Below are 72,089 nucleotides of genomic sequence, written 5' to 3'. Positions count from 1 at the left end.
GGAATACCACTTGGATGAAATCGTTGCAATAATTAACGACGATCACAAACTTTACGAGGTAGATCTTACGCTATAATTTCCCTCCATCTTTGGGGGGGGGTGCATTACACAGCTGTATCTATCGACTTTTGATGACATTGTATTAACTATGTTTTTATATAAACTTACAGTATCTGCGCCAATTCATTTAGAATATTTAGTTCGGCAACAGTTAATTTTACATAGGTCTTATTATTGCTATAATGGGTATTGTTCACTACACATCCACTGTAACGTGTTCCTCTGGAAACATTTTACAGCAAAATTGTTTAGTGTAGTGCAATGAGTAATATCATATTACCATGCATACACATGTTCTTGCGAGTAATTGCACATTAGGCCTATGGAAAACCCTTTTTGAAAAATTCTACCCAAACCACCTAAACAAATAGCGTGTTTTAATTACAATATAGGCAAGAAACAACATAAGCTTGAGTTTTTTTTGTGTCCTGGGCCTACAATTAGCGTATGTCCCATGTGTAAAGTACCAATACTTTTAAGCCTACATATCAAAACAACAATGCACTAGTCAGTTGGCAAGAAGTCGACAATAAGGCCAATAAGCGCCTAATATCATTTTAATTTATATTTTTTGATGGCTAATATATTATGATTATCCATACATCTATAGAATACTTCCAGCATTTCGAAGAGGATCATACACTCTTAAAATAGACGCCCAAGCATTAGGACATCATAACATTTACCTTATATTATCCAACAGACGTGAATTACACACACTCTTAAAATAGACGCCCAAGCAGGAGGACATCATAACATTTACCTTATATTATCCAACAGAAGTGAATTACACACACTCTTAAAATAGACGCCCAAGAGGAATACCTTTTTATCTGGAACATTTTGTTCAGCGGTCTTGCAAGGGGCCGTGCAAACACTTCACGGTTATTGATAATACAACTATTGATAATCATTTTGATGAATTTGATGGTCCATAGTGCCTATGCAGACGTGAGAGCGGCGAGATATAGGCCACAGCTAAAACACAATGATGAGGAGGCTTTTCTAGCTAAATATAACCCACCACTGTGCAGCTCTAAGCTTATGGTGTCACATCGTTCATGTCTTTGTGGACAATTGATCTTTAGCCCACAACCGTATGCCCAGGAAGACTATACATAGCCCCACTTCCAATTATATACCCTAAGACTCCTGATTTGTTTCCATTATAAAGTACAAACAAAGTGTTCTTTTAATAAAAACATTAGAGAGACAATTTTATGAAGTTGTGACAAAAAGATATTCTATAATATTATATTTTAATCATTCATAGGCCTTGTTAGGCATAGCCTAGGCTATATGTTCTCTAGTTGACTGTTATGGATTGTATTATAAATGTTTACAAGTAATAACATAATAACACAACTACTGTTCTTATTATTACATTAAATTACTGTTATAGATCGCATGTTGAATACATGTATTCTTTTTGTCTCTGATCTCAAGGTGTGGTTCAAAAATCGCAGGGCCAAATGGAGGAAGCGTGAACGCAACCAGCAAATGGACCTGTGCAAGAACAGCTACCTGCCCCAGTTCAGTGGCCTCATGCAGCCCTATGACGACATGTATCCCACCTACACCTACAACAACTGGACGAACAAAGGACTGACCCCGGCTAATCTGTCCACAAAGAACTTCACTTTTTTCAACTCAATGAGCCCACTCACATCCCAGTCAATGTTCTCAGCTCCTAACTCCATCTCCTCTATGACTATGGCCGGAAGTATGGGGGGGCACTCGGCTGTACCGGGGATGCCAACTGCGGGCCTGAACAACATCAGCAATTTTAACGGCATCGGCACCGCTACAATCAACTCAGCCATGTCCTCGTCGTCCTGTCCGTATGGGCCTCCCGGTTCCCCTTACAGCGTATACAGAGACACATGTAACTCTAGCCTGGCGACCCTGAGACTGAAATCGAAACAGCACCCAACCTTTGGATACAGCGGGTTGCAAAGTCCCGGGTCTAGCCTTAACGCCTGTCAATACAACAGCTGACGTATCAGCCGTGATGAAAATAATTTGCGGACAGCTCTAAACCTAGTAGCCTAGCCTACCTGCGAATGGAGCGAAAGACAACTAAACTGGATTAGTTGCAATCATTTATTTTTCAAATGAATTATGCGGGTTGTGGCCTATGTGTTTACCAATGAACTTGTAGGCTACAACAATTTAAATGTCCATGTTTTTTGGATTTAAAAGTGATGATGAAGATGTGTTACATTGCAACGTTGTACATTAGCCTACATAAGAAACAGACAAAGGATCTCCTATGCATGTTCGCTTACTTGCTTTGAGGGCTCAAACCCATTTGAACTGACTTGCATTGGTCTAAACCAGCGTTTCCCAAACTCGGTCCTGGGGACCCCAAGGAGTGCACGTTTTTTTTTTTGCCCTAGCACTACACAGCCGATTCAAATATTCAACCAAAACCCCCTTGGGGTCCTGAGTACCGAGTTTGGTCAACGCTGGCCTAGGCCCTGTACTCTTGGTCTTGGATTAGAAACAGTTTGGTAAACTTGGATTAGAAACCAAGAAGTGCAACACATATAACTAGACATATCCCGGACTCTGTAGAAGAACAATTGTATTGTACATAGCTCAGACTTTTATGTTGCTCATGTGTTTTACCGTTTATGCAGGGGGTGCCACTGGCCCACCCAATTGTGTCCTGTTTCTGTAGCATGACTTTACCTTTAAATGCTCTGTCTGGAGTATTTTCGTTTTATTTGTTTGTTAAAAATAGAATTTCTGCATTTTTAACTAGGGTGCAAAGTGTTTTGTACGAGTTGATAATAATGTAAGATAAAGCAAAATCCATTATACTGTATTCAAAAGGTGATTGAAAAGTAACTTCATGTGTTTATGGTAATATGTTTGAATAAACTACAGCAGAAAGAAGTGCATTTCAGATATTAAACGACAGAAAAGGTATACATGACAAAACATAATATGGTCCAAGTTTATGGAATAAAAGATAGGAGTGCAAAGTAAACAGCCTATAATTAATTATTTCAGGGATGACAACTCAAACCAATTTTCACCTGCACACATGTAAACCCCCCTAGAGCACGGCTTCCCAAACCTGACCATGTAAATAAAAAAATTTAAAAAAAAATTGAAATAATTACAAATGATAGGCTAACTTTTTAAAATTAGGGCTATGAAAGTATTTTACAAATCAGTCTGACAGGACCTTTGACAGTATTTCAATCTGAAGTATGGTGGTTTGAAGCGACTGAAATCAGAATCAGAAAGGTCTGGGCAATCATTTTGTATGATATTCTGTGTAGAAAATAACATCCCCTCTGGGCACAGACATCAGTTCAACGTTCAAATTTACATTTGGTTGAGTTGTCAACTAACGTCAATTCAACGTGAAATTAACCAAACATTTCACCATGTCATTGAATTTATGCGAAAGGTTGGGTAAAACAAATACGAAATTCCCTTAGTTGATGGCTTTTTGAAAATCCAATCAGTTTTTCCAGGTTGATTGAACATCATTACATATATTTTTTGGTTGAAATGACGTGGAAACAATGCTGATTCAACCCGTTTTTGCTTTAACCAGGTATCCATGCAAAGTAGGCTACATGTCAGATAAAAAAATGTCACAGCATATTTGTCGGTAAACTTTCCATATGTTGACAAAACTAAATAAACCTACCTTTAACAAGATGGGACCTTTTTGTGTAGTTAAAATTATTTATGTGAGAAATTGCGGTGGTAAGCCTTTATGCGGAAATATTGATATAATAACCATCATATCAAAGTAGACTTGGAGTCAGGAGATGATGTGTAATGTGATTCTCCCACTATGACTCGGGAAAGCATGCAGTTTATTAGGCTACATATTAAATAAATTATGATAAATTTCACAGGATGGTGAAAGTGCACGATGATGAGCTTGTGGCATTTTTCCAATAAATATTGAGGTTTTTATTTTGGTGACATGATGGTAGATGGTTGCGTGTTTGTCATGTACAAATAATCTCACCATTTTGTCCATAATAATCTCATAATGTGCTATAATATATTTGCGCAATGTATCAGCGAGCGTGCACATTCGCTATAAAACTAATTTTATTTTATTTATAAAACAACCAGTAGAGTTGAAAATGCAATGGAAACCCATTTCAATTTTATTTTTTATTCGGTACATTTGAATTTAACCGCAAATGTTAAGTATATATCCACAAATTCAGCACACACAGCCTTTTATCCACAACAAGTCGTTTTGATAGAAACACATCTCTAGTGAATAAATGCGCATATTGTTTCCATATAAAATGAACCCAAATATGTATATTTTCATTTCAAATTATATTTATCCATGAAATAAATAACAACAGCACATCCAATAATGTTATTGTAGACTACGCTACTCCCATATCATATAAACAGAGTAATTAATAGAAGGCGACTTTACCGTTAGGCTACTAACACAGTAAAAGAAGAACCGCTATCGACACGAGGCTAAGTATTAAATGTTTTCAAACAAACCAAATAGCCAATGCGTATCACACAGTAAATATTCCCAAATAATATCACAATCATAAACTAGCCATACTTACGATTCCTCCACAATGACTTCCATCCAGCTCATCATAATAAGAAATCGGTCTGGACCAGATCATCTCCTTCATCCTCACTGCTCTTCAATGTGGCGTCTAACCCATGTGTCGTGGTAAACCATTTAGTTTCCATATTTCTTTATGCACAAAACGAACAAATAAACCATATTTCTGCCTCACGGATGCAGTGGCGTTCTAGCTTGTATGGCTCCCTGGGTGAACCCCCCCTCCAGCCCCCCCCCCCCCCCCCCCCCCCCTCCCATAACATTTAAAACTATATAAATATAAAATATATATATATATATATCTATATATATATATATATATATATATATATATATATATATATATATATACAACAACAAATATCAAAAAGAAGTAACAAAGACAAATAGAACCAAATGTGTGTTGATTTGGCACTCCAGCATCGATAAATGACCCATCCCCCAACACTGTCAACCAAGAGTCGAGACTAAAACCAATTCACATTGGTGGTGTGCAGACTGGTTTTATATTATTCTTAACCGATTTCGCACAAACCAGAAAAAAATAAAACATTATGTCTGTGAAATATATATTCACAGTATTATGAATGAGTTGTGGTTTATTTAGCAGCATTTTGTAGTGTGACTGATTTTACTGTACTGTACAAAGAGGTGCGCTATTTGATAGATTCCCCCGCTCCCCCTACCTCGGGCTTCCAGTGGGGAGACCTGAGGTCAACCTACCCCCGCCCCCCTCCCCATCTCGTACTTCTGAGTGGGAGACCTTCCCAGGCAGTAGCCCGTCTAGCTCACAAACTAGAATCAGGGAGCCCACTCCGACAAGGTTGATTGACCCACAGTCCCACGCGGTGACATGGTATCATTGACGTTACGTGCAAATGAGCGATAGAAAACCGATCGCGCTAATGTCACCATTCCAAATGTTTTTGTGCGGGCGCTTTGTGCCACCCTGGGCGGCTGCCCATGTCGCCATGTCGCCAGCAAAGCCAATACACAATCCAACACAACATCAAACAATACATTTATTGCACTATAACAGTGACAAACGGTGCACACAAACTGATAGTGCCGACATAATACTGTCCCAACAGCAGAGTCCCAACAGCAGTCATAACACCTTACCACTGCTACCAGCGGAGCCTTGTCTGACAGCGAAACAGTTCATTCAGCCTAACTTCTGTCTTTAAAAAAACATAGCTGACATGGCTGACTTGCCTAAACACGTGGTTTCTTCTGACAATTGAGATGTACAAACTATAGCATAAGGGGACAGCTAGCGAGGTCAGATGTAGCCAATATAACTATTTGTTCAGCACTTTTGAAATGTAAAGCGACAGAATTCAGAACCAAAAGAACAGATAATCTGTGCTTTGGTATACAAATGAGCAGTGGCGATTTTGGCATGTTCTTACAGTATTCTCCTTGTATACCAAGTCAGAACTGTAGGATAAACCGTAGAACGAATAACGTGGGTATATGAGAAGACAATGAAAACTCTTACAATATTCAATTATTACATTTCTCTAAAACAAGCAATAGGCTACATGTGCACCACCAAGTCAGAACAGTAGGCTAAATTAGGAGGGGGAAATGGACCAAATTATTAGAGTGAGGCACATGGGCCACTAACAGCTTACTACATAACATACACTTAGTATTGCTTTCTTAGCTATAGTATACATATCTCCCTGGCCTATTACATCATTTATGCAGTAGCATACAATACATTTATGGACTCAACTTGTTGTGCTGTGCTCACTTGAACAAGAAGGTGGCGCGGTAGTCCTTCATGGGCAAATTTTATCATCAAACTTTGCCATCAAAGTCTGGCATTCTCTGGATTTATGGTGCTTTCAAGATAACTGGGAACACGGAAATAAACAAGGTTGAATCATGAGGACATCAGTGATCTTCAGGTCGTAGCTCCAGAAAGAGGCCCGAGTTCGTGACTTGCAATTCCGAGTTGGATGACCATTCATAACGTATTTTCCCAGTCGGAGCTCATTATTTTCTAAGTTCCCAGTGGTCTTGAACTCACCGTAGTCTGTTATTTCCCAGCTCTGAGTTATCAGTTGTTTTCAGCATAGCAGAAGTAATGCTGGATGGAGAGCAAGGCCAACGTCGAATGTTTATCCTTTTAAGTGTAGAAAATACACCCTTAAACCCAGAATTGAACCACACACTCCACTGAATAGCAGGCTAGTGATTGCTTTGCAATACCTGCAGTTAGGTGTGCTATTTACAGATTGGCTGTGTACGTACAGGTACAGTGATCGGTAAGCTGCTCTGACAGCTGATGCTTAAAGTTAGAGAGGGAGATATAAGACTCCAGCTTCAGTGATTTTTGCTATTTGTTCCAGTCATTGGCAGCAGAGAACAGGAAGGAAAGGCGGCCAAAGGAAGTGTTGGCGTTGGGGGTGACCAGTGAAATATACCTGCTGGAGCGCATACTACATTAGGGTGTTGCTATGGTGACCAGTGAGCTGAGGTAAGGCGAAGCTAGCAAAGACTTATAGATGACCTGGAGCCAGTGGGTTTGGCGACGAATATGTAGCGAGGATCAGCCAACGAGAGCATACAGGTTGCAGTGGTGGGTAGTATATGGGGCTTTGGTGACAGTACACAATGCAATGCAGGTTCACCTTTCGACAATGCAAAAACAATTGAAAAAGTAGTAACTAAGTGAATAATGGAAATTGACTTTTTTTTACACTACCGTTCAAAAGTTTGGGGTCACTTAGAAATTTTCTTGTTTTTTGAAAGAAAAGCATTTTTTTTTGTCCATTAAAATTAAATAAAATTGATCAGAAATGCAGTGTAGACATTGTTAATGTTGTAAATGACTATTGTAGGTGGAAACGAATGATTAAAAAAAAATGGAATATCTTCGCAGGCGTACAGAGGCCCGTTATCAGCAACCATCACTCCTGTGTTCCAATAGCATGTTGTGTTAGCTAATCCAAGTTTATAAATTTAAAAGTATATTGATCATTAGAAAACCCTTTTGAAATTATGTTAGCGCAGCTGAAAACTGTTGTTCTGATGAAAGAAGCAATAAAACTGGCCTTCTTCAGACTAGTTGAGTATCTGGAGCATCAGCATTTGTGGGTTCAATTACAGGCTCAAAAGGGCCAGAAACAAATCACTTTCTTCTGAAACACGTAAATCTATTCTTGTTCTGAGTAATTAAGGCTATTCCTTGCGTGAAGAAACTGAAGATCTGGTACAATGCTGTGTACTACTCCCTTCACAGAACAGCGCAAACTGTTTCTAACTAGAATAGAAAGAGGAGTGGGAGCACAACTGAGCAAGAGGACAAGTACATTAGAGTGTCTAGTTTGAATAACAGAAGCCTCACAAGTCCTCAACTGGCAGCTTCATTAAATAGTGCCTGCAAAACACCAGTCTCAACATCAACAGTGAAGAGGCAACTCCGGGATGCTGGCCTTTCTAAATGGAAATAACATAAGCCAATCATGTTTACCTGTAGAATTGAATAGGTTATAAGACCTCTATGATACATTTCATTTTGTTAGTTCTACTACCTCAACATTGCCCATTTTAAACAGGGAGCGAGTAGCTAACAAAATGGCTAGCCAGTCAATCCTAGCTAAAGCAAATAACAGAACCACTCGCTGAAAATAAACACTTTTCCTAATATCATGACTTATATCAACATCCTTAGCTTGCCCATTCACTAAATATACTGTTAAATAACTAAATATACTGTTAAAAAACCAATAGCTTATGGATGCTGAGCACTAATGCTAGCTTATTAGAATTAGCTAACCCTTAGTCTCCCTCAGCATATCTACATATCTACTGTAGCTAGTTAGCTACCACCAACCCTGCACAAACCTGTGGCTAACCTGTGGCTAACTCTGCTGCTGCTGCTGCTGCACTTTTACTTCCTGGATGCTTTTTTAGTCTCTCTTTCAGAAGAAGTTCAGAATATCCATATTTGCTCTGTGCAATGCTGCAGACTCTGACCGAGTGACAGGAGTTTTGCTGATAGTGACTTGACATCTAACCGGTGCTATAGTAGTGGGGTCAAGGGACGTGAGCGGTCCACTGCATTGTGAAATCTCGACCGATCACAGCAGGCACAGGCGCGTCACTCCAGGGGCTTCTTGCTGTGCCTGCTACTGTATAGCGCAAGTGATCCTCTGTTATATAAACATTTTGGGGCTTAGGCCCCAGAAGCCCAGGCCTAATGATGCCACATATTGTTTTGACAAAAGCAATGTCCCCCAAAAAAACATTGCAATAGAAATGGCAGCCATAGTAGCAGCTAAAGATCGACAACATTTGTATTCGTTCGACAGGGGTGGACTTTTCTTTTTACTGGGAACAATTATGATGGAAACTATTATCAGCTAGCATCTCTCTCATGTCTCGTCATTGAGCAGCCAAAATGGGGCGGTTTCTATGGATACTCACAGATGCAGAGGAGCACATGGGCCACCACAGGGAGCAAGGGACAGACAGAGATGGATCAGATAGAGATGGATCAGCTATGGATATTAATAGAGGAAGTTACTGTATTTCTCATTTTGGGTTGAGCAATCAGGCCCGGGGAGAGTAGGGCTTGGACGTCACCGGCATTGCTTTTCTGGTTGTCTGAATGCAAGTTTCACCATCCAATTATCTCAGATCTAGGCTACAGGAGTGCAAGTTTTACCATCCAATTATCTCAGATCTAACCTACAGGAGTGCACGTTTCACCATCCAATTATCTCAGATCTAACCTACAGGAGTGCACGTTTCACCATCCAGTTATCTCAGATCTAACCTACAGGAGTGCACGTTTCACCATCCAATTATCTCAGATCTAGGCTACAGGAGTGCAAGTTTCACCAATTATCTCAGATCTAGGCTACAGGAGTGCAAGTTTCTCCATCCAATTATCTCAGATCTAGGCTGCAGGAGTGCAAGTTTCACCATCCAATTATCTCAGATCTAAGCTACAGGAGTGCACGTTTCTCCATCCAATTATCTCAGATCTAAGCTACAGGAGTGCAAGTTTCACCATCCAATTATCTCAGATCTAGGTTACAGGAGTGCAAGTTTCACCATCCAATTATCTCAGATCTAGGCTACAGGAGTGCAAGTTTCACCATCCAATTATCTCAGATCTAGGCTACAGGAGTGCAAGTTTCACCATCCAATTATCTCAGATCTAGGCTACAGGAGTGCAAGTTTCTCCATCCAATTATCTCAGATCTAGGCTACAGGAGTGCAGGTTTCTCCATCCAATTATCTTAGATCTAGGCTACAGGAGTGCAAGTTTCTCCATCCAATTATCTCAGATCTAGGATACAGGAGTGCAAGTTTCACCAATTATCTCAGATCTAGGCTACAGGAGTGCAAGTTTCTCCATCCAATTATCTCAGATCTAGGCTACAGGAGTGCAGGTTTCACCATCCAAATATCTCAGATCTAAGCTACAGGAGTGCACGTTTCACCATCCAATTATCTCAGATCTAGGCTACAGGAGTGCAAGTTTCACCATCCAATTATCTCAGATCTAGGCTACAGGAGTGCAAGTTTCACAAATTATCTCAGATCTAGGCTACAGGAGTGCAAGTTTCTCCATCCAATTATCTCAGATCTAGGATACAGGAGTGCAAGTTTCACCAATTATCTCAGATCTAGGCTACAGGAGTGCAAGTTTCTCCATCCAATTATCTCAGATCTAGGCTACAGGAGTGCAGGTTTCACCATCCAAATATCTCAGATCTAGGCTACAGGAGTGCAAGTTTCACCATCCAATTATCTCAGATCTAGGCTACATGAGTGGAAGTTTCACCATCCAATTATCTCAGATCGAGGCTACAGGAGAGCAAGTTTCACCATCCAATTATCTCAGATCGAGGCTACAGGAGTGCAAGTTTCTCCATTGCACGGACAGTGGTGATGGGTTGGCACATGAGAACTAGATGGTCATTTTCCAAACCAGATTTTTTTTATAACTTGCTCTTGAAAATAATTTTTGTGAGAGTTGAAAAAGTTTAAAATGTTTTACTTCAGTGAAAAGCAGTGAAAAATAATCAAAGTAAAAAAATATTTCAAATTTATTTGATAGACTACTATTTCAGCCTTATTACTTTGGTGTGTGGGGCAGATAGATCACATACTTAATCACAAATAACTACACTCAGACGACGACACTTTTATACCACAGTATATGCAAACTGTAATAATAGAGGACAGAAGACAAAGAGACGAAGTTTAAAATAAAATACTAAAGTTTATTTTATCACAACAGTCTAGATGGACAATAAAATATATGACCTACGTGGAAGATTAAACTACCAACGGGACATTCAAAACTGTAATATCTTATGCTTCACGGAGACGTGGTTGAGTGACTACACTATCACCATACTGCTGGTTACACGCTGCACTGGAAGGATAGAACCTACCTAGAGAGTTTTCATCTGTATTTTTCGTAGCTGATAACATACCACCACAGTCAGAGGCTGGCACCTAGACAGAATTGAATGGCTGTATTCCGCCATAAGCAAACAAGAAAACGCTCACCCAGAGGTGGTGCTCCTACGAGCCAGGGACTTTAATGCAGGGAAACTTAAATCCATTTCACCAAATTTCTATCAGCATGTTAAATGTGCAACCAGAGAGAAAGAAAACTCTGGACGCATGCAAAGCTCTCCCTCGCCCTCCATTTGGCAAATCAGACCATAATTCTATCCTGCTGATTCCTGCTTACAAGCAAAAATTAAAGCATGAAGCACCAGTGACTAGATCAATAAAAAAGTGGTCAGATGAAGCAGATGCAAGGACTGGACTGCAGGACTGTTTTGCTAGCACAGACTGGAATATGTTCAGGGATTCCTCCCATGGCATTGAGGGGTACACCACATCAGTCATTGGCTTCATCAATAAGTGCATCGATGACGTCGTACCCACAGTCACCGTACATACATACCCCAACCAGAAGCCATGGATTACAGGCAACATCCGTACTGAGTGAAAGGCTAGAACTGTCACTATCAAGGAGCTAACCAGGAAGCTTCTAAGAAATCCCGCTATGCCCTCCGGCGAACCGTCAAACAGGCAAAGTGTCAATACAGGACTAAGATCGAATTGCACTACACTGGCTCTGACGCTCGTCGGATTTGGCAAGGCTTGCAAACCATTGCAGACTACAAAGGGCAGCAGAGCCAAGAGCTGTCCAGTTGCATGAGCCTACCAGACGAGCTAAACTACTTCTATGCTCGCTTCTAGGCAAATAACACTGAAACATGCATGAGAGCACCAGCTGTTCTGGAAGACTGTGTGACCATGCTCTCCGCAGCCGACGTGAGTAAGACCTTTCAATAGGTCAACATTCATAAGGCAGCAGGGCCAGACAGATTACCAGGACGTGTACTGAAAGCATACGCTGACCAACTGGCAGGTGTCTTCACTGACATTTTCAACGTCTCCCTGTCAGAGTCTGTAATACCAACATGTTTTAAGCAGACCACCATAGTGCCTGTGCCCAAGAACACTAAGGTAACCTGCCTAAATGACTACCGACACGTAGCACTCACGTCTGTAGCCATGAAGTGCTTCGAAAGGATGGTCATCGCTCACATCAACACCATTATCTCAGAAACCCTAGACCCACTCCAATTTGCATACCGCCCCAACAGACCCACAGATTATGCAATCTCTATTGCACTCCACACTGCCCTTTCCCACCTGGACAAAAGGAACACCTATGGGAGAATGCTATTCATTGACTACAGCTCAGCGTTCAACAACATAGTGCCCTCAAAACTCATCAACAAGCTAAGGACCCTGGGACTAAACACCTTCCTCTGCAACTGGATCCTAGACTACCTGACGGAACACCCCCAGGTAGTAAGGGCAGGTGATCAACACATCTGCCACGCAGATCCTCAACACATGGTCATTCAGGGGTGCGTGCTCAGTCCCCTCCTGTACTCCCTGTTCACTCATGACTGCACGGCCAGGCACGACTCCTACACCATCATTATGTTTGCCGATGACACAACAGTGGTAGCCTGATCAACGACAACGACAAGACAGCCTATAAGGAGAAGGTCAGAGACCTGGCAGTGTAGTGCCAGGACAACAACCTCTCCCTCAGTGTGATCAAGACAAAGGAGGTGATTGTGGACTACAGGAAAAAGAAGACGAGCACACCCCTATCCTCATCAACAGGGCTGCAGTGGAGCAGGTTGAGAGCTTCAAGTTCCTTGGTGTCCACATCATCAACAAACTAACATGGTCCAAGCACATCAAGACAGTTGTGAAGAGGGCATGACAAAACCTATTCCCAGTCAGGAGACTGAAAAGATTTGGCATAAGTCCTCAGATCCTCAAAAGGTTCTACAGTTGCACCATCGAGAGCATCCTGACTGGTCACATCACTGCCTGGTATGGCAACTGCTCGGCCTCCGACTGCAATGAACTACAGAGGGGAGTGCGACTGGCCAGGTGCATCACTGGGGCCAAGCTTCTTGCCAACCAGGACCTCTATACCAGGCGGTGTCAGATGAAGGCCCCAAAATTTTTCTGACTCCAGCCACCCAGTCATAGACTGTTCTTTCTGCCACCTTTCTGCAAGAGGTATTGGAGTGCCAAATCTAGGTCTAAGAGGCTTCTAAACAGCTTCTACCCCCAAGCCATAAGACTCCTGAACACCAAATCAAATGGCTATCCAGACTATTTGCATTGCCCCCCCCCCCCCTCTTTTACACCACTGCTACTCTCTGTTGTTAACATCTATGCATAGTCACTTTAATAACTCGACCTACATGTACATATTACCTCAACGGTGCCCCTGCACATTGACTCTGTACCAGTACCCCCTTGTATATAGTCTCGCTATTGTTATTTTACTGCGGCTCTTTAATCATTTGTTACTTTTATTTCTTATTCTTATCCGTATTTTTTAAAACTGAATTGTTGGTTAGGGGCTCATAAGTAAGCATTTCACTGTAAGGCCTGTTGTATTCGGCGCATGTGACTAATAACATTTGATTTGATTTGATATGCCAGTGGGCTGTTCATAAAGTCCTCTCTGAGCCGGAGGGTGAACATGGGAAGAGGGACCCACTGGCCAGAGAAGGGGAAACATAAGTCAACAGAGTCAACAGATTATAGCATACATTTGAGTTCCAATATTTAAAATGCTAATTATATATATTTGTTTTACCATCATGTAGACTGGCAATTCTATTATTCTTTAAAAATCGTACCTGGACTTTTTTACACTAACATAAAGAGGACGTTGAACTAATGCAAGCATTGAAATTTCATAAAATGTTAGGGTCAAGATTCATACCTGAGATCTGAAGTAAAAATGCATAGCTGTAGTCGGTCTGAATGCAGGCAACTTTGAGGTCGAGGAATTAACACTGAATCCAGCAGGGTATTATTTTCTGTGGTACCAGCTTGTATCAACTGCACATACCCTCTTTGGTGATTCAACATCAAGATGGATGTAACTGGACAGCAGATCCTTTACATTTTTTAAATTTAACTAGGCACGTCAGTTAAGAACAAATTCTTATTTTCAATGATGGCCTAGAACAACAGATTTTTACCTTGTCAGCTCGGGGATTCAATCTTGCAACCTTTCGGTTACTAGTCCAACACTCTAACCACCAGGCTACCTGTTGAAGTTGCCACAGATGATGATCGGTTCAGTGCCTTTAAACTATGACAATGGAATGCGTGTGTGTGTGTACTGGTTTAAATTGGTTTGTGACTTCTTACCTGTAGAAAACTACAATTGTGGCACTTCAAACAGACTGTGTTAACATGGCTATTAATGCATATTTTGCAATGGTAACCAGGGAAGTGTCACCAGCAAAGTTAGTTTAATGAAAGCAGTTGATGGGGTTACTAAATCAGCTCTACTTTTTCATTGGTAGAAGCCATTCCTGTTATGATTTCAGATTTGAGAAGCAGAGAAGTAGTATTTGTGTAATTTGTTTGGAAAGTGGTCAAAAAGGCAGTTGTTTTAAAAAGTTAGGAGGCAGTGCATGTGGTTACTGAAACAGCTGCATCATTGAATTGGTAAAACATATTTCTGTTCAGATTTGAATAGCAGGGAAACAGACTAAGATGTTGGGAAAAAGACTAACTTGTTGGGAAAATGGTAGAAATTTCAGTTGTTTGTAAAAGTTCATAGAAAATGTTGTTGATGCGGTTACTAAAACAGCTGTACCATTTGATTGGTAGAATATATTTTTGCCTGATTTGAGTAGCAGAGAAGTAGAGTAAGGTTTAATACGCTGTTGGGAAAGTGGTCAGAGTAGCTGAATTGTGTCAAAAGTTACAATTGAACACTTGCTGTTGTTGTGGAAGGGAGGAACTCATATGGAACTGGAAAGTTTAAGGCTAATATTTTGGGAGAGAAATATGATGTTGCATCTAGTGATGACAGCTCTTTAAAAGTATTTTCTTTGTGGTAGAACTATGTAGAATAAGTTTGCATGTAGACCTACTGATAGCTAGCTGTAGTTCTATCTAATAAATAAACTATTTAGGCTAACAGCTTGAATAGCAGTGAAGTAGATAAAAATGTCATAACCTATGTTTATGTGTAACCTGTTGGGAAAGTTGTCAAAAGTTTGAAAGAAAAGGAAAGCAGAAAGGCATGAAATTTTAACACGAGCCCTACCCATGCCAGCAAAGTTCAGGCCCTACCTTCCCAGATTGCTCAACCCAAAATGAGAAATACAGTAATTTCCTCCATTAGTATCCATAGCTGATCCATCTCTGTCTGATCCATCTCTGTCTGTCCCTCGCTCTCTGCGCTGGCCCATGTGCTCCTCTGCATCTGTGAGTATCCATAAAAACAGCCCCATTTGGCCTGCTCAATGACGAGACATGAGAGAGCTGTTAGCTGATATTAGCTAGCTACTTTTAGTCACTATAAACTTTTTATTGGTAGATAAGATAATTATCTTCTGATTCTAGATTTAAATAGCAGAGAAGTAGACTAAGATGTCATACTGTCACCTGTGCTCCCTCTCCGGCCACTAGGTCACCAGGCTGCTCGTTAGGGCGCACACCTGTCACCAGCGTTACGCGTATGGCACTCACCTGGACTCCATCACCTCCTTGATTACCTGCCCTTTATATGTCACTCCCGTTGGTTTCTTCCCCAGTCATCATTGTTTCTGTTTCATGTCGATTGTGTTTCTTGTTTTGTTAATTTCTTAATTAAATGTATTTACTCCTTGAACTTGCTTCCAGACTCTCAATGTACATCGTTACATATACCCTCTACGTGTTTGTATTAAGTGCTGGGAAAGTGGTAACAATTTCAGTTGTTTAAAAAGTTGGAAATAAATTGTTCATGTGGTATAAATATATTTTTGAATAGCAGAACAATTAGAGGAAGATTTCATACACTAACTTTTTACCTAAGTTGTTGGGAAAGTTGTCAAAGTAGCTGATCTGTGTCAAAAGTGGAATGGAATGTTGGAAGTCATGATGTGTTCCCATGAAAGTGGAAAAAGGACAAAATATATATATTTTTTAAAGTATCAATAAATTAAACTTAAACTTAATCCCGTTTTAAAGTTTAAATGACATTTCTAGCTTAAACGGTGTAACGTGACAAATATTAACAACTATATTAAGTCGAAGATTGCCTCCGAAGCCCCATTAATACGTCAGAAATCATTCTTACAGGATTGAAAGTGGGGACTTTTGCTTCGCAAGTCTTACTAATTATTAGAATATGGTATACATTAGTAAATATTATTATTATTATTATTTTTTTTTTAATTTTACCCCTTTTTCTCCCCAATTGTTGTAGTAGCTACTATCTTGTCTCATCGCTACAACTCCCGTACGGGCTCGGGAGAGACGAAGGTTGAAAGTCATGCGCCCTCCGATACACAACCCAACCAGCACTGCTTCTTAACACAGCCAATGTGTCGGAGGAAACAACCTTGGTTAGCGTGCACTGCGCCCGGCCCGCCACAGGAGTCGCTGGTGCGCGATGAGACAAGGAGATCCCTACCGACCAATCCCTCCCTAACCCGGACGACGCTAGGCCAATTGTGTGTCGCCCCACGGACCTCCCGGTCGCAGCCGGTTACGACAGAGCCTGGGCGCGAACCCAGGGACTCTGATAGCACAGCTGGCGCTGCAGTACAGCGCCCTTAACCACTGCGCCACCCGGGAGGACCTTCAGTAAAGACTTAAAGACTGAGTCTGCGTCTCTCACATGGGTAGGCAGACCATTCCATAAAAATGGAGATCTATAGGAGAAAGCCTTGCCTCCAGCTGTTTGCTTAGAAATTCTTGGGACAATTAGGAGGCCTGCGCCTTGTGACCGTAGCGTACGTGTAGGTATGTACGGCAGGACCAAAACAGAAAGATAGGTAGGAGCAAGCCCATGTCATGCTTTGTAGGTTAGCAGTAAAACCTTGAAATCAGCCCTTGCCTTAACAGGAAGCCAGTGTAGGGAGGCTAGCACTGGAGTTTTTAATTTTTCTGCATCATTTTTGGACAGAAAGTTTCAGATTTTTGCAATGTTACGTAGATGGAAAAAAGCTTTTATTTGAGACGACTGTACAACCATCAAGATTAATTGTCAGATTCAACAGAAGATCTCTTTGTTTCTTGGGACCTAGAACAAGCATCTCTGTTTTGTCCGAGTTTAAAAGTAGAAAGTTTGCAGCCATCCACTTCCTTTTGTCTGAAACACAGGCTTCTAGCGGAGGGAATTTTGGGGCTTCACCATGTTTCATTGAAATGTACAGCTGTGTGTCATCCGCATAGCAGTGAAAGTTAACATTATGTTTTCGAATGACATCCCCAAGAGGTAAAATATATAGTGAAAACAATAGTGGTCCTAAAACGGAACCTTGAGAAACACCGAAATTTACACAGATTTAAAGAGGAGTCCGTAATTTGCTTTCTAATGATCATGATCTTTTCCTCAAAGAAGTTCATGAATTTATTACTGCTGAAGTGAAAGCCATCTTCACTTGGGGAATGCTGATGAAACAATGACACTTAATATAATGTTTACATACCCTACATTACTCATCTCATATGTATATGTATATACTGTACTCTATATCATCTACTGCATCTTGCCATCTTTATGTAATACATTTCTCACTAGCCACTTTAAACTATGCCACTTTATGTTTATATACCCTACATTACTCATCTCATATGTATATACTGTACTCTATACCATCTACTGCATCTTGCCAATGCCGTTCTGTACCATCACTCATTCATATATCTTTATGTACATATTCTTTATCCCTTTACACTTGTGTGTATAAGGTAGTAGTTGTGAAATTGTTAGGTTAGATTACTCGTTGGTTATTACTGCATTGTCGGAACTAGAGGCACAAGCATTTCGCTACACTCACATTAACATCTGCTAACCATGTGTATGTGACAAATAAAATTTGATTTGATTTGAAACAAAAATAGAACTGTTTGGCCACAATGACCATTGTTATGTTTGGATGAAAAAAGGGGATTCTTGCAAGCCGAAGAACAACATCCCAACCGTCAAGAATGGGGGGTGGCAGCATCATGTTGTAAAGGTGCGTTGCTGCAGGAGGGACTGGTGCAATTCACAAAAAGATGGCATCATGAGGCACGAAAATTATGTGGATATATTGAAGCAACATCTCAAGACATCAGTCAGGAAGTTAAAGCTTGGTCGCAAATGAGTCTTCCAAATGGGCAATGACCCCAAGCATACTTCCAAAGTTGTGGCAAAATGGCTTAAGGACAACAAAGTCAAGGTATTGGAGTGGCCATCACAAAGTCCTGACCTCAATCCCATAGAACATTTGTGGGCAGAACTGAAAAAGCATGTGCGAGCAAGGAGGCCTACAAACCTGACTCAGTTACACCAGCTCTGACAGGAGGAATGGGCCAAAATTCCCGCAACTTATTGTGGGAAGCTTGTGGAAGGCTATCTGAAACGTTTGACCAAAGTTCAACAATTTAAAGGCAATGCTACCAAATTGAGTGTATGTACACTTCTGACCCACTGGGAATGTGATGAAAGAAACAAAACGCTGAAAAAAAACATTCTCTCTAATATTATTCTGACATTTCACATTTTTAAAATGAAAAAGTGGTGATCCTAACTGACCTAAGACAGGGAATTTTTACTAGGATTAAATGTCAGGAATTGTGAACAACTGAGTTTAAATGTATTTGGCTAAGGTGTATGTAAACTTCCGACTTCAACTGTATATCAAAACCATTACATTGTACACCCAGTCCTGTTTCTTTGTAACAAAGGTCTGTATGTCAATTAAAACATTCTGCTATAAATAAGGAAATGATATGGTAAATACAGGTTAAAAAAAAACAAATGCAAAATGGTCTCCTTCTACATTCCATAGAAATCACAGTTATATTCAATATTCAGCTTGAATCTTTCCAAAATATGTTTCACAGGATAAATTCTATGTAACATTTTAAATGAAACGCCCTTTACCTCATTACTGATACAATATTTGTTAGCAATTGTCCGTGCCTTCCCCCATTGTAAATCACCATAGATATTTGACCAAAAAAACCATCACCATAGATATTCGACCATCTTGCTGATTGAAATGTAGTATCACAAACAATATTCCTAATCTGTTTATTACCACATTTATCTTTGAGGATGTTAATATATTTTAATCTAAATATATGTTACTTACATCAACCACAGAATAAAAAATAAAAATACAACCCCCCTTGGAATCTCATCAAAAACAATTGCATATTCTTTCTGTGTTATTGGAATTTATAACTTAACAAGAAATTCCCCATATGAGAGTAGATATACATCTTCATTCAGTAACTGACCAACCAAAATAATTATATTCTCAAACCAGTTACGAAAAAAAGAGACTTTTTAAAAATCGTATATCTTTGTTGTTCCATAGAAATGATCTGGGGAAAATGAGGGGAAAATTCCTGTTTATGGAATTTGGCCAATTTTACTGGGATTTTATCAACATCAAAATTACACAGAAGCAGAAATTCTAAGCCACCAACAGAGTCAAATAAATACTCAGGGAAAATACATTCCAAATACTGTTCTGGTTCTTATCATACTTCAGAACCCAATTTATTTTAAAAGTATTATTTAGAGTATTGAAATCTAAAACATTAAGACCTCCTTGTTCTTGGGCTTTACTGAGAACATCTTTCCATAGATAGTGAGGCTTGTTCCTCCAAATAAAATGATAAAGAATCTTATCTAAGTCCTTTACAATTTTAGGGGCAAGTCAAGTGATGATGATACATAAACCGATCTGGATAACCCTTCAGCTTTGGACAATAAAACCCGACCATATAATGAAATATCTCTCAGTAACCAGAGGTTCAATTTCGTCTTTGTTTTCTCAATAAGGGGGTTAAAGTTTAATTCACTCCTTTGTTTTTCGTCCTTGCATATACCAATTCCAAGATAAGTTACCTTCTCTTTAATTGGGATACCATATACTTCCTATAAAACACAGACCTGAAACTAAGGAAAGGTCTTCAATACAGGAAACTGCTTTAGAAACCTCATTCCTGTCTCTCAACAAATATGGTGGTATCATCAGCCAGTTGACATAGTTTAAATTCCTTGCCAAGTGCTGAAACACCTTGAAAATTCCCTTTCTTGAAATGATGAGCCATAATGTGAGTAACCAATAAAAATAAAAATGGACTAATTGGGCAGCCCTGGCTAATGCCACGCCCAATATCAAATCTTTGGGATGTCCCATGAGCTAATTTCACAGAGCTAGTACAACCACTATATAAAGTTTGGACCGCTTTCAAAGAAAGTCACCAAACCCAAAAACTGTATTGCTTTGAATATAAACTCATGTTCTACAGTGTCAAAAGCTTTATAAAAATCAAGAAACATAAGAATATATATATATATATATATCTAAGATCAACCTGATGTCATTACTAATGTGTCAACCATGCACAAAACCAGATTGTTCTTAATCAATGATATGATGTAATCCTTGTTTCAAACTCTATTCAACAGGCTAATGGGCCTCCAGTTGTCTATATAAAGACTATCCTTATTAGGTATGGGAATCAAAGTAATTACGCCTTGCTTTAAGGAAGTGGTAACTACCCTTTTTCTATTGATTCTTGGAACATAGCAAGAATGAAAGGAATCAAATGATCATTGAATGTTTTATAGAACTCGCTTATTAAACCATCATTTCCAGGGGACCTATTGTCCTTAAGGCTTTTAATACAATATTTTATCTCAATTTCCGATAAATCATCACAAAAATCCTGAAATCATGATCTATCTATCTTCTTAGCAATGTTTGCTACATTGTCTAAGAAAGGATCCATATTGGAAGTTGCATTTGCAGTGATGATAGCTCCAGTAATTTCTGATTAGTTAGATCAGTTTTTTTGTTGTATAATCCATTATTCCATTTATGATGTCATATTCTTTCTCTCTCTTGGCACAAGACATGTCTTTCCCCATTGAAATAGACAAAAGCCTTATATCAAATTTCATTAGCTCCCAGTAACTTCCAGACGTATTCATAACACAGGCACGATTCCAATATTTATCAATAATTCCTGCTACTTCCTTCTTAAATACTTAATTCTCTAGTAAAGTTCCAGTAACCTTAACTAACTTTTTGTTGACAAACCATGCATTTCTATCTTTATTGAAATCCCTTTGTAGTCTGTTAAAAATCGATGGTTCAATTGAGACTGTATCAACCTTGTCAGCCAAATCTTCAGATATCAGCCAGCAATCAATATGGGATTGTATCTTTGGTACTCGATGTAAACATAATCTTATCTGGGTTCTTATGTCTCCAAATATCCAGAACACCTAACCTTAGATATATATTCCTTATCTCACAAACAGAATTACTATCCCTAGGAGGCCATCTATCTAGATTATTATGTAATATTGTATTAAATCTCCACCTCATATTACTTTGGCCAATGGAAAATTAAGACATTTTACTTATTTTCCCCTCAATGTCTCTAAATAAAATACAGTTACTTGACTTGTTATCAGTAGCATAAGTATTCACAACAATTAATTGATTGTGGTTGACATCTACCAGTAGTATAATTCATCTCCCTGTATTATCTGCTTCATGACTCAATATATGACCCTTAAAGTTGCCTTTTAAAATAGCGACACCTGCTGACCGATTAGTACCAAATATCATTCCCCCATTGACACTCCCAAAACGCTGTATCTGTGGAACAGACATGAGTTTCTTGAATTAAATAAAAGTCGGCACTCTTACCCTTCCAATACAAAAATAAAGATTTCCTTCTCAAAATATTACAGATTCCCCTGGCATTTATAGAAAAAACAGAAATTGACATTTACTATCACAGTGACTATATGAAGATTATTAAATTTGTATGTGTTCACATGAATCGGGTTCTCACAAAATGAAAGTTTCTTACTAGTTGCAAATAAAAACAGTCCTTTGCACCACGCAGGTGGTAGACCTAAAGTATATTTGTATACAATTGAAAATAACATTGTGCCAATGATTGGTAAAATGCATAGCCATCGACATTAAGTGTCAGTGCGAATTTCCCTGCCATAAGAAACTTAAATAAAAATAAATAAAGTTTGGCTCACACAAATAATGCTCTTTCCTCAAGAAATAAAACGTTTTAACAGTTGCAAATAAAAATCAGTCCAGCACCACTCACTTGGTAAATCCAGTAGTCATCAAGCTAGGCGTCAGCGCAAATTTCTCTTCCATTAACAAAAGCCTTGGCTCCCCCAAAGTATGCACTTCTCCCCCTCCTTCTTTGCTCTCTCAATCATCAGCCACAGATGATTCAGAGCTTCTTTATCAAATGCTGTCATGTCCTCCTTGAACCTCAGGTGGTTGTTCTTTAAATAGTCATTTTTCTTTGCGCTTTTCCATGTCAGATTCCTCTCTGTCCTGGAGATGAATCTCATGATCACTGGTTGAAGTGGCTGGTTGTTCTCCCCATCTCTCAGCCTACCCAGGTGTTGCACTACATCCAGAGAACCTGCAACAACATTTCGCTCCTCCTCCGGGACTATTGCCCTGCAAATGTCGTTCACTCTGTTCACTTTGATGTTCTCGTCAGATCTTTCCATAAATTCGAAGATTCCATCTCCGACAATACCGGTCATTCTCATTTACCTTTGACTCCATTTCAGTGAGTTTCTTCTCCTGCTTTGCAACCTGAATGTTCAATGTTGCGTTCTGCTGCTTCAGAGTTTTTACTTCCTCAGCAATGAAATCAATCGATTTCTTCAGGTTAATGATACTGATAGTGTTCTTTTTCAACAAAACCATGATGTCATCTGCGCTCTCTTTGATTTTGGCCGCAAGGATGCGGACAATGTTGTCCTGTAGCTGGCTCAGTGATGGTTCACTTCTCAGCTTCTTTGGATGTTGCTCCTTGGTTGGGGTATTCGGGTATGAATCACATTCACCCCCCTTTTTTACACTGCAAGCATATGAGTGAGTTTCAGTAATGCCACTTTTCTCCTTGGAAGTTTCAATATCAGCAACAGTTTGGTCATGTCCTGACTCTATGCTGCTAGCTATGAAGATGTTAGCTAGCTAATTTTAGCTAAACACGCTGAAACTTTTCGATAGCTAGCTTGGAAATCATCCACAAAAATATTTAAATGACTAATCAATTACAAAATTATTCAAAATAGATTGTATGGCTCAATATAATCTTGTTGTTTAATTTTTTTTAAAACTGCAGCCTTAAATTATAAACATTTGTGAGAAAACCCTAAAATTGATCCACAGCTAGAAATGTTATGTCCTCTCATGCCGCCATCTTGAGCGCCCCCCTTGAGATTGCTAAGTTAACTTGTTACCCGGGGAAATATTAAGTGTTATTACATAAAGCCGGGAAGAACTATTGGATATAAGAGCAACGTCAACTTACCAACATTACGACCAGGAATACAACTTTCCCGAAGCAGATCCTCTCTTCGGACCACCACCCAGGACAATGGATCTAATCCCAGCAGCTGACCGGGGTAACAACCTCAGGAGGGTGAAGAAATTTGGCTTGTCACCCAAAGTATAGATGCACAATCGAGAGCATCCTGTCAGGCTGTATCACCGCCTGGTTTGGCAACTGCACCGCCCTCAACCGCAAGGCTCTCCAGAGGGTGGTGCGGTCTGCACAACACATTACCGGGGGCAAACAACCTGCCCTTCAGGACACCTACAGCACCCCATGTCAAAAAAAGGCCAAACAGATCATCAAAGAGAACAACCACCGAGCCACTGCCTGTTCACCCCGCTATCATCCAGAAGGCGAGGTCAGGATAGGTGCATCAAAGCTGGGACCGAGAGATTGAAAAACAGCTTCTATCTCAAGGCCATCAGACTGCTAAACAGCAATCACTAACTCAGAGAGGCTGTTGCCTACATTGAGACCCAATCACTGGACACTTTAATAAATAGATCACTAGACAATGGCACTTTTAATAATGCCACTTTAATCATGATTATATACAGTGCCTTGCGAAAGTATTCGGCCCCCTTGAACTTTGCGACCTTTTGCCACATTTCAGGCTTCAAACATAAAGATATAAAACTGTATTTTTTTGTGAAGAATCAACAACAAGTGGGACACAATCATGAAGTGGAACGACATTTATTGGATATTTCAAACTTTTTTAACAAATCAAAAACTGAAAAATTGGGCGTGCAAAATTATTCAGCCCCCTTAAGTTAATACTTTGTAGCGCCACCTTTTGCTGCGATTACAGCTGTAAGTCGCTTGGGGTATGTCTCTATCAGTTTTGCACATCGAGAGACTGACATTTTTTCCCATTCCTCCTTGCAAAACAGCTCGAGCTCAGTGAGGTTGGATGGAGAGCATTTGTGAACAGCAGTTTTCAGTTCTTTCCACAGATTCTCGATTGGATTCAGGTCTGGACTTTGACTTGGCCATTCTAACACCTGGATATGTTTATTTTTGAACCATTCCATTGTAGATTTTGCTTTATGTTTTGGATCATTGTCTTGTTGGAAGACAAATCTCCGTCCCAGTCTTAGGTCTTTTGCAGACTCCATCAGGTTTTCTTCCTGTATTTGGCTCCATCCATCTTCCCATCAATTTTAACCATCTTCCCTGTCCCTGCTGAAGAAAAGCAGGCCCAAACCATGATGCTGCCACCACCATGTTTGACAGTGGGGATGGTGTGTTCAGCTGTGTTGCTTTTACGCCAAACATAACGTTTTGTATTGTTGCCAAAAAGTTCAATTTTGGTTTCATCTGACCAGAGCACCTTCTTCCACATGTTTGGTGTGTCTCCCAGGTGGCTTGTGGCAAACTTTAAACGACACTTTTTATGGATATCTTTAAGAAATGGCTTCTTCTTGCCACTCTTCCATAAAGGCCAGATTTGTGCAATATACAACTAATTGTTGTCCTATGGACAGAGTCTCCCACCTCAGCTGTAGATCTCTGCAGTTCATCCAGAGTGATCATGGGCCTCTTGGCTGCATCTCTGATCAGTCTTCTCCTTGTATGAGCTGAAAGTTTAGAGGGACGGCCAGGTCTTGGTAGATTTGCAGTGGTCTGATACTCCTTCCATTTCAATATTATCGCTTGCACAGTGCTCCTTGGGATGTTTAAAGCTTGGGAAATATTTTTGTATCCAAATCCGGCTTTAAACTTCTTCACAACAGTATCTCGGACCTGCCTGGTGTGTTCCTTGTTCTTCATGATGCTCTCTGCGCTTTTAACGGACCTCTGAGACTATCACAGTGCAGGTGCATTTATACGGAGACTTGATTACACACAGGTGGATTGTATTTATCCTCATTAGTCATTTAGGTCAACATTGGATCATTCAGAGATCCTCACTGAACTTCTGGAGAGAGTTTGCTGCACTGAAAATAAAGGGGCTGAATAATTTTGCACGCCCAATTTTTCAGTTTTTGATTTGTTAAAAAAGTTTGAAATATCCAATAAATGTCATTCCACTTCATGATTGTGTCCCACTTGTTGTTTATTCTTCACAAAAAAATACAGTTTTATATCTTTATGTTTGAAGCCTGAAATGTGGCAAAAGGTCTCAAAGTTCAAGGGGGCCGAATACTTTCGCAAGGCACTGTATCTTACATTACTCATATCACATGTATATACTGTATTTTATACCACCTACTGCACCTTGCCTATGCCGCTCGGCCATCGCTCATCCATATACTTATATGTACATATTCTCATTCACCCCTTTAGATTTGTGTGTATTAGTTGTGGTTGGGGATTGTTAGATGACTTGTTAGATATTACTGCACTGTCGGAACTAGGAGCACAAGCATTTCACTACACCCGCATTAACATCTGCTAAACATGTGTATGTGATCAATAACATTTGATTTGATTTGTCGACCCACATTGCTGACATAGCTGAAAACGGAGCAGGGAGGGGGATATGAGTGTGTGTGTGGGTGTGTTAGCTTACCAAATGCTGCCCCGGCCAGGAACGGAATTCTCCATCACAAAGTTTTTGAGCAATAATGTATCAATATCTATCATTCACAAATTAGCTATGACATAGGCAATGAATATACAGCAAAACATTTTTTATTTTTCTCTATATCAAATGGTTTTGACCGCTTGGATGTTTTTAGTGAGCTTCTTTTCTCCTCCCGCTTTAGCCACGCAGTGCTTTTTATAAATGTTATTCTTCGTTAAGAAATTATCAACTTTACCCAGTATATCTAAACATGACTATATGTAACCAATGTGAAATGGCTAGCTAGTTAGCGTTGGTGCGCGCTAATAGCGTTTCAATCGGGTGACGTCACTCGCTCTGAGGCTTGAAATAGTTGTTCCCCTTGCTCTGCAAGTGCCACGGCTGTTGTGGAGCGATGGGTAACGGTGTCTGTTGTCGATGTGTGCAGAGGGTCTCTTGTTCGAGCCTGGGTAGGGGTGAGGGAACGGACGAAAGTTAAACTGTTAAACTTTAAACTGATTGTTTAAAGCAAAACTACCAAAACGATTGCTGATGGTGAACCTGAACAATTAAAAATCAAATCTATTGTAAACCCCACTCAACAGTTATAGCTAGATGTGTTGCGTCTCCGGTAGCTTAATTTTATTCCGGTAAAACACAATTTTCAACAGCACATAGATAACAATAACCTAGCAAATTACATAGGTTGTCACTAAACTAATATAGCCTAATATCATGCAAGCCATATCAGGAACATAGTGTGGGTCAATGCGTGAAGCTGGGCACAGTGGGCAGTTTGACAAGGCTACGGATATTCCCTAGTGTTGTTCAGAATGCAAAATTACTTGTAGATCAATGACTGTCAACACAGTTACATGCTTAGTTACACACTGAAGGAGAGAACGCATCAGTTGTCACAAAAGATGAGTGTTTTTCCGAAGGTAGAAAGTAATATTAGCAAATTGTTTTGTTGAATTTGTGATTCTAAATGTTTGAATCGATTTTATGGACAATGTTACATTTGGATTGGTTTGGGGTCTGCAGACCTATGCAGTCTATTTTACACATTATAATTTTGGATTGATGTGTATTGTCGTTGTTGCATCCCTAAGGACATAGGACATAGGAAGTCCATATCTACTGAACATCGTTGACTACAACCTACATGTCACTCACAGGCTGCAGAATAGTTCTGGTTAGCACAGGGTGGGAAATTTTTAGACAACAGGTGAAATGGCAGCAGGCCTATTTAATAATCTCTAGTTTTGCCAAGGAGAGTTAAGAAAAAGCAGACTGACTGCAAACCCAAATTGGTGCCAAGGGTTCAAGTTTCAGGAATATGCCAATTACTAATATTGATTATGACATGATTTCCTTGATAACCAACTTGATCAAGTTCGCCGATTGTGTTACATCATGCGAGGGAGAAAAAGTAGGTCTCCAAATTGGTTACAACACACTAAAGGCTAAACGCAATTTCCTCTCCTGAGTAATTCTGTTTCGTCCTGTCTGCCTCAAATGGTACCCTATTCCCTATAGTCCACTACTTTTGGCCAGGGCCCATAGGGTTCTGGTCAAATGTAGTCCACTATGTAGGGAATCTGGTGCCATTTGGGGGATACATCATGTCAGAAGGTGGATATAGCTGCAGCCAATAAACAAGGGCATTTCAGTTTATTTAATTAGCTGAGGAGGAAGTATTTATGGGCTTAATTGAGATTGCAGTGGGAAATTGCTCTGAAATAGCTGTTCCTGTTTTTTTTCACAGTGGGCTCCGGGGCGGAGCGAGGAATTTCACTCTTCTTTTTGGATAATTAGAATAACCATAATCACTCCCTGGATGCCTAGACTCTAATTTGAGTGCACACATGCCACCAGAAATATGGTGAGAGAAAGAGGGAGAGAGTGTGTGTGTGCTTGCGTGTCAGGTGGCAGTGTTACATACACTCAATTAGTATTTGTTACTAATTGAGTGTATGTAAACTTCTGACCCACTGGGAATGTGATGAAAGAAATAAAATATGAAATATATCATTCTCTCTACTATTATTCTGACATTTCACATTTTTAAAATAAAGTGTTGATCCTTTCTGACCTAAAATAGGGACTTTTTACTAGGATTAAATGTCAGGAATTGTGAAAAACAAAGTTGAAATGTATTTGGCTGAGGTGTATGTAAACTTCAGACTTCAACTGTATGTATTTTATTTTAAAAATGTTTTAAGAACTCACGCTTAAGAACAACTCACGCTGGGACGACCGTTAATTGGAACTCGTGTGAAAAGGTTAAGTATGCAGAATAACAAGAGTGTTCTTGCTTTCAGCAAGCACACTCGTGCAAGACAGCACACTTATAATACCTCTATGAGATAACCTCATTTCCTTTCTGCACGAATGCAGCTCAGCCAATCAGGCAGTCTACACAGACAGAACATTTCTACCAAAATTGAATCTTGAATGAGTGCGTTTGCGTACCTGGGCCAGACCCTTTTGTGATGTGAAATTACACATTCATGACTAGCTGAGTTCATGTCGCATACACAGAGTCACATTTGCCTAATTTGAAAAAAACAAAATACTCTGGAAGACTTTCTTAATCCCTGTCTGAGGAATGATTTAACCGCAAGTAAGGTTTTAGAGACACAGCTGTAGAGTCTAACTTGTAGCTATCATCATCTTAATTACTATCATTGTATGTGAAAGTTCTCTGTCCCTTACTTTAAAACAAAACTTCAAAGATGCCTTTAAACAATGCAAATAAACCTACCAACAGAAGAGGCAGGAGTTGGTCCTAGGGAGAGAGTCTTTTTTATTTATTTTATTTTATTTCACCTTTATGAATTATGAATGAGTGCGTTTGCGTACCTGGGCCAGAGAGAGAGAGTCTGACCCCCTTGTCCTACATTCAGGCTAATGTCAGCCAACAGATGATTGGTTACAGTCATCATCAGTGACTGTCTGTGATATAAGCCACCTTGTCTTCTTTAATGACAAATTGGGTTGACTTGACAGCAATTATGTAGGCAAAAACTAAGACAGATATGGAAACAGACTACTGAGATTAACTTACCATACAACTGGTTAAAAGTTTTGCGGAGGAAGTCCCGCTCTTCTTCCAAAGCCTCCATCTTGATCTTCATCTTCAGCATCTACATTTTCATCTGTTCAGTTGCATGGTCAGAGGGACTTGATACAGACACTGCAATTCAAACAAAGGGCATTCGTCATAACATTATAAGATATTCTACAGAACAATTGTTTAAAGATGTCATTAAACAATGCAAACTCACTGACCAACGGATGAGGCAGGACTTGGTTGTCCTAGAGAGGGAGTCTGACTACCTTGTCCTAAAGGGAGAAACAAAGAGAACCTTCGAGCTGTCAGCCAACAGATGATTGGTTACAGCAAGGATTCCCAACCACTAGGCCGTGGACCGGCCTGCCCTTTTAATAGTTTAAAGCCTGGCTAATGCACAGATCTGTGATACACAAACAGGTCAGCTAAACACTCTTTCCTCCGCAATGTTCAAAACACAAATAATCAAGATGGATTTAGGGCCTGCTTAGTAACACATGTAAAACATGGGTCAGCCATTTGTCTGTATGGGTCGACCTGTGTTCACTGACCCATAGTCAGTCATGTCTAAACGCAACAGCCCTACTTTTTAATTAATTATTTTTATTTTAATTTTAAGCCCTGCATGCTTTCTACCTGTGTCGTAGGTTTAGTATGAATGGGTCTGACAGGGGTTAAACCAACTTCAAATATACAGGGTAAAACCATGGTTCTTGGTGTGAAAGTGGTACCAGTATATCATCTCTGATCAATTCATTGTTGCAGCACTTCTGAGCTGAAATATGAACTGAAGCATACTTACAAAGGTTCTACCTACTAGCTAGCGCTTTGCAGTGTCAATATTACAGACTCTTCACATAAACAATATCAAAGAGCCAACAGAGTCTGGTTGAGAGAATGCCAAGAGTGTGCAAAGATGTCATCAAGGCAGAAATATATTTTGATTTGTTTTAAGCTTTTTTGGTTACTAAATGATTTTGGCTACCGAGTGGCGCAGCGGTCTAAGGCACTGCATCTCAGTGCTAGAGACGTCACTACAGACACCCTGGTTTGAATCCAGGCTGTGTCACAATCGGCTGTGATTGGGAGTCCCATAGGGTGGCGAACAATTTGGCCCAGCATCGTCCGGGATTGGCCGGTGTAGACCATCATTGTAAATAAGAATTTGTTCTTTACGGACTTGCCTAGTTAAATAAAGGTTAAATATAAAGATATATATTTTTTAAATACATTTGTTATTTCATAGTTTTGATGTCATAACTATTATTCTACAATGTAGAAAAAGTGAAAATAAAGAAAAATCCTGGAATGAGTAGGTGTGTCCAAACTTTTGACTGGTACTGTAGCTGTTATTGTCAGAGGTTTGGACTCGCTTTAATATTGGTATTTTAACTAATTTACCACTTGATGATGTCACAGTCAGGCCAAAACTCCATCCTACCAAAACAGGCTGAAATATCAGGAAGTCTTTTCAAACAGCTCTTACACTAAAAGGGCATTTTCATAATTTTCACAATTTCACAGTATGCCAACTTCAGTGCCAACTTCAGTGCCTTGCACATGTATTCAGACCCCTTGAATTTCTTTCAATTGCATTGTGTTACAAAGTGGTAATAAAATGTATTCAATTGTCATTGCCAACAATGACTGGCTAGCTTCACATAGGTGTGACCTCTGTCATTGCCAACAAAGGGTATAAAACAAAGTATTGAGATAAACTATTGTTATTGACCAAATACTTATTTTCCACCATCATTTTCAAATAAATTCATTAAAAATTCTACAATGTGATTTTCAGGATTTTTTTTCTCATTTTGTCTGTCATAGTTGAAGTGTACCTATGATGAAAATTACAGGCCTCTCTCATATTTTTAAGTGGGAGAACTTGCACAATTGGTGGCTGACTAAATACTTTTTTGCCCCACTGTATATCAGCACTCCTACTCAGATCCTATATCAGATTATTTGCGAGGTCTGTACCACCTACCACTTGTGGGACAAACTACTTGTATTGTATTTGTATTTATTATGCCAAAACAGCAGCTACTCGTTCTGAGGTCCAGAAAAATAAAGGCAGTTTATACAATTAAAAAAATATTACAATACATTCACAGATTTCACAACACACTGTGTGCCCTCAGCCCCCTACTCCACCACCACTACCACATATCTACAGTACTAAATCCATGTGTATGTATAGTGTGTATGTTAACGTGTGTGTGTGTGTGTGTGTGAATAAATGTGTCAATGTTTGTGTTGCTTCACAGTCCCTGCTTTTCCATAAGGTGTTTTTTAACCTGTTTTTTTTTAATCAAAATGTCCTGCTTGTGTCAGTTACTTGATGTAGTGATGAAGTCAATCTCTATTCCACTTTCAGCCAGGAGAGATTGACATGCATATTATTAATATTAGCTCTCTGTGTACATCCAAGGGCCAGCCATGCTGCCCTGTTCTGAGCCAATTGCAATTTTCCTAAGTCCTTTTTTGTGGCACCTGACCACACGACTGAACAGTAGTCTAGGTGCGACAAAACTAGGGCCTGTACAGTGCCTTGCGAAAGTATTCGGCCCCCTTGAACTTTGCGACCTTTTGCCACATTTCAGGCTTCAAACATAAATATATAAAACTGTATATTTTTGTGAATAATCAACAACAAGTGGGACACAATCATGATGTGGAACGACATTTATTGGATATTTCAAACTTTTTTAACAAATCAAAAACTGAAAAATTGGGCGTGCAAAATTATTCAGCCCCCTTAAGTTAATACTTTGTAGCGCCACCTTTTGCTGCGATTACAGCTGTAAGTCGCTTGGGGTATGTCTCTATCAGTTTTGCACATCGAGAGACTGAAATTTTTTCCCATTCCTCCTTGCAAAACAGCTCGAGCTCAGTGAGGTTGGATGGAGAGCATTTGTGAACAGCAGTTTTCAGTTCTTTCCACAGATTCTCGATTGGATTCAGGTCTGGACTTTGACTTGGCCATTCTAACACCTGGATATGTTTATTTTTGAACCATTCCATTGTAGATTTTGCTTTATGTTTTGGATCATTGTCTTGTTGGAAGACAAATCTCCGTCCCAGTCTCAGGTCTTTTGCAGACTCCATCAGGTTTTCTTCCAGAATGGTCCTGTATTTGGCTCCATCCATCTACCCATCAATTTGAACCATCTTCCCTGTCCCTGCTGAAGAAAAGCAGGCCCAAACCATGATGCTGCCACCACCATGTTTGACAGTGGGGATGGTGTGTTCAGCTGTGTTGCTTTTACGCCAAACATAACGTTTTGCATTGTTGCCAAAAAGTTCAATTTTGGTTTCATCTGACCAGAGCACCTTCTTCCACATGTTTGGTGTGTCTCCCAGGTGGCTTGTGGCAAACTTTAAACGACACTTTTTATGGATATCTTTAAGAAATGGCTTTCTTCTTGCCACTCTTCCATAAAGGCCAGATTTGTGCAATATACAACTGATTGTTGTCCTATGGACAGAGTCTCCCACCTCAGCTGTAGATCTCTGCAGTTCATCCAGAGTGATCATGGGCCTCTTGGCTGCATCTCTGATCAGTCTTCTCCTTGTATGAGCTGAAAGTTTAGAGGGACGGCCAGGTCTTGGTAGATTTGCAGTGGTCTGATACTCCTTCCATTTCAATATTATCGCTTGCACAGTGCTCCTTGGGATGTTTAAAGCTTGGGAAATCTTTTTGTATCCAAATCCGGCTTTAAACTTCTTCACAACAGTATCTCGGACCTGCCTGGTGTGTTCCTTGTTCTTCATGATGCTCTCTGCGCTTTTAACGGACCTCTGAGACTATCACAGTGCAGGTGCATTTATACGGAGACTTGAATACACACAGGTGGATTGTATTTATCCTCATTAGTCATTTAGGTCAACATTGGATCATTCAGAGATCCTCACTGAACTTCTGGAGAGAGTTTGCTGCACTGAAAGTAAAGGGGCTGAATAATTTTGCACGCCCAATTTTTCAGTTTTTGATTTGTTAAAAAAGTTTGAAATATCCAATAAATGTCGTTCCACTTCATGATTGTGTCCCACTTGTTGTTGATTCTTCACAAAAAAATACAGTTTTATATCTTTATGTTTGAAGCCTGAAATGTGGCAAAAGGTCGCAAAGTTCAAGGGGGCCGAATACTTTCGCAAGGCACTGTAGGACCTGCCTTATTGATAGTGTTGTTAAAAAGGCAAAGCATCGTGTTATTATAGACAGACTTCTCTGCATCTTAGCTACTACTGCATCAATATGTTTTGACCATAACAGTTTACAATCTATGGTTACTCCAAGCAGTTTAGTCATCTCAACTTGCTCAATTTCCACATCATTTATTATAATATTTTGTTGCGGTTTAGTGAGTGTTTTGTTCCAAATACAATGCTTTCAGTTTTAGAAATATTTAGGGCTAACTTATTCAGCATTGGTCAAACACCATTTTTTTCCAGAGGTTTACTAAGGGTTGATAACAGGCCGATTGGTCGGCTATTTGAGCCAGTAAAGGGGGCTTTACTATTCTTGGGTGGCGGAAGGACTTTAGCTCCCCTCCAGGCCTGTGGGCACACGCTCTCTAGAAGGCTTAAATTGAAGATGTGGCAAATAGGAGTGGCAATATCATCTGGTATTATCCTCAGTAATTTTCCATCCAGATTGTCAGACCCCGGTTGCTTGTCATTGTTGATCGACAACAATCATTTTTCACCTTTCTACACTGACTTTACAGAATTCAAAAGTACAATTCTTGTCTTTCATAATTTGGTACGATATACTTGGATGTGTAGTGTCAGCGTTTGTTGCTGGCATGTCATCCCTAAATTTGCTTATCTTGCCATTGAAAAAGTTATTAAAGTAGTTTGCAATATCAGTGGGCTTTGGGATGAATGAGCATTCTGATTCAATTAATGAAGGAGCCAAGTTGGCATATTTTCCCCAAAATGTCATTTAAGGTTCCCCAAAACTTTTTACTGTCATTCTTATATAATTTATATTTTTTTTCATAGTGTATTTTCTTTGTCTTTTCATTTAGTTTAGTCACGTGATTTCTACATTTGCAGTACGTTGGCCAATCAGTTGGGCTGCCAGACTTGCCATATCTTTTGCCTCATCCCTCTCAACCACACAATTTTTCAATTCCTCATCAATCCAATCTAAGCTAATTACAATCTAAACTTGATGCCCTCAATCTCACACAAATGATCAATGAACCTACCAGGTACCTCCCCAAAGCCGTAAACATGGTCACCCTCATAGATATCATCCTAACCAACTTGCCCTTTAAATACACCTCTGCTGTCTTCAACCAAGATCTCAGCGATCACTGCCTCATTGCCTGCATCCGTAATGGGTCAGCGATCAAACGACCTCCACTCATCACTGTCAAACGCTCCCTGAAACACTTCAGCGAGCAGGCCTTTCTAATCTACCTGGCCGGGGTATCCTGGAAGGATATTGATCTCATCCTGTCAGTAGAGGATGCCTAGTTATTCTTTAAAAATGCCTTCCTAACCATTTTAAATAAGCATGCCCCATTCAAGACATTTAAAACCAGGAACAGATATAGCCCTTGGTTCTCCCCAGACCTGACTGCCCTTAACCAACAGAAAAACATCCTATGGCGTTCTGCATTAGCATCGAACAGCCCCCGTGATATGCAGCTTTTCAGGGAAGCTAGAAACCAATATACAGAGGCAGTTAGAAAAGCCAAGGCTAGCTTTTTCAAGCAGAAATTTGCTTCCTGCAACACTAACTCAAAAAAGTTCTGGGACACTGTAAAGTCCATGGAGAATAAGAACACCTCCTCCCAGCTGTCCACTGCACTGAAGATAGGAAACACTATCACCACTGATAAATCCACTATAATTGAGAATTTCAATAAGCATTTTTCTATGGCTGGCCATGCTTTCCAGCTGGCTACCCCTACCCCGGTCAACAGCACTGCACCCCCCACAGCAACTCGCCCAAGCCTTCCCCATTTCTCCTTCTCCCAAATCCAGTCGGCTGATGTTCTGAAAGAGCTGCAAAATCTGGACCCCAACAAATCAGAAGGAATAGACAATTTGGACCCTTTCTTTCTAAAATGATCTGCCGAAATTGTTGCCACCCCTATTACTAGCCTATTCAACCTCTCTTTAGTGTCGTCTGAGATTCCCAAAGATTGGAAAGCAGCTGCGGTTATCCCCCTCTTCAAAGGGGGGGGAGGGGGGGGGGGTCACTCTTGACCCAAACTGCTACAGACCTATATCTATCCTACCCTGCCTTTCTAAGGTCTTCGAAAGCCAAGTCAACAAACAGATTACCGACCATTTCGAATCTCACCATACCCTCTCTGCTATGCAATCTGGTTTCAGAGCTGGTCATGGGTGCACCTCAGCCACGCTCAAGGTCCTAAACGATATCTTAACCGCCATCGATAAGAAACATTACTGTGCAGCTGTATTCATTGATCTGGCCAAGGTTTTCGACTCTGTCAATCACCACATCCTCATCGGCAGACTCGACAGCCTTGGTTTCTCAAATGATTGCCTGCCTGGTTCACCAACTACTTCTCTGATAGAGTTCAGTGTGTCAAATCGGAGGGTCTGTTGTCCGGACCTCTGGCAGTCTCTATGGGGGTGCCACAGGGTTCAATTCTTGGACCTACTCTCTTCTCTGTATACATCAATGATGTCGCTCTTGCTGCTGGTGAGTCTCTGATCCACCTCTACGCAGACGACACCATTCTGTATACTTCTGGCCCTTCTTTGGACACTGTGTTAACCCTCCAGGCAAGCTTCAATGCCATACAACTCTCCTTCTGTGGTCTCCAATTGCTCTTAAATCCAAGTAAAACTAAATTCATGCTCTTCAAATGATCACTGCCTGCACCTGCCCGCCTGTCCAACATCCCTACTCTGGACGGCTCTGACAACTACAAATACCTAGGTGTCTGGTTAGACTGTAAACTCTCCTTCCAGACCCACATCAAACATCTCCAATCCAAAGTTAAATCTAGAATTGGCTTCCTATTTCGCAAAAAAGCATCCTTCACTCATGCTGCCAAACATACCCTTGTAAAACTGACCATCCTACCAATCCTCAACTTCGGCGACGTAATTTACAAAATAGCCTCCAATACCGTACTCTACAAACTGGATGCAGTCTATCACAGTGCCATCCGTTTTGTCACCGAAGCCACTTATACCACCCACCACTGCGACCTGTATGCTCTAGTCGGCTGGCCCTCGCTACATATTTGTCGCCAGACCCATTCGCTCCAGGTCATCTATAAGTCTATGCTAGGTAAAGCTCTGCCTTACCTCAGCTCACTGGTCACGATAACAACACCCACCCGTAGCACGTGCTCCAGCAGGTATATCTCACTGATCATCCCCAAAGCCAACACCTCCATTGGCCGCCTTTCCTTCCAGTTTTCTGCTGCCAATGACTGGAACGAATTGCAAAAATCACTGAAGCTGGAGACTTATATTTCCCTGGCTAACTTTAAACATCAGCTATTTGAGCAGCTAACCGATCGCTGCAGCTGTACATAGCCCATCTGTAAATAGCCCACCCAATCTAACAACCTAATCCCCATATTGTTTTTATTTACTTTTCTGCTATTTTGCACACCAGTATTTCTACTTGCACATCACCATCTATCACTCCAGTGTTAATTTGCTAAATTGTAACTACTTTGCTACTATGGCCTATGTATTGCCTTACCTCATGCCATTTGCACACACGGTACATAGACTTTCTTTTTTTCCCTGTTGTGTTATTGACTGTATGCTTGTTTATTCCATGTGTAACTGTGTTGTTTGTGTCCCACTGCTTTGCTTTATCTTGTCCAGGTCGCAGTTGTAAATGAGAACTTGTTCTCAACTAGCCTACCTGGTTAAATAAAAACAAAATAAATAAATGCATGCCGCAGCCATATCTGTGTCAGATGGTTACAGCGTCTGCTATACAGATATAGACATAGAGGCTAATTCATACATTTTCAATCAGTATATTTTGTATAAAGAGAAGCATTATGTTGGTAGATTATAGGAGTAACTCTGGTAGGCCTGAAACAAACTTCCTCAACTCAAGTTCAACTGATGGAGTGAGTTGGAGTGCCAGGATGCAATGCCTTCACATCATAGGCCTGCAATAGCTAAAGCTTAATAATAGACACCATACCAAACCTTCACAAACTATTCTAAACTTTATTAGGGTAATATCCAAAGTAAGTCAAGCCATTGTTTATAAGGAAAATAAGAGCAAAAGAAAAAAAGAGCAAATGTAAACCAGGGGAAAAACCACACTACCCTCCCGTGCCCAATGAAAAAAAAAACACCCAATCCTCCACAAAGCAAAAAACATTGTTTTGGACCACCTCCACCCGGTAAATATCGATCTGTCCCTTAGACAGTGCTAGCTACGTAACTAGAGATCCTGGTTCGAGTCCAGGCTCTGTCGCAGCCGGCCGCAACCGGGAGACCCATGGGGCGGCACAAAATGGGTTAGGGGGAGGGTTTGGCCGGTAGGGACGTTCTTGTCCCATCGCGCTCTAGCGACTCCTGTGGAGGGCCGGGCACACTGCACACTGACACGGTCGCCAGGCGTATGGTGTTTCCTCTGACACATTGGTGCGGCTGGGTTAAGCGGGCGTTGTGTCAAGAAGCAGTGCGGCTTGGCTGTGTTTCGGAGGACGCATGGCTCTCGACCTTCGCCTCTCCCAAGTCCATACGGGAGTTGCAGTGATGAGACAAGACTGTAAATACCAATTGGATACTATGAAATTGGGGATAAAAAAAAAAGGATTCAAAAAAAGAATTAAATGAAATTAATAAAATTAAATGCAGTGATTGCCGAAATGATTCAGCAATCATGATTTATTTGAAAAACACTGTTTCCATCAATTTGTCATAATAAAGGAAGTTCTACATATGAAAAATCCACCCGTCTAACGGATAAAAACTTGATCTTTTGAAAATGTCTCCTATATTTGCTGTTTCAATACACATCTCAATTTGTTGTTGTTGCATCATTGCTTTTGTCAAATAAACCTGGGTCAATGCGAACCTGCCTACTGATATCAACCCAAATGAACAAGGTCACATACAGTGCCTTGCGAAAGTATTTGGCCCCCTTGAACTTTGCGACCTTTTGCCACATTTCAGGCTTCAAACATAAAGATATAAAACTGTATTTTTTTGTGAAGAATCAACAACAAGTGGGACACAATCATGAAGTGGAACGACATTTATTGGATATTTCAAACTTTTTTAACAAATCAAAAACTGAAAAATTGGGCGTGCAAAATTATTCAGCCCCCTTAAGTTAATACTTTGTAGCGCCACCTTTTGCTGCGATTACAGCTGTAAGTCGCTTGGGGTATGTCTCTATCAGTTTTGCACATCGAGAGACTGACATTTTTTCCCATTCCTCCTTGCAAAACAGCTCGAGCTCAGTGAGGTTTGATGGAGAGCATTTGTGAACAGCAGTTTTCAGTTCTTTCCACAGATTCTCGATTGGATTCAGGTCTGGACTTTGACTTGGCCATTCTAACACCTGGATATGTTTATTTTTGAACCATTCCATTGTAGATTTTGCTTTATGTTTTGGATCATTGTCTTGTTGGAAGACAAATCTCCGTCCCAGTCTCAGGTCTTTTGCAGACTCCATCAGGTTTTCTTCCAGAATGGTCCTGTATTTGGCTCCATCCATATTTCCCATCAATTTTAACCATCTTACCTGTCCCTGCTGAAGAAAAGCAGGCCCAAACCATGATGCTGCCACAACCATGTTTGACAGTGGGGATGGTGTGTTCAGCTGTGTTGCTTTTACACCAAACATAACGTTTTGCATTGTTGCCAAAAAGTTCAATTTTGGTTTCATCTGACCAGAGCACCTTCTTCCACATGTTTGGTGTGTCTCCCAGGTGGCTTGTGGCAAACTTTAAACGACACTTTTTATGGATATCTTTAAGAAATGGCTTTCTTCTTGCCACTCTTCCATAAAGGCCAGATTTGTGCAATATATGACTGATTGTTGTCCTATGGACAGAGTCTCCCACCTCAGCTGTAGATCTCTGCAGTTCATCCAGAGTGATCATGGGCCTCTTGGCTGCATCTCTGATCAGTCTTCTCCTTGTATGAGCTGAAAGTTTAGAGGGACGGCCAGGTCTTGGTAGATTTGCAGTGGTCTGATACTCCTTCCATTTCAATATTATTGCTTGCACAGTGCTCCTTGGGATGTTTAAAGCTTGGGAAATCTTTTTGTATCCAAATCCGGCTTTAAACTTCTTCACAACAGTATCTCGGACCTGCCTGGTGTGTTCCTTGTTCTTCATGATGCTCTCTGCGCTTTTGACGACCTCTGAGATTATCACAGTGCAGGTGCATTTATACGGAGACTTGATTACACAAAGGTGGATTGTATTTATCATCATTAGTCATTTAGGTCAACATTGGATCATTCAGAGATCCTCACTGAACTTCTGGAGAGTTTGCTGCACTGAAAGTAAAGGGGCTGAATACTTTTGCACGCCCAATTTTTCAGTTTTTGATTTGTTAAAAAAGTTTGAAATATCCAATAAATGTCGTTCCACTTCATGATTGTGTCCCACTTGTTGTTGATTCTTCACAAAAAAATAAAGTTTTATATCTTTATGTTTGAAGCCTGAAATGTGGCAAAAAGTCGCAAAGTTCAAGGGGGCCGAATACTTTCGCAAGGCACTGTATGTACACTTAGCCTACATCTCAGGTTAAATGAAGCAGCATCATTGAGAGAGGAGTTTGATGTAAAAATCAACCAGAGACAATTGTGAAATGCTCCAAGGTTTTATTGGTTTAATACAGCATATTAATTCCAGTATGTTATTACCAGAAGCAACATTAGCTTCTCTATATCTTTGTGTTGATATCGATTTCAAAATTTCACATGAAATAAATTATGAATACAGCATTTATACAAAAAAATATAAATAATTGCAAAACATTCAAGTAAATCTGACAAACAAGATATCACACCAATGAAGTTACATAGAAAACCTGTCTCAAACTGAATACATTAATTTGGGTACAATGAGGGATTAACAGATGATGTAACATGCCACAGAGTTTGAGTGAGGCTGGGATAGCAATACATGACATTTCCACAATCAGAGTTATCCAGCACAGATATACAAGCTGATAAGATCCCACTGCTCCCACATTGAATATCAGTGACAACACGCACTTTCCAAAAAGACACTCCTAAGCCATCCTTTTCATTTTTAAATTTAACTTTTATTTAACTAGGCAAGTCAGTTAAGAACAAATTCTTATTTACTATGACGACCTACCCCGGCTAAACCCAAACCCGGACGACGCTGGGCCAATTGTGCGCGCCCTTTGAGACTTCCAATCACAATCACGGCCGGTTGTGATACAGCCCAGGATCGAACCAGGGTTTGTAGTGACGCCTCTAGCACTGAGATGCAGTGCCTTAGACTGCTGAGCCACTCGGGAGCCCTATCCTTTTCCTAGCCCAGATTAAAAGGTAAATGTACTAAGAGCTTAGACTCTTTAAGCATACAAGGGTATGTCTTCCAAATGAGAACTCAATTCACCAGAAACAAAACAAAAATTGCGAAGTAACTGGACCCCTTATATAAACATTGTAGAAAGCAAAATAAAAGGGAACTTAAAGCAGCTCCTATCGACAAGATGTCGTAGAGGGTCAGAACCCAAATGAATGTTATGTTACCTTGTTCAACCTGTTATTTCTGTCTTATTCCCTTATCTACCTGCGGACATTGCACCTTCGACCCTCTCTCCCCTATGGGATCTACTGACTCAGGAAGGGAAATGGTGTGGAGAAGGAGGTAGGGTAAAGGATCAGTATCAGGGGTCCACTTCTGTGACATCGCCATAGCACAGGGACTTCCTGTCCATCAGGGAGTCTCAGCCTCCTCTGGACCAACCAACAGCAGGATCTCGTGACTGAGGATGAATGTAAAGAAGTAGACACAGAGGTCAGCGAAGACGTCGCCCATCTTCTTGTAGGTGTCCATGGAGCGGTTGATGACCTCAGCAGGGATACCAGACAACAGGAGCGCGGCAGTCAGCACTGTAGTTTGCATCTTCTTCTCAACCTGGAGAATGACGGAAAGTTTTTATGTGTATGTATGCACAATACACAGGTTATGACCATATATACCTGACCCATTTGGTATACACTATATATATACAAAAGTATGTAAAAACCCCTTTCAAAATTTGTGAATTCTGCTATTTCAGCACACCCGTTGCTGACAGGTGTATAAATCGAGCACACAGCAATAGAATCTCCAAAGACAAACATTGGCAGTAGAATGGCCTTACTGAGGAGCTCAGTGACTTTCTATGTGGCACCGCCATAGGATGCCACCTTTCCAACAAAGCAGTTCGTCAAATTTCTGCCCTGCAAAAGCTGCCCCGGTTAACTATAAGTGCTGTTATTGTGAAGTGGAAAAGTCTAGGAGCAACAACGACTCAGCCGCGAAGTGGTAGAAAGCTCACAGAAAGGAACTGCAGAGTGCTGAAGCTCGTAAAAATCGTCTGTCCTGGGTTGCAAAACTCACTACTGAGTTCCAAACTGCCTCTGGAAGCAACGTCAGCACACTAACTGTTCGTTGGGAGCGTCATGAGATGTGTTTCCATGGCCGAGCAGCCTACAAGCCTAAAATCACCATGCGCAATGCCAAGTATCGGCTGAAGTGGTGTAAAGCTTGCTGTCATTGGATTGATGAAGCACGTTTCACCATCTGGCAGTCCAACGGATGAATCTGGGTTTGGCGGAGAACGCTACCTGCCCCAATGCATAGTCACAACTGTAAAGTTTGGTGGATGAGGAATAATGGTTTGGGGCTGTTATTCATGGTTCGGACTAGGGAAGGCCTTTTCCTGTTTCAGCATGACAATGCCCACATGCACGAAGCGAGGTCCACTGTCAAGATCGGTGTGGAAGAACTTGACCGGCATGCACAGAGGTGCGGGATGAATTTGGACGCCGATTGTGAGCCAGGCCTAATCGCCCAACATTAGTGCCGACCTCACTAATGCTCATGGTTGAATGGAAGTAAGTCCTTGCAGCAATGTCCCAACTAGAGGTTGACCGATTAATAGGTATGGCCGAGTAATTAGGGACGATTTCAAGTTTTCATAACAAATCGGTATCCAGCATTTTTGGACGCCATTTATGGCCGATTACATTGCAATCCACGAGGAGACTGCGTGGCAGGCTGACTACCTGTTATGCGAGTGCAGCAAGGAGCCAAGGTAAGTTGCTAGCTAGCATTAAACTTATCTTATAAAAAAACAATGAATCTTAACATAATCACAAGTTAACTACACATGGTTGATGATATTACTAGGCTAACTAGCTTGTCCTGCGTTGCATATAATCAATGCAGTGCCTGTTAATTTATCGAATCACAGCCTACTTCGCCAAACGGGTGATGATTTAACAAAGGCGCATTCGCGTCAGGGTATATGCAGCAGTTTGGGCTGCCTGGCTCGTTGCAAACTGTATGAAGACCATTTCTTCCTAACAAAGACCGTCATTAATTTGCAAGAATTTTACATAATTATGACATAACATTGAAGGTTGTGCAATGTAACAGCAATATTTAGACTTTGGGTTGCTACCCGTTCGATAAAATATGAAACGATTCCGTATTTCACTGAAAGAATAAACGTTTTGTTTTCGAAATGATAGTTTCCGTATTTGACCATATTAATGACCTAAGGCTCATATTTCTGTGTGATTATTATATTACAATTAAGTCTATGATTTGATATTTGATAGAGCAGTCTGACTGAGCAATGGTAGGCAGCAGCAGGCTCATAAGCATTCATTCAAACAGCACTTTCCTGCATTCGCCAGCAGATCTTCGCAATGCCTGAAGCACAGCGCTGTTTATGACATCAAGCCTACCAACTCCCAAGATTAGGCTGGCAATCATATAGTGCCTATAAGAACATCCAATAGTCAAAGGTATATGAAATACAAATGGTAGAGAGAGAAATAGTCCTATAATTCATATAATAACTACAACCTAAAACTTCTAACTGGGAAATTGAAGACTCACGTTAAAAAGAACCACCAGCTTTCATATGTTCTCATGTTCTGAGCAAGGAACTTAAACGTTAGCTTTCTTACATGGCACATATTGCACTTTTACTTTCTTCTCCAACACTTTGTTTTTGCATTATTTAAACCAAATAGAACATGTTTCATTATTTATTCGAGACTAAATAGATTTTATGTTTTATATTAAGTTAAAATAAAAGTGTTCATTCAGTATTGTTGTAATTTTCATTATTACAAATATGTACATATAAAAATTGTTATCTGCTTTTTTTGGTCGTCCAATAATCGGTATCGGTGTTGAAAACTCATAATCGGTCGACCTCTAGTCCCAATGTAGTGGAAAACCTTCCCAGAAGAGTGGATGATATTATAGCAGGAAAGGGAGGACCAACTCCATATTAATGCCCATGATTTTGGAATTAGATGTTCGAAGAGCACATCAATGCGAGCTGTGGCAAGAAGGTTTGCCGTGTCTGTCAGCGGTGTCCAGAGCATGGAGGCGCTACCAGGAGACAGGCCAGTACATTAGGAGACGTGGAGGAGTCCGTAGGAGGGCAACAACCCAGCAGCAGGACCGCTACCTCCGCCTTTGTGCAAGGAGGAGCAGGAGGAGCACTGCCAGAGCCCTGCAAAATGACCTCCAGCAGGCCACAAATGTGCATGTGTCTGCTCAAACGGTCAGAAACAGACTCCATGGGGGTGGTATGAGGGCCCGACGTCCACAGGTGGGGGATGTGCTTACAGCCCAACACCGTGCAGGATGTTTGGCATTTGTCAGAGAACACCAAGATTAGCAAATTCGCCACTGGTGCCCTGTGCTCTTCACAGATGAAAGCAGGTTCACACTGAGCACATGTGACAGACGTGACAGTCTGGAGATGCCGTGGAGAACATTCTGCTGCCTGCAACATCCTCCAGCATGACCGGTTTAGCGGTGGGTCATTTCTTTGGGGGGCCGCATAGCCCTCCATGTGCTCGCCAGAGGTAGCTTGACTGCCATTAGGTACCGAGATGAGATCCTCAGACCCCTTGTGAGACCATATGCTGGTGTGGTTGGCCCTGGGTTCCTCCTAATGCAAGACAATGCTAGACCTCATGTGGCTGGAGTGTGTCAGCAGTTCCTGCAAGAGGAAGGCATTGATGCTATGGACTGGCCCGCCCGTTCCCCAGACCTGAATCCAATTGAGCACATCTGGGACATCATGTCTAGCTCAATGCACCACAGACTGTCCAGGAGTTGGCGGATGCTTTAGTCCAGGTCTGGGAGGAGATCCCTCAGGAGACCATCCGCCACCTCACCAGGAGCATGCCCAGGCGTTGTAGGGAGGTCATACAGGCACGTGGAGGCCACACACACTACTGAGCCTCATTTTGACTTGTTTTAAGGACATTACATCAAAGTTGGATCAGCCTGTAGTGTGGTTTTCCACTTTAATTTTGAGTGTGACTCCAAATCCAGACCTCCATGGGTTGATAAATTTGATTTCCATTGATAATTTGTGTGATTTTGTTGTCAGCACATTCAACTATGTAAAGAAAAAAGTATTTAAGAATATTTCATTCATTCAGATCTAGGATGTGTTATTTTAGTATTCCCTTTATTTTTTTGAGCAGTGTATTAATGCCAAAAGGTGAAGCGGTATCTCTTACCTTTGGAAAATATTTGTACAACCCCATGTATGCCAGTTCGAGGGTGAGGAATGGTGCGAATATGGACTGCAAAAGGGAAGAGTAGCCTAGTTAATGAACTGCTTCAACAAATCATTAATCTCATATTACCATACATAATGCATAATCTAAAACAGAGTAAGTCAGTGGTATTAAACTAAATCAAAGCTCTCAAGGGAAGAGACAACACTTTTCTGATCAGACTCACCAGATACTTGCAGACAAAAACCCTGACAAAGATAGCAAGGAGGACACTGCCAACAAGCCTGAAGAGCCTGAAGGAGTCCAACTCATCTGGGTCAGAGCTAGCTGCCTCCTGGGCTTGTTTCTCATTGGCCAGTTGGCCTCTGAGCTTCATGGCATCATCAAAGCGGGACAGGTACTTCTGCAACCCTCTGCGTGGGGATCCGGAGTGGCTGGGCTCATCAGCTGCCAGATGGGCCTCTCCGCGTGGCCTCTGACGGACGCCCGGTGTCACATCCTTGTCCACACTGCCACCCAGCACCTCGCTGGTGTCTGGCAGGGGATACCCTGGGAGATCACTGTGGGGGTGGCTGCTGCCTACTGCCTCTGGGAGGAATGGAGACAGTCTGGGGGAGGGGTATGTTGACCACGAGTCGCTCCTGTCCAAGTCCAGATGGAACACGGGTGCCGTGACACTTCTGGATGATCCTGTTGGGACAAGGTCGGGATTGACATGACATTGTCAGTGTAATGGATTAGGCTAACTTGATTTATCTGAGATATCCATATATAGAATCTCTATGGTCATATATTGAATGCAAATCGGTAAGCTAGTTAGATAATACAGAAAAGCACTGAATTGTCATGACTACATGACTGCAGCACATTTCACACTGATGTTTATTTTCTAGCACACTGCATCATGGTCCAATAGCAGTGTGTGGGTAAAATTAACGGGGAAGCCAAGCCAGGAAAAAAGCCTTAATACAACCTGGTTTGTGATAATTGCTCTAGAACAATAAGAAAGTGGCAGAATAAATTTAACCATACCTTCATTTAATCAACCAGAGAGCAACACTGCCCTATAAAAAAGCAGTAACTGCTCATAGCGTGGAATTGAGAAAAATTGCTTTTATTTACCTTGGTTTCATAGTAACCTTATGCAATTACTGCTAACATGACCCCCATTTTCTTAATCATTTATTTAATGTAGCAAAAATTACATGAACTCATTTTTGACCAAATGAGCAGTTACTGTCTTTTTGCTTGGTAGGGCAGAACATGTTTCTGGTGAAGTCCACAAAACATATTGCATGTAACAAACAGTTACAGTGCCTTGCGAAAGTATTCGGCCCCCTTGAACTTTGCGACCTTTGGCCACATTTCAGGCTTCAAACATAAAGATATAAAACTGTATTTTTTTGTGAAGAATCAACAACAAGTGGGACACAATCATGAAGTGGAACGACATTTATTGGATATTTCAAACTTTTTTAACAAATCAAAAACTGAAAAATTGGGCGTGCAAAATTATTCAGCCCCTTTACTTTCAGTGCAGCAAACTCTCTCCAGAAGTTCAGTGAGGATCTCTGAATGATCCAATGTTGACCTAAATGACTAATGATGATAAATACAATCCACCTGTGTGTAATCAAGTCTCCGTATAAATGCATCTGCACTGTGATAGTCTCAGAGGTCCGTTAAAAGCACAGAGAGCATCATGATGAACAAGGAACACACCAGGCAGGTCCGAGATACTGTTGTGAAGAAGTTTAAAGCCGGATTTGGATACAAAAAGATTTCCCAAGCTTTAAACATCCCAAGGAGCACTGTGCAAGCGATAATATTGAAATGGAAGGAGTATCAGACCACTGCAAATCTACCAAGACCTGGCCGTCCCTCTAAACTTTCAGCTCAAACAAGGAGAAGACTGATCAGAGATGCAGCCAAGAGGCCCATGATCACTCTGGATGAACTGCAGAGATCTACAGCTGAGGTGGGAGACTCTGTCCATAGGTCGTATATTGCACAAATCTGGCCTTTATGGAAGAGTGGCAAGAAGAAAGCCATTTCTTAAAGATATCCATAAAAAGTGTAGTATAAAGTTTGCCACAAGCCACCTGGGAGACACACCAAACATGTGGAAGAAGGTGCTCTGGTCAGATGAAACCAAAATTGAACTTTTTGGCAACAATGCAAAATGTTATGTTTGGCGTAAAAACAACACAGCTCATCACCCTGAACACACCATCCCCACTGTCAAACATGGCGGTGGCAGCATCATGGTTTGGGCCTGCTTTTCTTCAGCAGGGACAGGGAAGATGGTTAAAATTGATGGGAAGATGGATGGAGCCAAATACAGGACCATTCTGGAAGAAAACCCGATGGAGTCTGCAAAAGACCTGAGACTGGGACAGAGATTTGTCTTCCAACAAGACAATGATCCAAAACATAAAGCAAAATCTACAATGGAATGGTACAAAAATAAACATATCCAGGTGTTAGAATGGCCAAGTCAAAGTCCAGACCTGAATCCAATCGAGAATCTGTGGAAAGAACTGAAAACTGCTGTTCACAAATGCTCTCCATCCAACCTCACTGAGCTCGAGCTGTTTTGCAAGGAGGAATGGGAAAAAAATTCAGTCTCTCGATGCGCAAAACTGATAGAGACATACCCCAAGCGACTTACAGCTGTAATCGCAGCAAAAGGTGGCGCTACAAAGTATTAACTTAAGGGGGCTGAATAATTTTGCACGCCCAATTTTTCAGTTTTTGATTTGTTAAAAAAGTTTGAAATATTCAATAAATGTCGTTCCACTTCATGATTGTGTCCCACTTGTTGTTGATTCTTCACAAAAAAATACAGTTTTATATCTTTATGTTTGAAGCCTGAAATGTGGCAAAAGGTCGCAAAGTTCAAGGGGGCCGAATACTTTCGCAAGGCACTGTACATGACCTACAGCATGGTCAAGCAAGCTTGGAGTTTGTTGTCCTAGGTTATCTGGCTAAAATGCTTGCTTGCTAGCCTAACTTCTTTTCATGGACAACGATGAGCCAGGCGAGCTAGTTAACATTAGCCTACTAAACCTAGCTACATATTGAACTTCCATCCTCTCAGGCCAGGGGCACAACAATGTATGAATTTATGGTTTGATCAGAATCTCCGTTATAACCATTGGCCAGTATGGAGAACTAAGTAAAACCCCAAGTCCAAATCTACATACATGGCTAATTTAGGAAAAATACAATAAAAGCTAGCTACCCACTGGAGGACAATGACACAACGAGACGCAACAATTCAAGTTTTCTGTCAATGAGGTTTGGCTTCTGATGTGATGTGATTGGTGTGAATCCAAATCCAAACTGGCTTCCCTTAACACGTGTTTTTGGTGCACCAGGAAAAGTTACAGTTGAGCTCATTAATTGGCTATTATTTTATACTTTTTTTTAATCAAGGGAGGCTACATGCTTGCTGGCTTCCCTTGCATTCCATGCTATGGGCAGGAACAATGTCATACTCTTTTTGACCAGACAGCATCAGATAGCTGGGCTACACAATACAGAACCAGTCAAAAGTTTGGACACACTTTCTCATTCGATGTTTATTTTATTTTAATTTGTACTATTTCTACTTTGTTTTGATGTCTTCACTATTATTATACTATGAAATACTACATGATTCCATATGTGTTAACCAAAAAAAGTGTTCAACAAATCAAAATATTATACATTTGAGATTCTTCAAAGTAGCCACCGTTTGCCTTGATGACAGCTTTGCACACTCTTGGCATTCTCCACCGTCTTCATGAGGTAGTCACCTGGAATGCATTTCAATTAACAGGTGTGCCTTGTTTAAAAGTTAATTTGTGAAATTTCTTAATGCATTTGAGCCAATCAGTTGTGACAAGGTAGAGGTTGTATACAGAAGATAGCCCTCTTTGGTAAAATACCAAGTCCATAGTTTGGCAAGAACAGCTCAGATAACCAAAGAGAAACGACAGTCCATCATTTCTTTAAGGCATGAAGGTTAGTCAATACAGAAAATTGCAAGAACTGTAAAAAAGTTTAAAAGTCCAACTGATTGGCTCAAATGCAATAAATTCCACAAATTAACTTTTAACAAGGCACACCTGTTAATTGAAATGCATTCCAAGTGACTACCTTATGAAGCTGGTTGAGAGAATACCAAGAGTGTGCAAAGCTGTCATCAAGGCAAAGCGTGGCTACTTTGAAGAATCTCAAATATAAAATATATTTTGATTTGTTGAACACTTTTTTGGTTACTACATGATTCCATGTGTTATTTCATAGTTTTGATGTCTTCACTATTGTTCTACAATGTAGAAAATAGTAAAAATAAAGAAAAACCCTTGAATGAGTAGGTGTGTCCAAACTTTTGACTGGTACTGTTCTGAGATGGTTAGTTCGCTCGGATGCTTTCTCTGGTGAGATACATTCAGCCTCTTGTGAATAGAGAGACAAAAATATCAATAATTTAGTATGTTTTTTTCTTGGTACATTGTTGCGGGAAGCCTGGTTCCCTTTGCATCCATGATTACATGCCACTGGTTCATAGTAGCTAGTAGACTGTAGAAGGGTAATTTGAATTTTTGACCAACCTTCTCAATGAGAGAAGATTTGAAATGGTCAAGATGGCGGCGTAAAAATTGTTTGATTACTTCATGGAGCAAAACCTTTTAATTTAATAACAGAGCATTTTCTAAATTCAAACGAATCCCCTGCAACTAAACATGGAAGTTTAGAAGATATTAGGCAGATTTCCATTGACCTACATTTAATTATAAATGCCTACTGTTTGCAAAACCTATTTAAAAAAAAAAAATCTAATGTTTCTATACAGGACAAGGATTGCCTGCTGAATTGCTTTGCCTTGCTTTTATGGCTGGCAAGTTTCACCATCCAATTATTTCATATCTACAGGAGTGCAAGTTTCACCATATGACAGTTGTGGCAGCTAGACCATGGCACAGACCGTGGCGATACTTTGGAACATGATAATTATTAGAATATGGCAAATATTGGAAGAGAATTGTGCCAAGGAGATGGCTGCCGTTTTACGATCCTGTAACCAATTGTAATATTGTGTATGTTTTTTTTGCAACTTAATTCGTACATAATGTTTCTGCCACCATGATGAGCGATTACTCATCCCGTACTGGAGGGATACTTTTTCTTCAACGAGTCGGACGGGAAGGATTTACTTCAGATGCCCGACAAGGCCCTCATCCCCGTCATTCGCAGCAGAAAGAGACGGAGGTATCGAGAACGAAGGTCCGGGTGCCTTGTTAGGCTCTGTTGCCAAAAGAGGGTAATCTACCTTTACCATCGGCCCTATTAGCCAAAGTACAATCAATCGATAATAAAATAGCCAAACTACAATCACGTATATCCTACCAACGGGACATTAAAAACTGTAATATCTTATGTTTCACCGGGTAGTGGCTGAACGACGACACGAAAAACATACAGCTGGTGGGTTTTAAGCTTTTCGGCAGGATAGAACAGCAGCCTCTGGTAAGACAAGGGGTGGCGGTCTATGTATATATATGCACGAAATCTAAGGAAGTCTCGAGGTTTTGCTCGCCTGAGGTAAAGTATCTCATGACAAGCTGTAGACCACACTATTTATCAAGAAAGTTCTGTATTTTTTGTAGTTGTCTAAATAACACCACAAACCGGTGCTGGCACTAAGACTGCACTCAATGAGCTGTATACGGCCATAAGCAAACAGGAAAACACTTAGCCTGTGACGGCGCTCCTAGTGGCCGGGGACTTTAATGCAGGGAAACTCTAAATCCGTTTCACCTCATTTCTACCAGCATGTTAAATGTGCAACCAGAGGGAAAAATAAAACTCTAGACCTCACCCTCTTCTATACCAGGCGGTGTCAGAGGAAGGCCCTAAGACTCCAGCCACCCTAGACGTGGACTGTCCCCAAGCCATAAGACTCTTGAACAGCTTACCGGAACAGGTTACCCAGACCACTCTTTTATGCTGCTGCTACTCTCTGTTAATTATCTATGCATAGTCACTTGAATAACTCTACCTACATGTACATATTACCTCAATTGCCTCGACTAACCGGTGCCCCCACACTTTGACTCTGTACCGGCACCCCCTGTATATTGCTATTGTTATTTTACTGCTGCTGTTTAATTATGATAATTTTATTTTGTATTTTTTTACTTAACAATTTTTCTTAACTTCTTAAAGTATTGTTGGTTAAGGGCTTGTAAGCATTTCACTGTAAGGTCTACCTGTTGTATTCGGCGCAAGTGACAAAAATGTGATTTATTAGTCAGTTACTGCATTCTATCCATGCTGGCTTTGGCAGGCTACCAGAGACATGAAACAGAGAGGTGGGAGGGCTGTTGCCAATTTACCTATATTGGTAATGGAAGCACTTCAACCACTACATTTTTATTAGACAATATATTACAAAAAAAATGTAAAGGTGTGACTTCATTACATCAAGGTGTTTTTATAGACACAAGATAGGGTGCATATCCATTTTAACTATCTATTTTCTATGCAAACTTTATAAAATGGTCCAACTCAATGAGTTATTAAAACATTTAAATGCACCCCCCTCCCCAATGTAAAAAATATTTTCACACAAGCCTCTCCTTCTATTGTAAAATAAATTACATTAACTTCAACGTGACACTGGCCTATAGGCTTAGGTGTCCACTGTATGATATGAATAGTTTAATACATATACTGCCTATAAAAAAAGGAAGAGAAGCTTAGGCCTAACCCCAAATATATAGAGATATGTAAAGGAATAGAAGTTTAGGCCTAACCCCAGAGATAGAGATATGTAAAGGAAGAGAAAAGGAAACAGAAAAGGAAGAGAAGTTTAGGCCTAACCCCAGAGATATGCTGGCGGCATGCTACGACACTCACAGTAAATTTCGATCTGTCCCTTAGGTTTCTGGCTTTCAAGGGGGTTTTCTAAGCCACTGTGCTTCTGCATTGCTTGCTCTTTTGGGTTTTAGGATGTGTTACTGTATAAGCACTTTGTGACAACTACCAATGTAAAAAAGGCTTTATAAAAAAACCGTGATTGATTGATCTAAAAACGCCTATCAGCCAGCTGGAAAATAGTAACGATTTGACTGTCCATTGAAGCTAGCTGGAAGCTAATATAAGCCATCAAGCTAAACAATTCGCTTGTCTCATCAGCGAGCAAACCATTGACCACCACTTAGGTTTTCCTTACCGTCGTTTTCAGCTTCTGCTTTGGCGAAACCCACAATTCTGTTCATTCTGTCTTCAGAATTCATGAGCAATTTTCGTCTCCGAATTTCTGCTCTTCTTTGCGCAGAGGAAAGACAGGTTCTCTCTTCTGGTGTATTTAGACTAGTGTCATCTGGACACTGCATGGTTTCAGGAATATTACGATTATTTCATATACAAGACACAATATTCTGATCGTGTAGACAAATTCTTAGATTATTGCATTTTACTGCAGCCGGATACAACAGAATGGGGCCTGCCTGTATTGTCTGTGTAGTGCGCACGTTGATGATCTCATCGTCTACGTAAAGCCAAAAGGTTCAAATCGTTTACACGGAACACGTCTTAACATTTGTAATGATCTTTTTTTCACTTGCTTTTTTTTCTTCTTTTTTTCTCAAGTGTCAAAAGTCATTTTTACACCTGTTCTTTACACCTGTCCAGTGTGTATTTACAGGTGATTAGAACGCTTTTTATAGTCATTTTTACATATATTCATTACACGTGTCCAGTGTGTATTTACAGGCGATTAGAACGCTCGTTATGGTCACTTTTACATATATTCATTACACCTGTCCAGTGTGTATTTACAGGTGATTAGAACGCTCGTTATGGTCATTTTTATATACTGTATATTCATTACACCTGTCCAGTGTGTATTTACAGGTGATTAGAACGCTCGTTATGGTCATTTTTACATATATTCATTACACCTGTCCAGTGTGTATTTACAGGTGATTAGAACGCTCGTTATGGTCATTTTTACATATATTCATTACACCTGTCCAGTGTGTATTTACAGGTGATTAGAACGCTCGTTATGGTCATTTTTACATATATTCATTACACCTGTCCAGTGTGTATTTACAGGTGATTAGAACGCTCGTTATGGTCATTTTTACATATATTTATTACACCTGTCCAGTGTGTATTTACAGGCGATTAGAACGCTCGTTATGGTCATTTTTATATACTGTATATTCATTACACCTGTCCAGTGTGTATTTACAGGTGATTAGAACGCTTGTTATGGTCATTTTTATATACTGTATATTCATTACACCTGTCCAGTGTGTATTTACAGGTGATTAGAATGCTTGTTATGGTCATTTTTATATACTGTATATTCATTACACCTGTCCAGTGTGTATTTACAGGTGATTAGAACGCTCGTTATGGTCATTTTTACATATATTCATTACACGTGTCCAGTGTGTATTTACAGGTGATTAGAACGCTCGTTATGGTCATTTTTACACCTGTTCTTTACACCTGTCCAGTGTGTATTTACAGGTGATTAGAACGCTTTTTATAGTCATTTTTACATATATTCATTACACGTGTCCAGTGTGTATTTACAGGCGATTAGAACGCTCGTTATGGTCACTTTTACATATATTCATTACACCTGTCCAGTGTGTATTTACAGGTGATTAGAACGCTCGTTATGGTCATTTTTACATATATTCATTACACCTGTCCAGTGTGTATTTACAGGTGATTAGAACGCTCGTTATGGTCATTTTTACATATATTCATTACACCTGTCCAGTGTGTATTTACAGGTGATTAGAACGCTCGTTATGGTCATTTTTACATATATTCATTACACCTGTCCAGTGTGTATTTACAGGTGATTAGAACGCTCGTTATGGTCATTTTTACATATATTTATTACACCTGTCCAGTGTGTATTTACAGGTGATTAGAATGCTTGTTATGGTCATTTTTATATACTGTATATTCATTACACCTGTCCAGTGTGTATTTACAGGTGATTAGAACGCTTGTTATGGTCATTTTTATATACTGTATATTCATTACACCTGTCCAGTGTGTATTTACAGGTGATTAGAACGCTCGTTATGGTCATTTTTACATATATTCATTACACCTGTCCAGTGTGTATTTAAAGGTGATTAGAATGCTTGTTATGGTCATTTTTACATATATTCATTACACCTGTCCAGTGTGTATTTACAGGTGATTAGAATGCTTGTTATGGTCATTTTTATATACTGTATATTCATTACACCTGTCCAGTGTGTATTTACAGGTGATTAGAATGCTCGTTATGGTCATTTTTACATTTTCATTACACCTGTCCAGTGTGTATTTAAAGGTGATTAGAATGCTCCTTATGGTAATTTGTATCTATATTCATTACACCTGTCCAGTGTGTATTTAAAGGTGATTAGAATGCTCCTTATGGTAATTTGTATCTATATTCATTACACCTGTCCAGTGTGTATTTACAGGTGATTAGAACGCTCCTTAAGGTCATTTTTACGTTTTCATTACACCTGTCCTGACACCTGGAGACGGGGGCTTAAACCCTGAAACCCTGAAGGGGTGGGGGCAACCCCCCAGAGCTGACCAAGGCCACCAGGGGACCCCACTACATCCAGCCAGCTCCCTGTGCCATGGAGATGGGGGGGAGAGGGCTAAGTTCGACCGGGGGGCAGCCCCCATCTATGGCAACCGGGGGCTCCAACACATCCACCCAGCTCCCTTCCCCAGGGAGGTTACCTGACCACTGCCAGTGCCCATTGGGGGCACCAGTACATCCAGCCTGCTCCCTGCCCCAGGGGTATCGCGGGAGAGGGTCAGAGAGAGCAGAGGCTAACCCAGGGAGATGGGCCGGAGATGGGCCCCACCCATGGCCACCAGGGGGCACCACTACATCCACCTAGCTCCCTGCACTAGTGAGATCGGAAGAGAAGGCCAGAGAGGGGGGCCAACACCTGGAGAGTGGGGCCAACACCAGGAGAGAGGGGCCGACCCCCACCCACGACCACCAGGGGGCACCAATACATCCACCCAGCTCCCTGCCCCAGCTACAGAGAGAAATAGTAATGTCGTCTTTTTGTAGGGACTAACTCCACCATGGTTCGTTCGACAGCCTGGTGTAATGAATGGCGTTTTTGTAGGGGGTTTTGATTATGGCCAAAAACTACTTATTTGGTAAATACAGGCTTAGGAAATGTTATACATTTTGTTCTATGAGATCATCTTCATCAGTTAATTTTAAGCATTTATGTATTGAAAAAAGCACATAAAGGCTTCATAATTCATAAAGGTCATGTTAAATGACTGATCTTATCCAATGGAAGAAAACGTAAAATATCTCCTAAGGCCATCTTAACCTCGTCTCAAGGCCGTCTTAACCTTTTTTTCTGCCTTTTTTGTCATATGTCATATTTCCACCATTATTACATTTACATTTAGTAATTTATCAGCTGCCTTGGTAATATTTAGCTAAATACATATAACTCACATCTCTGGGCCATCTTTTAGCATTTTCCTCATAGTGACACATGTTTTTTGCCTTTGTTGGTCTAATTACACCAATATCTATTCCTTTATGGCATTGAAAAATCTATTCACATGAAAATAAATTGTGGCCAACTTGAAAATAGGCTGCTGTGACTGATTGTACACTAAATCTATAATGACTCTATTAAACGTTTCCAATGGGTATCCTTGTTCTGCGGGAAAATTGGTGTAGTTATCATCTAAAGTACCATGTGATAATAAAGCACATCCCTATACTGACTGTTTTGTCTCTATATACCCATAAAATGCATACGCCTCGTTATTGATTTTATTGTGTTACTTTTTGTTTTTTTTATTTAGCAAATATTTGTATTTGTTTTTAACTTTGCCTTGGTGGGAAATGAGCTCGTAAGTAAGCATTTCACAGTAAAGTCTACACCTGTCATGTGTATTTGACCAATAATCTTTCATTTTGCAACGACTGTTCCCTGATATTACAAAATTACATTTCATTCCCTCCATCCTCTTGACCCAAACAACCAATGGGTCTCAGAGGTGTAGTTGCAGGGTACAGTGAAATACTTCAGCTCTGAGCTTCAACGGTGCATCTGAGTGAAACAATAAAACATTTAATGATAATCATTTAGCTACCTCCCATAAGTGGTTATCATACCAGAATATGACCCTCATAATGATTTTCACCAAGGTCCATGTATAAAACTTTGCCACCCCAAAGTGGACAAATCAGTCCAACTAATTTGAGGTGTTTACAGTGACTCAAATTATGAACATGTTTAACCACGTTTGTCCTTGTCCTGCATTGTGTAGTCCATATTTCGCTTTAAGTGTGTTTCATATGCATTTTCTGCTGTTAATTCAGAATCCATTCCGTTTCTGTATAATGTGTTAAGTGTGTTTTATATGCATTTTCTGCTGTTAATTCAGAATCCATTCCGTTTCTGTATAATGTGAGAAATACAATCAAAGTCTATTGCTATTGATATCATAAAAGTGTCCTAGTGGTTAGCTGACTAATTGAATGACTGACTGACTTAATAGACTCCTGGTGATGACAACAATACAATTCTAGTGCTCCATTCCAAGATTATAGTTGATCGCTTTCACGTTAATTAGCTATCCATCATTTCTCATTGTCTGAAGATTCAAGCTGCACGTGTGAAAACACATTTTAATGACACTTTCTATCCACCAGATGGGGTTGTTTGTGAGAAAAGTACCTACTTTTCCAAAACCCCATCTGTTAGATAAATAAATTAAAGCAATTGTCACGACTTTCCAAACCACAAATGCTGGATTAAAATATGTATTCTAAAAAGGAATTTATAAACTGTTAAAAGAGGCAGCGGATGAAGGACCAGGGTGCACAACATTTGAGAGAAATAAGCTTTTTGTGCATATGGAAAATGTCTGGAATCTTTTATTTCAGCTCATGAAACATGAGAGCAACACTTTACATGTTTTATTTATATTTTTGTTCAGTGTATATACATCCATGTGAAAACGTGCTACCAACTGAAACGTCATCGCTCAAGTTGATGATCCAATGTTTTGCGAATAGCTGACTAGCAAATATCTAATGTAATCTTAAGGCTCCCTCTGCACCGTTTCTTTTGTCACTGATAGGCTGTACATTTACCTGCTTATTCCCTGACATTGTCCAAGTTCTGATTTCTCATCATTCTCCCTTCCTCCTCTGATGTATTCCACATTTCCCACTTCCTCACCAGACAGTAGCAACAAACTATTCAAAATGGTGCTAATTTCATTCATCAACAACTTTTTTTAAAGGGTAGTAGACATTTACAGTATTTATTTACAAATCATAGTCTAGCCCAAAACTAATGAGACCGTTTCAGCATGTAAAAGGTAACAGTAAAAAACAAATATCATTTTAGCAAACATTGAAAAAGACAACATAAAATAACAAGAGTTGTGACAGAATAGATATTTAATAAGCATTTCAAAACAATACACAATATACTATAGACCTGCTAAATTACTCACATCCAGCATAAAAAACATTTGAAACAGAATTAACTAAAATAGTTCAGTATTTATTTCAAAAGATGTAACAATTGTTTTTGAAGCAAACATTGTATGACTTGGTGAAGGTGTGGTAGAAAGAAGCTGTCTGTTGTACTCCCCCTCCTTCATCCTTGGTGCTCGTTCAACATAGCATTTTGGAGATTCCTGTGAACATCAACAGTCAAACATGTCATTCTAAACAGCACCATCTTCCTAACAAGAATTTAGATCAGTTGACAATTCAAAACAATTCAGTCTAGTCCATGTTGATAATCGGTACAACACGAGACAGACCGCAAGATAGCAAGCTGTGACTTGTTGCAACACATAGACTTACAGATCTATTTTTTTCAATTATTTCCAACTCACTACAAGTACGGCACTACGCTGAGAAACATATAGGCAACACTAAGAAGTTCTGTGATTCTTCTCCTATATGGCATAACTAAAACCTGCTGGCAAACAGTAAGCCTTTTGTGTGCCCATTGTGGGAAGGTAAGGGTGTGCATACCTTGCAAGTCATGTAAGGGGCTAATAAGGGGCTAATACCTTTCGAAGGTCCTCAAACAAATGTATTCACTTCCAGGCATTTCATTGTTCCTTTACCTACAGTTAAGATCTCTGTTAAAAGCTTATGGTGTACCATGGGATGCCCCGTTAACATCCCACATAATGCTTACATGGATAGACCTTTCATTAACATCTAAAATGGTCTCTGCCACTTATGATTGGCTGATGTCTGTTAAATGCTCTACATTGGCTGCCACTCTATTATGGAACCGTGAAATGCAGGGATTGGGGCACAACCTAAACTGGGATACCATTTGGGAAAATGTATTTGTTACCTTTAAAAACCCAGCACACCAGCTCATACATTATATATATTATAAGCTAATACACATAAGTTATGCAACCCCATTTAGACGTTTTAAGATGAAGCGTTCTGACATTAGTTATTTTATTATGTCTTTGTTTTAGTATGGTCAGGGCGTGAGTTGGGTGGGTTGTCTATGTTAGTTTTTCTATGATTTGCTATTTCTGTGTTTGGCCTGGTATGGTTCTCAATCAGAGGCAGCTGTCAATCGTTGTCCCTGATTGAGAACCATATTTAGGTAGCCTGTTTTCTTTTGGATTGCGTGGGTGATTGTTTTCAGTCTTTGTGTGGCTGCACCAGAAATAACTGTTTTTATTGTTGTTTTGTTATTCAGTGTTCAGTTTTGATTATTATTAAAAATCATCACTTACCACGCTGCACCTTGGTTCTCACCTTCTTCCACCGACGACAGCCGTTACAATATGAATGCAGTTGGAGTACTAATGCACATGTTTTGGGAATATCCTGTGGGGTCCCAGTTCTGGTCACATGTATTGGGAATGTCCTGTGGTGTCCCAGTTCTGGTCACATGTTTTGGGAATATCCTGTGGTGTTCCAGTTCTGGTAACATGTTTTGGGAATGTCCTGTGGTGTCCCAGTTCTGGTCACATGTATTGGGAATGTCCTGTGGTGTCCCAGTTCTGGTCACATGTTTTGGGAATGTCCTGTGGTGTCTCAGGACAGACTCGCGGCTCTGGCCGCTCAGGACAGACTGGCAGCTCAGGATAGACTGGCATCTCAGGACAGATGGGAGACTCTGGCAGCTCAGGACAGACGGGAGACTCTGGCAGCTCAGGACAGACGGGAGACTCTGTCAGCTCAGGACAGATGGGAGACTCTGGCAGCTCAGGACAGACGGGAGACTCTGGCAGCTCAGGACAGACGGGAGACTCTGGCCGCTCAGGACAGACGGGAAACTCTGGCAGCTCAGGACAGACGGGAGACTCTGGCAGCTCAGGACAGATGGGAAACTCTGGCAGCTCAGGACAGACGGGAGACTCTGGCAGAGCTGGAGAGGAGGAATGCTCTGACAGCACTGGACAGGCAGGAGCACCTGTCGGGAGAAGACGGAGAGAGAGCCTGGTGCGGGGGGCTGCCACCGGAGGGCTGGTACGTGGAGGTGGCACCTGATAGACTGGGCCGTGAAGGCGCACAGGAGGTCTCGAGCACCGAGCCTGCCCAACCTTACCTGTTTGAATGCTCCCCGTAGCCAGGCCAGTGCGGCGAGGTGGAATAGCCCGCACTGGGCTGTGCTGGCGAACCCGGGGACACCATGCGTAAGGCTGGTGCCATGTCCACCGGCCCGAGGAGATGCACTGGAGACCAGATGTGCTGAGCCAGCTTCATGGCACCTGGCTCGATGCCCACTCTACCCCGGCCTATACGAGGAGCTGGGATGTACCGCACCGGGCTATGCACACGCACCGGGGACACCGTGCGCCCCATGGCATAACACGGTGCCTGCCCGGTCCCTCTCTCCGGTAAGCACGGGAAGTTGGCGCAGGTCTCCTACCTGCCTTCGCCACACTCCCTGTGTGCCCCCCTAATACATTTTTGGGGCTGCCTCTCGGGCTTCCAACCGCGCTGCCTTGCTGCCTCCTCATACCACCGCCTCTCGGCTTTCACTGCCTCCAGCTCAGCCTTGGGGCGGCGATATTCTCCAGCCTGTGCCCAGGGTCCCTTGCCGTCCAGAATCTCCTCCCATGTCCAGGAGTCCTGCGATCGCTACTGCTGCCCATTAACCCGCTGCTTGGTCCTTTGGTGGTGGGTGTTTCTGTAAGGGATCTCGTCCTCCTCTTCTGAGGAAGAGTAACGAGAAGGATCGGAGGACCAAAACGAAGCGTGGTAAGTGTCCATAATATTTAATAAAATCAACAGAACACTGGAACAAAACAAAAATAACGTGCATCAACGAAACAGTCCCGTGTGGGGACAAACACGGACACGGAAGACAAACACCCACAACCCAAAAGTGAAACCCAGGCTACCTAAGTATGATTCTCAATCAGGGACAACAATTGACAGATGCCTCTGATTGAGAACCATACTAGGCCAAACTCAAAAACCAACATAGAAAAACAAACAGACTGCCCACCCAACTCAAATCCTGACCATACTAAAACAAAGATATAATAACGGAATTACTGTCAGAACGTGACAGGTGTCCCAGTTCTGGTAACATGTTTTGGGAATGTCCTGTGGTGTCCCAGTTCTGGTCACATGTTTTGGGAATGTCCTGTGGTGTCCCAGTTCTGGTCACATGTTTTGGGAATGTCCTGTGGTGTCCCAGTTCTGGTAACATGTTTTGGGAATGTTCTGTGGTGTCCCAGTTCTGGTCACATGTTTTGGGAATGTCCTGTTGTGTCCCAGTTCTGGTCACATGTTTTGGGAATGTCCTGTGGTGTCCCAGTTCTGGTCACATGTTTCGGGAATGTCCTGTGGGGTCCCAGTTCTGGTCACATGTTTTGGGAATGTCCTGTGGTGTCCCAGTTCTGGTCACATGTTTTGGGAATATCCTGTGGTGTCCCAGTTCTGGTCATGTTTTCTATCCTAATCTGTCAATTATATGCATATTCTAGCATATGGGCCTGAGAAATAGGCCGTTTACATTGGGAACGTTATTTTTCCAAACATAAAAATAGTGCCCCCTAGCTAAAAGAGGTTAAAGAACACCCTCTGTGTTTTGTTAGACAGATAACTCTTTATCCACAATATAGCAGTAAAGTGTAAAGCCATAACACATGTTTTTCCAGCAGCAGACTGTGATTGATAATGTCAAAAGTAGCACTGAAGTCTAACAAACAGCCCCCAAAATCTTTTTATCGTCAATTTCTTTCAGCCAATCATCAGTCATTTGTGTAAATGCTGTGCTTGGTGTGGATTAATTGGCATAATTTTATGCACTCTTATGCACGGCACAACGCAGTGCCTGGATACAGTCCTTAGCAGTGGTATACTGGCCATATACCACAAACCCCCAAGATGCCTTATTGCTATTAAAAACTGGTTTCCAACGTAATAACAGTAATCAAGTAGTATTGACTATTCTGTGCCTACTATATTGATTACTCAGTGCCTGCTCCTACGATTTTGAAGTTGTCAACCTCCCCGTCCTCCCCATCCCGAGCCTGTCAAGGCTCAGGAGAAGACCCAGATGCAGACCGTTTCAAAGTAACAAAAGTTTATTACAAAAACAGGTGGACAGGCAAACTACAGGTCAAGGGCAGTCAGAGGTCAGTAGTCCAGAGCAGTCCGAAAGACACAAAACTGCAGACGGGCTTAGGGCAGGCAGAGGTCAGTAATCCAGGGTGGTGTAACAAGGTACAGAATGACAGGCAGGCTCGGGGTCAAAAACCGGGAAAGCTAGAACACAGGAACTAGAGACAGACAGGAGCACGGGAAAATCCGCTGGTAGGCTTGAACAAACAAAATGAACTGGCAACAGACAAACAAAGAACACAGGTATAAATACACTGGAGATAATGAGGAAGATGGGTGACACCTGGAGGGGGGTGGAGACAAGCACAAAGACATGTGAAACAGATCAGGGTGTCACAGAGCCGGGCTTCTCCATCTGTCGGAGGCCTGCACCAGGCGCCGGGAACAACGGGCTCAGGTTATCCTGCCTCTTGCCCACCCATAAAGGGTTCTCTGAATCCTGTGATGTGTGGGAGTGGGCGGATTTCCTCGTCCTTCTGGCCAGCCGTGATTTTGGGCAGTTCCATGGTAAGAAATGTGACCGTTCCTGGTGCAAAAATAATGCCCTATCCCGGAGCTCAAGTAAATTACATTACTAAGCTGCTCCCGAATGTACTACGTCAGAACATGGAAATCGATTCTATCGTAGTCCATGTGGGTTTTAATGACATGAAGGGCAGCTCTGAACAGTTGAAACTGGATTTTAAAGAGCTGATTGACTCTCTGCTAGACACTAATAAAAGACCCATCATATCTGGCCCTGTGCCCTCTCTGAATCGTGGCATTGAACACTTTAGCAGGATTCTTTCTCTTCACAACTGGCTAAGTGATTGTTGAAGCTCAATCGGTGTAACTTTTGCTGACAATTTCTATACCTTTTGAAAACAAAACACATTTTTTAAGGATTGGATCTACCCAAATCATTTGGGTTCCTGGATCCTTTCACAGCATAATAAGGCTGCGTTGAGACAGTTACTTATCAATGACCCAAGCCCAGCTCAGTTAATCCTTACCATTGTGACACTGAGTTGTCATAATGCTTAAGCAAATGTACATTAAACCAGGGGCGTTGGAAGACACAACGTAAGTAATTTATATCCCTCTAACTGCCCTGAATGCCTCTGCTGCTGATCCAACAGCTATTGTATGCAGTAATAATGAGGCGGTGTGCCCTACACTGCACTAATATAAATAACATGAGCATATTGTTACGTGCCTCCTTGAAAGAGGGAGATGCAGAGAGCAGGAGAGCAAGGAAGTCCCAGTGGCACAATTGTTTATTCAGCAGTCCCAACTCAACAACAACATGGGGGGGAACACGCCCAAACGAGGTCGCCACACACAGGGAAATAAAAGCTACACACTGAGGAGAAACCTCTACTCCTAAACACATACCAAAAACGGTACAATTGCCGTGTGAAAGAAAACCCTGTGGTGCAGACACGCACCCCTAGCAAAGTAACCACAGCAAACAATCCCGCACAAAGACTAGCAGGCAGCGGGGGTAAATAAACCCACCGAAATCAACTAATAGGACACAGGTGTAAACAATACAGACAGACACAAACGAAAAATAAAAATGGATCGGTGGCAGCTAGTAGACCGGCAACGACGACCGCCGAGCACCGCCCGAACAGGGAGAGGAGCCACCTTCGGTGGAAGTCGTGACACATATCTACTTCTGCCAAGCTTCCCAGTAATTCAATGAAAACAATTAAGCATCCCAGATACATACGGTATACATATCCCGAAATAAATACATTTTCTCACGGCAATTTTAACAAAGTTAGCAAAAATAGATAAGATCTTGCTACCATGGAAAGGAAAATACTCTTTAGTCATATCACAGTTTATCTATTTGCTTATGGTTGTGCCTACACCTAGTGACCTGTTTTTTAAAATTATATGAGGTAAAAAATATAAAATTTTATTTGAAGCCTATTTATACAACGAATATTAATTCAGAGGGCAGAAATGACTAAATATTAAAGCATTAGACCTCTCACTAAAGGCATCAGTCAAACAAAAGTCATACTTAAATCCGAAATGGTTCTCTAGTAAATTACTAATGTCTCACCCCATGTTCAAGGATGGCCTTTTTCCCTTTATTCAGATTACAACGGCTAATTTTTGGTTATTTGAAAATGAAATAAACTCCAAAATATTGTTCTTTTTTATACAAGCCACAGAAAGTTGGTAGTAATTTCAGTTTAATCCACCTGAAAAGACAGAACAAATAATACAACAAATATTGTGGTTAAACTCAAATAAAGAAATTGATTTAAAAAAATGTTATTTTTTTCGATAAAACATTTAAAAAGGTATAATCTTTGTAAATGATATCATAAATAGGACTGGTGGAGTTATGTCACACATGTAAATGTTAGCTAGCTAGCTGATAAGCTTTCTTATATACTGACTAGCCAAGTCCAACTTCTCTCCCTCAATCACTACAGTAGCATGACATTACAGTAGCATTACTTGAACCGCTGCATTCTGGAGCTGGTATAAATACCGTCCTCCAGTACCACCTGCAGGTTGGAGAGGTGGCCACTACCATTCCCAGTACGTAACATTCATTGTCATTCCTTTACACTTGGAAAGCTGCTTAACTCACGGTATGTTGCCTAGTTCCAGGTGCATACAGGGAGAATTGATTGTTGTGTGCTCCACTATAATAAATGGTCTTTCCACATGTCAAAAAATAGAGTGGTTGGTTAAAGGGCATTCCTTTCTTTGACGTGTGATCATAGCTCAAGGTGTTACATCTCTGTCATTGTGTTGTACAGCAAACGTGGAGACAGTGATGGACAACAACCTGAAGTTCCAGGGATCTGGGTGTACAGATGAGCATCAGGTAACTATATGGATATCAAGCCTTTCAACAAGCCTTTCAACAAGCCTTTCATGTATATGCATAAACACATAGACATTGTTGAGTGTAATATGAAGATTGAAGCTTCCTCAAGGCATCACAACTTGCCATATATTATTTTGCCACGCCTACTTGCCTCTGCTCTGCTCGCCACAGCCCTTGTTTCTCTTTCCCCTATCCCCAATGTTCTACCTCAAACCCTGAGCGACTGAGCTAATTGATCAGTTCAATTATTGGCTTAATTCAACACACCTGGTCTTCAAAAACATGAAGTTCCTGCAACACTCCAGGATCAGGGTTGCCAACCTCTGACATACTGTATCAGAGGGCACACACACACACACACACACACACGCACACACACACACACACACTGCTTTCATTGTGAGATTTCTGCAATACAACCCAACAAAAGTGGCCACGCTGTTGATCCCTCACTTAAACCACACACACATGCAAACATTTAATATAAGGTTACATTACATACCGTTCCCATATTTGAATCCACAAATTACATTACATTAACAATGATTAAAACATTTCAAAGGTCTTGGACAAGAATACAAAAATCCCCTTTCTCCACACAGCTAGGCTGCCCATAATAGCTAAAACAGCAACACTTCACCAGTTGCTCTACTCATAGACAGGCCTGCGATACTATATGTACGTGGCCGAGATGGCAAATATCAGTGCCATCAACTTGCACTTATATCCAAGGCTGTCCGAGCGTGATACGAGGTTATCATATTTCAGGTGCTTGTCAGCAAAGGCCTGATCCATTTAACAGTGAAATGAGCAGCCCACTCCCCAACCAATAACAATATTTGTTGTATTTGGTACAGAGGAAACCATTTCATCATCATCATCAAACCAGCTTCCGCTTACACAATGATGTTTATGGAGGTGTGTTTGCTGTTGGTGAGGCTACATTTCTCACCTCAATGTCTATCTCCATAATTCTGGTACATGGGATGGGAGACAGTGGTCAGCATAGTCCAGCAGTGAGTTTCCCCTGCAGCTTCAGGCCCGGCCAAAGTGAAATGGAGACAGTAGATACAGCTGGTCTGTTGTAATATAATAAAGACAGTAGATCTAGCTGGTCTGTCATAATATAATAGAGACAGTAGATCTAGCTGAAATGTCATAATATAAATGAGACAATAGATCTAGCAGGTCTATAATAATATATTATACCTTATGTTCCCTGTATATATATCTGTTTATTATACCTGTTGATACAGGGCTCATATGTGAAACTATTCTAACTGAACATTTTCTTTCACAGTGACACTGACCACGAATGGGAGTCCCTAGTGCCAAGGAGTCCATCCCCCACTGAAGCTGGTTCATCCAGCTCCTGCCACAAGTGGTGTTCATCTGTCCAAATGTATTTCTGCAGGCATGGATGTGCTATGGCACCTGGCATCAGCAGCATAATATTGTGTAGGGGACTGAGGATCTTCCAAATTTTGAAAGTGTTTTTTTTTCTCCCATGGTTTTTTTTCTCCCATGTTTTTTCTCCATTTTTTTTTGGGGGGGGGGGAATGTTGGAATACCATTTTGGTATTTTGTATATAGTTCTTCCATTCAAAATGTATAACTTCACCAATTTGGCCACTTGGGTACATTTGGGCTACTTGTGTGGGACACCTGGGTGAATTCATGATAAATGTCATATAGCACACTCATTTTGGAAGTTATCATTCTGAAACTTTGCACTATCACGGTTGTCCTCTTATGTTTTTCACTAAAATTGTCCCCATCATCCTATCTGAATGTTTGTTTTATCTTGTTCATTTTAAAGATGATGATACAACGATAAAAATAAAAAACATATGTTTTTTTTAATTGTATTATCTAAACCAGATCTATTGTGTTATGTTCTCCTACATTCAATTCACATTTACACAAACTTCAGTGTTTTCTTCCAAATGGTACCAAGAATATGCATATCCTTGGTTCTGTGCCTGAGCTACAGGCAGTTAGATTTGGGTATGTCTTCAGGCGGAAATTGAAAAAAGTAGGGGGGCAGCTCTAAGAGTTAACTAGTGATTATGATTGACTGTTTTTTTATAAGATAAGTTTAATGCTAGCTAGCAACTTACCTTGTCTTACTGCATTTGCGTAACAGGCAGTCTCCTTGTGGAGTGCAACGAGAGAGAGGCAGGTCGTTATTGTATTGGACTAGTTACCTCTAAGGTTGCAAGATTGGATCCCCGAGCTGACAAGGTGAAAATCTGTCTTTCTGACCCTGAACGTGGCAGTTAACCCACCGTTCCTAGGCCGTCATTGAAAATAAGAATGTGTTCTTAACTGACTTGCCTAGTTAAATAAAGATTAAATAAAGGTGTAAAAAAATATATTAAAAAAATACAGATTTCCGATTGTTATGAAAACTTGAAATCGGCCCTAATTAATCGGCCATTCCGATTAATCGGTCGACCTCTAGTAGAGATACTCTGAATGATCGGCAATGAAAAGCCAACTGACATTTACTCCTGAGGTGCTGACCTGTTGCACCCTCTACAACCACTGTTTATTATTATTATTTGACCCTGCTGGTCATCTATGAACATTTGAACATCTTGGCCATGTTCTGTTAAAATTTCCACCCGGCACAGCCAGAAGAGGACTGGCCACCCCTCAGAGCCTGGTTCCTCTCTAGGTTTCTTCCTAGGTTCTGGCCTTTCTATGGAGTTTTTCCTAGCCACCGTGCTTCTACACCTGCGATGCTTGCTGTTTGGAGTTTTAGGCTGGGTTTCTGTACATCACCTGCAGTGCCAGATGTGTCCCCCTGCTTAAGCCAGTACATGTCCAGGCCCGTCTGAAGATTGCTAGAGAGCATTTGGATGATCCAGAAGAAGATTGGGAGAATGTCATATGGTCAGATGAAACCAAAATATAACTTTTTGGTAAAAACTCAACTCGTCGTGTTTGGAGGACAACGAATGCTGAGTTGCATCCAAAGAACACCATACTTACTGGGAAGCATGGGGGTGGAAACTTCATGCTTTGGGGCTGTTTTTCTGCAAAGGGACCAGGACGACTGATCCGTGTAAAGGAAAGAATGAATGGGACCATGTATCGTGAGATTTTGAGTGAAAACCTCCTTCCATCAGCAAGGGCATTGAAGATGAAACGTGGCTGGGTCTTTCAGCATGACAATGATCCCAAACACACCGCCCGGGCAACGAAGGAGTGGCTTCGTAAGAAGCATTTCAAGGTCCTGGAGTGGCCTAGCCAGTCTCCAGATCTCAACCCCATAGAAAATCTTTGGAGGGAGTTAAAAGTCCCTGTTGCCCAGCAACAGCCCCAAAACATCACTGCTCTAGAGGAGATCTGCAGGGAGGAATGGGCCAAAATACCAGCAACAGTGTGTGAAAACCTTGTGAAGACTTACAGAAAACGTTTGATCTCTGTCATTGCCAACAAATGGTATATAACAAAGTATTGAGATAAACTTTTGTTATTGACCAAATACTTATTTTCCACCATAATTTGCAAATAAATTTGTTAAAAATCCTACAATGTGATTTCATGGATTTTTTTTCTAATTTTGTCTGTCATAGTTGAAGTGTACATATGATGAAAATTACAGGCCTCTCTCATCTTTTTAAGTGGGAGAACTTGCACAATTGGTGGCTGACTAAATACTTTTTTGCCCCACTGTATATACCTCTCATTTCGTCATAAATGTCCCTCCTCCTCTCAGACAATGACAATATAGTTTACAAGTCTTCTCCTACTCATACATTGCTTATCACATCCTTTAACATGTTACACAATCTCCTGCAAGCCCAACAGTTTCTCCCCTCCCTAGGTGGGGAGACTTCCTTCCTTGTTATCAGTTTCACAGTGGTCACAAGTTGTCTGCCACATTTCCTTTTTTCTTTTGGACAAACATTCTTCATCATTATACAGAGAAAGGGTAGAATTATATTATATATAGTCCTATCATTACTTTAAATGTATACATAATTTAGTCAATATACATAAAATTCATAACAGCTTCCTTTTCTTTTCTCCTTTCCCGGTTCCATTTCATAATTTCCTTTCCTCATATCCTAGCTCCATTTCTTTCTTTCCTTAGCCATCTCCCTTTCCGTTCCTCCTTTTCTATTCTAGCTCCTCTACTGTACCTTTCCTAGCTCCCTTTGCTTAGCCATGAGTATACTTGATATTAATATCTAGTGTATTGATATGTTCAACACAATTTGGATTGTGATATTATAAATTGCTATGATTATTTATTTTTACATTTGAGAATGATGTATGCAAGGTGGCTGACCGTATTAAAAAAAGCAATTTTATGTCATTTGTTCTAAATTAAATTACACTTCAATTGTTGTGGCAATGGGGGCTTGTATTGGTCGCTTACACAGTTTAGCACATCAAAGTGAGTTTGTAATTTTACACCGGTGAGGAAGTGGACACACTACTTATGTTTTTGAAACATTTTTTTATATATACGGTACCAGTCAAATGTTTGGACACACCTATTAATTCCAGGGATTTTCTTTATTTTCACTATTTTCTACATTGTAGAATAATAGTGAAGACATCAAAACTATGAAATAACACATGGAATCATGTAGTAACCAAAAAGTGTTAAACAAATCAAAATATATTTTATATTTGAGATTCTTTAAAGTAGCCAATCTTTGCCTTGATGACAGCTTTGCACACTCTTGGCATTCTCTCAACCAGCTTCATGAGGTAGTCATCTGGAATGCATTTCAATTAACAGGTGTGCCTTTGTAAAATATCATTTGTGGAATTTATTTCCTTCTTCATGCGTTTGGCCCAATCATTTGTGTTGTGACAAGGCAGGGGTGATATACAGATAGCCCTATTTGGTAAAAAGACCAAGTCCATATTCTGGCAAGAACAGCTCAAATAAGCAAAGAGAAACAACAGTCCATTATTACTTTAAGACATGAAGGTCAGTCAATGCAGAACATTTCAAGAACTTTTAAAGTTTCTTCAAGTGCAGTCGCAAAAACCATCAAGCGCTATGATGAAACTGGCCCTCATGAGGACCGCCACAGGAAAGGAAGACCCAGAGTTACCTCTGCTGCAGAGGATAAGTTCATTAGAGTTACCAGCCTCAGAAATTGCAGCCCAAACAAATGCTCCACAGAGTTCAAGTAACAGACACATCTCGACATCAACTGTTCAGAGGAGACTTCGTGAATCAGGCCTTCATGGTCGAATTGCTGCAAAGAAACCACTACTAAAGGACACCAATAATAATAAGAGACTTGCTTGGGCCAAGAAACACGAGCAATGGACATTAGAACGATGGAAATTTGTCCTTTGGTCTGATGAGTCCATATTAGATTCTTGGTTCCAACTGCTGTGTCTTTGTGAGATGCAGAGTAGGTGAATGGATGATCTCTGCATGTGTGGTTCCCACTGTGAAGCATGGAGGAGGAGGTGTGATGGTGTGGTTGTGCTTGGCTGACAATGTCTGTGATTTATTTAGAATTCAAGGCACAATTAACCAGCATGGCTACCACAGCATTCTGCAGTGATACACCATCCCATGTGGTTTGCGCTTAGTGGGACTATCATTTGTTTTTCAACAGGCTGTGTTAGGGCTATTTGACCAAGGAGAGTGGTGGAGGGCTGCATCAGATGACATGGCCTCCACAATCCCCCAACCTCAACCCAATTGAGATGGTTTGGGATGAGTTGGACCGCAGAATGTAGGAAAAGCAGCCAACAAGTGCTCAGCATATGTGGGAACTCCTTCAAGAAAAAGCATTCCTCATGAAGCTGGTTGAGAGAATGCCAAGAGTGCTAAGCTGTCATCTAGGCAAATGGTGGCTACTTTGAAGAAGCAAAAATATGAAATATATTTAGATTTGTTCAACACTTTTTTGGTTACTACATGATTAAATGTGTCATTCCATAGTGTTGATGTCTTCACTATTATTCTACAATGTAAAACATTGTGAAAATGAAGAAAAACACTTGCATGAGTAGGTGTGTCCAAAATGTTGACTGGTACTGTATATATTGTTAAGTTCTAAATAACAGGGTTTTTACAGGGTAAAAACTGACGGACAACTATGAAAAGCTCAAACCAAGTTTATTCACCCAATGGGTCGGACAGCTGAACAGAAAAATACATGTTTCCCCCAGCACAAGTAAACATACCCCAATTTAGGTGAAGTCTCCTCCTTCTCTCTAAACATTACAACTTTATTGCTAGGCAGGAAGTTAAGTGATGCGGGCAATAAACGGTTCCTTCTCCCTTAATGTGGCCTGACCTCAGCCCCCATTCCTCACTAAAACACATCTCTCCACGCTTATCAGTGTCCGTAACCATGTGATTGTCTTTCCTTTACCCAATACATCCCAAGCTTAATTGCATCAACCATATACAGTGCCTTGCGAAAGTATTCGGCCCCCTTGAACTTTGCGACCTTTTGCCACATTTCAGGCTTCAAACATAAAAATATAAAACTGTATTTTTTTGTGAAGAATCAACAACAAGTGGAGCACAATCATGAAGTGGAACGACATTTATTGGATATTTCAAACTTTTTTAAGAAATCAAAAACTGAAAAATTGGGCGTGCAAAATTATTCAGCCCCCTTAAGTTAATACTTTGTAGCGCCACCTTTTGCTGCGATTACAGCTGTAAGTCGCTTGGGGTATGTCTATCAGTTTTGCACATCGAGAGACTGACATTTTTTCCCATTCCTCCTTGCAAAACAGCTCGAGCTCAGTGAGGTTGGATGGAGAGCATTTGTGAACAGCAGTTTTCAGTTCTTTCCACAGATTCTCGATTGGATTCAGGTCTGGACTTTGACATTCTAACACCTGGATATGTTTATTTTTGAACCATTCCATTGTAGATTTTGCTTTATGTTTTGGATCATTGTCTTGTTGGAAGACAAATCTCCATCCCAGTCTCAGGTCTTTTGCAGACTCCATCAGGTTTTCTTCCAGAATGGTCCTGTATTTGGCTCCATCCATCTTCCCATCAATTTTAACCATCTTCCCTGTCTCTGCTGAAGAAAAGCAGGCCCAAACCATGATGCTGCCACAACCATGTTTGACAGTGGGGATGGTGTGTTCAGCTGTGTTGCTTTTACGCCAAACATAACGTCTTGCATTGTTGCCAAAAAGTTCAATTTTGGTTTCATCTGACCAGAGCACCTTCTTCCACATGTTTGGTGTGTCTCCCAGGTGGCTTGTGGCAAACTTTAAACAACACTTTTTATGGATATCTTTAAGAAATGGCTTTCTTCTTGCCACTCTTCCATAAAGGCCAGATTTGTGCAATATACGACTGATTGTTGTCCTATGGACAGAGTCTCCCACCTCAGCTGTAGATCTCTGCAGTTCATCCAGAGTGATCATGGGCCTCTTGGCTGCATCTCTGATCAGTCTTCTCCTTGTATGAGCTGAAAGTTTAGAGGGACGGCCAGGTCTTGGTAGATTTGCAGTGGTCTGATACTCCTTCCATTTCAATATTATCGCTTGCACAGTGCTCCTTGGGATGTTTAAAGCTTGGGAAATCTTTTTGTATCCAAATCCGGCTTTAAACTTCTTCACAACAGTATCTCGGACCTGCCTGGTGTGTTCCTTGTTCTTCATGATGCTCTCTGCGCTTTTAACGGACTTCTGAGACTATCACAGTGCAGGTGCAT

General features: G+C 40.8%; 2 protein-coding genes across 3 annotated transcripts in view; one reads left to right on the top strand and one right to left on the bottom strand.

The window, feature by feature from the left end:
• The window catches only part of LOC110491057 (pituitary homeobox 1-like), a 15,510-nt gene extending 11,528 nt beyond the window's left edge, over positions 1-3,982 (top strand). For both annotated transcript variants that reach the window (XM_036950023.1, XM_021564431.2), the window contains exon 5: positions 1,507-3,982. In XM_036950023.1, the coding sequence (XP_036805918.1) occupies positions 1,507-2,058 (552 nt within the window). In that variant the 3' untranslated portion in view covers positions 2,059-3,982. The remainder of the gene's footprint in view (positions 1-1,506) is intronic.
• A 35,991-nt stretch (positions 3,983-39,973) lies between these two features.
• LOC110491046 (calcium signal-modulating cyclophilin ligand) lies at positions 39,974-52,462 on the bottom strand. The gene is made up of 4 exons (XM_021564422.2): positions 52,140-52,462; positions 45,141-45,604; positions 44,915-44,980; positions 39,974-41,285 (listed from the first exon to the last, which is right to left on the bottom strand). Exons 1-4 carry the CDS (start codon positions 52,300-52,302, stop codon positions 41,085-41,087), a joined length of 894 nt encoding a protein of 297 aa, XP_021420097.2. The 5' UTR covers positions 52,303-52,462; the 3' UTR covers positions 39,974-41,084.
• Between the last annotated feature and the right edge of the window lie 19,627 nt (positions 52,463-72,089).

The sequence above is a fragment of the Oncorhynchus mykiss genome, chromosome 2 (assembly GCF_013265735.2).
Source record: "Oncorhynchus mykiss isolate Arlee chromosome 2, USDA_OmykA_1.1, whole genome shotgun sequence".
Lineage (NCBI taxonomy): Eukaryota > Metazoa > Chordata > Actinopteri > Salmoniformes > Salmonidae > Oncorhynchus > Oncorhynchus mykiss.
Note: the sequence above shows the minus strand (reverse complement) of the source record. Positions and strands in the feature narration are given on the sequence as shown.

Excerpts from the sequence above, each read along its gene's own strand:
- LOC110491046 (XM_021564422.2), bottom strand. The coding sequence starts at position 52,302 with ATGCAGTGTCCAGATGACACTAGTCTAAATACACCAGAAGAGAGAACC. Across the intron at positions 44,981-45,140 it reads TTTTTGTCTGCAAGTATCTG|TCCATATTCGCACCATTCCT; the intron begins GTGAGTCTGATC and ends TCCCTTTTGCAG. Across the intron at positions 41,286-44,914 it reads TGTACAAATATTTTCCAAAG|GTTGAGAAGAAGATGCAAAC; the intron begins GTAAGAGATACC and ends GTCATTCTCCAG.